This window comes from Coenobita brevimanus, chromosome 72 (genome assembly GCF_032717465.1).
Source record: "Coenobita brevimanus isolate Jiangsu-jjx chromosome 72, ASM3271746v2, whole genome shotgun sequence".
Lineage (NCBI taxonomy): Eukaryota > Metazoa > Arthropoda > Malacostraca > Decapoda > Coenobitidae > Coenobita > Coenobita brevimanus.
Genome location: NC_137025.1, coordinates 35,571,468 through 35,643,556, shown reverse-complemented (window position 1 = coordinate 35,643,556; position 72,089 = coordinate 35,571,468). Strand labels below are relative to the sequence as shown.

General features: G+C 40.2%; 1 protein-coding gene across 1 annotated transcript; it reads right to left on the bottom strand.

Moving 5' to 3' along the window:
* Positions 1-34,292: 34,292 nt before the first annotated feature.
* On the bottom strand, positions 34,293-60,529 carry LOC145407097 (phosphatidylinositol 4,5-bisphosphate 3-kinase catalytic subunit alpha isoform-like). The gene is made up of 2 exons (XM_080278120.1): positions 60,376-60,529; positions 34,293-35,788 (listed from the first exon to the last, which is right to left on the bottom strand). Exons 1-2 carry the CDS (start codon positions 60,527-60,529, stop codon positions 34,293-34,295), a joined length of 1,650 nt encoding a protein of 549 aa, XP_080134246.1.
* Between the last annotated feature and the right edge of the window lie 11,560 nt (positions 60,530-72,089).

Sequence of the window (72,089 nt, the reverse complement as noted above, 5' to 3'; positions counted from 1 at the left end):
GAAGAATACTTTTTGGACATCTTTCACACACACACACTCACACACACACACTCACACACACACACACACACACACACACACACACATATATATATATATATATATATATATATATATATATATATATATATATATATATATATATATATATATATATTCTGATGAATCAAATGCATTGCAATATGACAGGTAATATTTTCGCCATTATTTATTTCATATCATACTACTATTCGCAAAATACATTTTCTGAAAAGTTGGAAACTCTTTTGGATTTGGAAAATACTGTTCCATGCATTTGACATATAGCTGGCCAACCGATTAAACGGAAGTGCTCGATTCCAAACAGAATTGTGATTTGCCTAAATGGGAGAAAGGGCTTGTGTTTGTGAATAAAATAGTATTAACCCTTCGTTAGTCAGGTGGGGTGTTTTGGCACGCCAGATTTTTTTTAAAGCTCATATTTCCTAGCTGGTAATTCGAATATTTCTCTCTGTTCCAGCACTGAGGAGCATGTGGATTGGTTTAGTCCTGCCTCTGCTGTAGTGAGAGAGAGGGGCACTTCCCCTCCCCCCCCCTGGGGTTTCTCCATTTAGATCATATTGTGATATAGATTTTTTTTTTCTTATTTTTGCATATTGTTTATCGTTATACTGATTTTAAAAATCACAAAATGTATTTTCCTGTGCGTGTTTACCTGACAAATGAGATATGAGTCCATTTGTTATTTTTTACTGATGTTAGAATTTATTGTATTTCATTATTATATACTAATAAACACCATCTACAAGCATTCAATCTCTTCATAAGTGATTGCTGCGATATGCTGAAGTGGCAGTAGGAATAAATTTTACATATTAGTAACACTGCGTGTATTTTTGTATTGGGGTGTTGTAACACCCCACTGGACTAACCACGTTTGAATACCCCGCAGGACTAACATAGGGTTAATGGTATAACCAGTTACTAAATAATCTCTTTACTACATTGATGACGTACGGAAGAGAGATAGAAGTCGCCGAGCCTTCTCAAAATATACATTAAAACTATAGCAGTTATCTTAATTAACCTGCAGTCGAGAGTCTTATAGTATTTGAATTAAGCAAAACAATAACCAAAAATGAAATGTCGACCTCTACCAGACGGTGTTTTATCAGACCACGAAGCACTTCTCAACGTGAAGGAAATAGATGACATGTACATTAACCTTTGCAGCACAATGATAATATTTGTATTTAATTCTGACTACCTTTCCTAGTGAAGGGGATAACCATTCACGGAAACTGTTTTTCTGCTATTTTCCATAAATTTCTCCTTCTTTCTCTCCGATTTTTTTTTTCCACCCTCTCACCATCCCTCTCTCATTTTCTACTCTCTTTCTTTATTAGCTTCCTTTCTTTGTTTCATCCTCTTTTTCTTCCTCCCTCCATCTTTTTTTTACCTTCCATCTTTTAATCCACCAGTTCTCTTCCTCCATTCTTTCATCCTTTCCTGGTCCCCATCCTCCTTTCCTTTCTTCCACTCTTCAGTTTTCCCTATCACTTTCCTTGTCATTCTTCCTCTTCTCACACTTTCCTCTTTTCCTCTAGTTTTTTGGCCCTCAAACAAGACAAGTACAGAAGATAAGGCAGGTTTATATATTGTATATATCGCTTAGTAAATCAGCCCAGGATACAGACAATGTGTGTGTGTGTGTGTGTGTGTGTGAGAGAGAGAGAGAGAGAGAGAGAGAGAGAGAGAGAGAGAGAGAGAGAGAATTCATTATTTTGACTTGAGCACTCTGAACATAAATTACACTGGGATGACTGTAAGGGTGAACTGATGACAGAAAAGACATTCGTCAAATATGGACAGAGGAAAGGTGAAGACATGTGAGAGAAGCTGGATTAAAGTATTGTTTAGTAAATCCTTTAGCCTGGAACCGGCATTTGTATAATGTCTTTGCAGACGATTTTATTCAGCTTAGAAGGGCACCGTTCTGGGAAAGGTATTAGTGACAGCAAATTCCCTTGCAGCAAGAACATTAACTTAAGCTGAAGAATATTGATGATTACAAGAATACTAAAAAAATGTCATCGTGCTGAGAAATATACAGAAACCTGCAGACAGGGACATTCAGAGAGAGGGATCAGGAGATGAGTAAGCACAAGTAACAGATGAATCGTAGCGAAATAACAACCAATAAAGGTAAATGAAAATAAGGAAGTGTTTGAGATGCCACTGATGACAACCCAGGTAATTTTTCATTCATTCATTGTCAGACGCCATCATCCCAAACGGGGTGGTCAAGGACTTAGAGCAATTTGTTTTACAGGGAGGGGCACTAATCCTCCACCAACCTACTAGACACTTAGGGAGCATGTATGGTTTCGATACATGAATATCACCCAGCATTGTAAATGGTTTCTTGGCTTAGAGGAAGGACAAGCAGGCGAATCCTGTTGTCACAGGCGGTTGAGTAAGAATTTCCACCTATCCCTCTGCCAGGAATTCTGAGTTATTTGTTTTACAGTTACGACTTTTACTTCCTCTATATGATCAAGTTTGGACATCTTTCCGTCAGCCCGAGGCAACCACTCCCAGTGAAAGGAAGCAAGGCATTTAAGGATGCCACTCCAAAGTCCTCACTAAATCATTCAATCGGTAGTAGCGACGGGCGGTGTGTACAAAGGGCAGGGACGTAATCAACGCAAGCTGATGACTTGCGCTTACTGGGAATTCCTCATTCATGGGAAACAATTGCAAGCCCCAATCCTTATCATGAAGGGGCTTGAACGGGTTACCCGCTCCAATCATATTCATAATTTCACCAAGTCCAAGAGGAAAAACTGACGCGTTATTCCACCGGGTAATTTCACAACTTGTTTACAAAAGCTGAGATAAAATGAAAAGAAATATATTCGGTTCATTCTTAAACCCTGATGCCAGTCACATGGGATGGGATGATTGTCCGTGGGTTTGTTAGAGAGAGAAAAGATAAGGGAGAAGGGGTAAAAGGGAAAACGGAAAGTGATAGAAGAAAATGTAGGAAGGGCTAGTGAAGGATAAGAGAAAAAGTTGAGGATTAATTAAAAGGACGAGAAAAGGGACAAATGAGATTACCTTCGTTTGTTTTTTAGTGGGAGGGAAGTGATGGAATTAAAAACACAGAGGACAAAGAAGGGGATATCAGACTGGTCAGTAAAGGCATTCCATTATTACGAGGGAGCGAGGGATGTTTACTCTGTCTTAATTTAGGGAATGAACGGCCCAGCCCGACCCGGCCTGCCGACCCAACCGTCACGTTTAGCAGAGGTTAATAACTTTACTCCTATTTGAAGCAGAACTGATTTTTTTTTCTTCTGCTTATGATTCAGCCATTCAATGAATTTTGTTATCATCTGATAACTCACACCAAAAGGCGAAGGAACCCCTTGGAATTTCGAGTTTTGCAAGGGTGTGTTTGGCTCTAATCGGTGAACGCCTCAAGTACGAAATCATTTTAAAAATATTTTCCGTCGTAACACTGTTTTTTGACACGAACTATTGCAATTGGATACCTGAGATTCCGTATGTAATTTTAAATCAGAGGGAAAGAGTGATAACGTGGCGCTCGCTTGCTCGTGACAAGCTCACAGAGAGCTCTTTACTGGTTAATATTAGTTTTCATAATCCTCGTCCTTTATTCAGCTACAGACATTTGTTTAACATTTGCAGTGAGGTAGGTAAATTGTTTTCCCTCGCATTTTTCCGGCTTTTGTTCTTTCGTAAGTATCTTGACATTCTCGTCGTTCTTTCTGACGGCAATATCCTAATTTTTGCCAGTTTCCCCCACACCCTCTCTCTCTCTCTCTCTCTTTCTGTGTGTGTGTGTGTGTGTGTGTGTGTGTGTGTGTGTGTGTGTGTGTGTGTGTGTGTGTGTGTGTGTGTGTGTGTGTGTGTGTGTGTGTGTGTGTGTGTGTGTGTGTGTGTGTGTGTGTGTGTGTGTGTGTCTGTGAGTTGGCTTTTCCTCATAGAATTTGACAACACCTTCTGCCCCATTTTTCCCTTTGACGAATTTTCACATATTCAACATTCTCTGGGTAGGCTGGACCATGCCTAACGATCAGCATATGCCGCAAACTGCACATGGTCAGCCACAACCCCACCCCAACATCCACACATCACACATGATGGACGCTTGATCCATAATTTTAGCGGCAACGTTTGCAAGACATGAACCCTGGAGCGATAACCTTCTCCCTTACAAAAGCAACAGACAGTAACTAATTTATAAAACTGATGTTATGAGTTATTTAAGAGGAGCATGTGGAGTCACATGGAGAGACAGGCTGACGAATGAGGATATAAAGGAGCGTTGTGGTGTTGATGTGGATGTGATAGGAAGAATTATGAGGAACACACTGAGGTGGTTTGGCCATGTGGAGAGGATGGAGGGTGAAAGACTGACGAAGAGAGTGTATGTGAGTGAGGTGGAGGGGGGAAGAGGGAGGGGGAGGCCGAGGATGAGATGGAGGGATGGGGTGGAGAGGTATATGAGAGAGGGGGGTGTGAGTTGGGAGCAGGGCAGTGAAATGGCAGGGGACAGGGCGACTTGGAGGCGATTTGTTTGTGGCCACCCCAAACGGGATTGAGGCGTCTGGCAATAGATAGATAGATAGATAGATGTTATGAACCTGTAATTGATGAGATTTTCATATCACACCTGTCTGTTTAGGTCGCACTTGTTAAATTTTTGTTCATTTTTTTTCCTTAACCTCATGTACTCTTTTTTGTACTCGTGTTTGTTCAATATTAATTTAAGGGTCTCACATTTTTGTATGAAATTTCCCAACTTTCTGATGTACGCCCCATCTCCTCCACAAATACTTCTTCTTCACTGCATTAATACTGTGACAGAAAAAAAAAAAAAAACATTAATCATTTTTCTGTCAATGTCGCATATGGAAGAGGAAAGAGGCTGGGTATGTGATAGTGTGTACAACAGGTTTGGAAAGATCTGGAAACAGGATTTTGTGTTGTTCCGTTTATTGGTATTATAGAAAACATTCTTTTATAGTGTACCGAGAGAGAGAGAGAGAGAGAGAGAGAGAGAGAGAGAGAGAGAGAGAGAGAGAGAGAGAGAGAGCGTATACTCGACTCGAACAAAGTTTGCTTCCCAGGCAAGCGAGTGTCTGAACTTGTAGTGGAGCAGCTTCTTGGAGCAGTTTCTTGTCCTGCAATTTTGTAAAAATATTAAACTTACAGGCACGATCCAAACCTTCTTAAAATGACCATAAAATGTTACGACAGTGCGTACTAGAATTCTGAAAATCATCTGAGTTTTATTTACAAAAAAGTCCAAAATTATTCTTAAAATTGGGGTAACGGTGAATATGTTGAAGTTAGTATTTCTTATACATATGCAGTTAAAATATAGAACTTACCACTTAAGTGGCAGGTATTAGCCCAGATGGAAGAAAAATATGGACTTTTATCAAGCTCTGAATATTCCTAGGCACCATACCCCTTGCATTCGCCTCTGCCTAGCTACCTCAACCCCACCAACCCATCCCACATCTCCAAAACACTCAGGCACCCACCATTTTTTGTTTTTGTTTTTTTGCCTATCGACCATTGGGGCCGAAGCCCTTGGTCATTAAGGCAATTATATATATATATATATATATATATATATATATATATATATATATATATATATATATATATATATATATATATATATATATATATATATATATATATATATATATATATGTGTGTGTGTGTGCAGTGACACATATACATATATATACAAACATATACTGTATATATACATACATACATACATACACACATCCATGCATATGAACATACACACTTTCATGCACACGTACATATATATATATATATATATATATATATATATATATATATATATATATATATATATATATATATATATATATATATATATATATATATATATATATTGTTACGGAACAGAGATAGACAATGAACACTTCAAGTGAGAACACCAAAATCACTACTGTCCCGCATAGTTCCAGGTTCAAAACAAAAGAGTTAGGTCAAATTACAAGTTAAAGTGTAATGCTCAAACTAACAACTAAACATTCAGGACTCATAAGGATAATGTAATGGCAAAAAACAGGTTAAATATATGGTTAACTGCAATAGCCTCTATTAACACGAAATTTGCAAGAGTAAATTTATCAAAGTCAGCCCTGATAAAATGAGAAAACCGGATAATGCTCAGTTAATGCAATATATATTATTACAGATACAAACTATTATTACTACTGGCTGACAGCAAAACTTTACACTAATCACAAAAACCTTACCAGGCCTGCGAATTAACACCTTATGCTATACAGTACAAGAAAAAATGTAATAACACTTATACTCAAATTACACAGTAGCTAGATGGTTGAAGACTTCCAGAGCACTCACAAAAATAATAACAACTGTACAGGGGAGGACAGAGATGTGAACAAAATGAGGAGTAGATCTAAGTGGCAATTAATGCAGAGACTGAGCTCATTATATAGGGGCCGGCAGAGCTTGATACAACTTGTAAGAAGGACGCACAAATGAAGCCATAGAGGACAAAGAGTTGACACTCCTGCTCTGAACAACAGAAAGAACGATTTACTCTACTATAAGGGAGGAGGAGGGGAGTGAGGTAGAACACGCACTATGGAAGCCACGAGGCGAATCGTGATCAAACATGCAGCATACTGTACGTTAGAATTATACAAAGGATGATGAAATCATAGGCTATGTAACACCTCCCCACAAAGAAAAAGAAATTTACAAATGAAAGTTCTTATTACTCTAAAACAATCTGTCTAAAGTCTAGATAAGCAATCTGCAATAACATTTTCTTTCCCCTTGACATGTTGTATGTCTAATGAATACTCCTGAAGAAGTAGACTCCATCTTGTCAATCTCTGATTTTTATCTTTAAACTTACTAAGGAATTTCAGTGGATTATGATCGGTATAAATGACTATGGGGTCAAAACCAGAACACAAATAAAATGAAAAATGCTGTAAACCCAAAATCAAGGCCAAAAGCTCTTTCTCAATAGTTGAGTAGTTCTTTTGAGGTGGAGTGAACTTCTTACTGTAATAAGATACAGGGTGTTCAATACCCTGATCATCCTCTTGCAGCAAAACAGTCCCAGCTCCTGTATCACTTGCGTCAACAGCCATCTTAAAAGGCTTAGCAAAATTTGGAGTAGCGAGCACTGGCTGACTTAATAGGATAGCTTTAAGTTTACTGAAAGAGGATTCACAGTTATCGGTCCAGACAAATTTAACTCCCTTTTTCAGTAGGTCTGTAAGTGGTGATACAAGAACTGAAAAGTTAAGAACAAATCTCCTGTAATAACCTACCATTCCCAAAATTCTTTGTAGCTCTTTCCTACTTTTAGGTCTGGGAAGATCACTTATAACCTGAACCTTAGCTCCTGGTGGTGCAACATGTCCATCACCAATTACGTACCCAAGGTACTGAACTTTAGCTTGACCAAACTCACACTTTGATAAATTAGCTACAAGATTAGCCTGAACCAAACGCTCAAGAAATTTACTGACATGGCATAGGTGATCTTTCCAGTTGTCACTGAAGATTAATACATCATCAATATAAACAACACACCCTGCCAAACCCTCTGTTACAACATTCATGAGCTTCTGAAAAGTGGCTGGTGCATTCTTCATACCATATGGCATTACAGAACATGCAAAAGTCTTTCCTAGTGTTACAAAACATGAGATCTCCCTAGCACGTTCAGTCATAGGTACTTGCCAGTATCCCTTTAACAAATCAATTATGTACCTAGCCTTTCCGATCTTGTCTATCCAATCTTCCACGCGAGGGAGAGGGTAATTGTCTGTTTTGGTTATCTGATTAACACGTCTGTAGTCCATGCAAAGCTGCTGTGACCCACCTGGCTTAGGGACTAGAGTGACAGGAGAACTCCACTCGCTCTGACAGGGCTCAATCATCTTGTGGTCCAACAGGTAGCCAAGCTCCTTCTGGATGAGAGGAACTTTCACTGGGTTCACACGGTAAGGAGGCAGTTTAATTGGCTTTGCGTCTCCAACATCGACATCATGCATCAACACAGTGGTTCTTCCTGGAGTGGCACGGAACACTTGCAGGTACTCCTGCAGTAATGCCGAAAACTCCTGCCTTTCCTCGGGAGCTAGATGAGAAAGCTTAGTCTGGAGATCATTCATGATATCAGGATTCTTCCCCAAACTATCACTCAGGCTCATACTGCATGGGAGAGCTTCACTTGCAGACTCGGATGGAACAGCTACAGTGCAGACTGGGTTATTTTCGTCCCGCCTGTGATATAACTTTAGCATGTTGATGTGACATAGTTGCTTGCTCTTTCTACGATCTGGTGTGGCGATGACATAGTTGACATCACTGAGTTTCTTCTACACGAAATAAGGACCACTAAACTTGGCTTGAAGAGGTTGCCCATGCACCGGTAGCAGAATCAAAACCTGATCTCCTGGCTGAAAGTGGCGTAACCTGACTTCTTATCATACCAAGTCTTCATCTTCTCCTGAGCAGCTCCTAAATTCTCTCTCGCCAGCTGTAAAGCAGTGGACAGCCGTTCTTTGAACTTCATCACATACTCCAGCAGGTTGACATCATCTTCCTCCGACAGCCAGCATTCCTTGAGTAGCTTAAGGGGTCCTCTTACTTCATGGCCAAACAGTAGTTCAAAGGGTAAGAAGCCCAGTGATTCATTTGGAGATTCTCTTGTGGCAAATACAACGAATGGAAGACCTTTATCCCAGTCTTTCTGATGTTCCAAACATTATTTCTTGAGCATTGATTTGAGTGTTTGATGATATCTCTCCAACGCTCCTTGGGTCTGGGGATGGTAAGCTGAAGACGTGATCTGGGTGATGCCCAACTCTTTCACAGACTGCTTGAAAACATTTGACATGAAATTACTTCCCCGGTCTGACTGTACCTCCTTGGGTAGACCAAACTTTGTGAAGAACCCTAGTATTTCCTTAACCACGTTCTTTGCTGAGATATTTCAAAGTGGAATGGCTTCAGGATAACGAGTACCCATATCAATCAGGGTCAACACATAAGAAAATCCTGAAGAAGTCTTAGGAAGAGGGCCCACAATATCCACCAACACACGGGTGAATGGCGCCTCAAAAGGAGGAATGGGAAGTAGAGGTGCAACCTTTTCGGTCTGATTACACTTCCCCACAACTTGACAGGTGTGACAAGACTTACAATACCAGGAAACATCTCTTAAGATACCTGGCCAGTAGAAGTGTTTCAAAATGCATGCCACAGTCTTCCTCACTCCAAGGTGTCCTGCCAAACTGGAATCATGAGCCACTCTAATGATATCCTGCCTACAAACACGAGGGATGACAACTTGATGTACAACCTCCCATTCACAGTCGGCTGATGCTGTTGGGGGTCTCCACTTTCTCATAAGTACTCCTGACTTTATATAATAACAAGTAGAAGCACCAGCTGACTCTTCCTCACTGCAAGCAGAGTTAGCTAGACCTTTCAACTCAGGGTCAGCAACCTGCAACTCAACCAACTCTTGACGAGACAAATTATCAACACTACGGGGTACTGCCTCATCTGGTGAGTGGTCCAAATTAGCAAGGAAAGTGTCAGCTAGGATAACATCATCATCATCATTATCCTCTAAGTCACCAGTAACTTTAGACTTAGCCCTAGTGACAGCACATGCAGAGAACACATCAGGGACATCACAATCCTGGGTCGCAGCCACCGTCTCACTAGACAACTGAGGAGCTGGACACACTTGACTTCTACCAATATCATTTCCAAGTAAGAAAGTTACACCTGACATTGGGAGTGTCTCAACCAACCCAACCATAACGGAACCATTAACAAAACCAGACTCTAAATTCACTCTGCACAGAGGGACAGAGAAGTAATTATTCCCTACACCTTGTAAGATTACAGTTTCATCAGAGGAATTAACATTAGAGCCTAGAACACTGGTCAGCATAAGGGATTGGCAAGCACCTGTATCACGATATATTTTAACTGATTTCCTGTCATTACTGTCCAGAGGACTGACAAAACCATCAGACAGGAAATTAGCACATGAACTCTTGAGAGTGTCACCCACGTTACTGCTCAAAGAGGAGCTTCATCATGAGGATTTAATTTACCCCTCAAAGCAGGTTCAGTTAACTCAGTTAAAGAATTCTGGGAACTCTCAAGGGTGGACACTAGACCAATTGACTGAATATTTAAAGACTCCTTGTTGTTCACATCACGCTGTCTCCTGAAACATTTCTCCGTAGTATGACCAAACTTAATACAATAAGTACATTTACTTTTCTGAAATCTAGAGGTGAAGCTGGTATTTACTTCCTGAGAAACATCATCTTTATTCTCTTTCCTGTTACCTGTACTCTGAGTAGAGGCAACGTACTTACTCTCAGCTTTCCTTTTTTCTTTAGAATATCTCTTGTGAGTGAGAACATATTCATCAGCTAAAACTGCAGCATCAGACAAATTATCTATTCTTTTCTCATCAAGATATAGGCTTACATCTTTATTAATACACCTTTTGAAGTCCTCCAGCAAAATCATTTGCTTAAATTTATCAAAATCAGAATCCACATTCTTAGAATTTAACCACTGCTCCAATAGATCTTCTTTGATTTTTGCATACTCAACATGGGATTGCTTATCTTGCTTATAAGTTGTCCTAAATTTTACTCTATAGGCTTCAGGAACAAGCTCATAGGCCTTAAGAATCAAGCTCTTAACTACATCATAATTATCAGATTGATCCTGAGGCAAAGATGCATAAGTTACTTGAGCTTTACCGGTGAGAACAGTTTGAAGGAGTACTGGCCAATACTTTTTGGGCCAATTAAAACCTGTAGCTACCCTCTCAAACAACTGAAAATACTTTGTTAAATCAGATTCATTAAAAGGAGGGACAAGTTTAACATTTTTAGCCACATCAAAATCATCAGAGCTAGATGATCCAGTTCCACCTTGTTTCATGCGATACTCATGGTCTGCCTGAATCCTAGCAAGTTCAATTTGTGCCTGAGCCTGCACCTGTGCCTCCTGAATACGAGCCTGCTGCAGGGCTAGCTGTAACTTAGCTAATTCAATCTGCGTTTGCTCATCTGGAGGAGTTACATTAAACAAGCTTTTATTAATTATGTCAACAATTTGATCTTTAGAATGATGAGAGCGAACAGCAATTTCCAATTGTTGAGCAACAAGCTTAAGTTCATTCTTTGTTCTGTTTTCTACATCACACACTGTTTGCACATTTGACAAAATATCTTTGGCTTCCTCAAGAGTAGTAATAGTAGACATCATGAATAAATCACAGTCACAAAATATCAAGCAATATCCTTATGATAATATCCTGAATATCCTGATAAGAGGTCGCCAAATTTATGTTACAGAACAGAGATAGACAATGAACACTTCAAGTGAGAACACCAAAATAACTACTGTCCCGCAAAGTTCCAGGTTCAAAACAAAAGAGTTAGGTCAAATTGCAAGTTAAAGTGTAATGCTCAAACTAACAACTAAACATTCAGGACTCATAAGGATAATGTAATGGCAAAAAACAGGTTAAATATATGGTTAACTGCAATAGCCTCTATTAACACGAAATTTGCAAGAGTAAATTTATCAAAGTCAGCCCTGATAAAATGAGAAAACCGGATAATGCTCAGTTAATGCAATATATATTATTACAGATACAAAATATTATTACTACTGGCTGACAGCAAAACTTTACACTAATCACAAAAACCTTACCAGGCCTACGAATTAACACCTTATGCTATACAGTACAAGAAAAAATGTAATAACACTTATACTCAAATTACACAGTAGCTAGATGGTTGAAGACTTCCAGAGCACTCACAAAAATAATAACAACTGTACAGGGGAGGACAGAGATGTGAACAAAATGAGGAGTAGATCTAAGTGGCAATTAATGCAGAGACTGAGCTCATTATATAGGGGCCGGCAGAGCTTGATACAACTTCTAAGAAGGACGCACAAATGAAGCCATAGAGGACAAAGAGTTGACACTCCTGCTCTGAACAACAGAAAGAACGACTTACTATACTATAAGGGAGGAGGGGGGGAGTGAGGTAGAACACGCACTATGGAAGCCACGAGGCGAATCGTGATCAAACATGCAGCATACTGTACGTTAGAATTATACAAAGGATGATGAAATCATAGGCTATGTAAATATATATATATATATATATATATATATATAATTTTTATTTTATTATTTTTTGTATTTTTATTTATTATTTTTTTATATTTTTATATTTTTTAACTTACAGTATAAACAAAAATCCCTAATCTAAAGAACCTGAAACTAATCACCTAACTGACAAATTGCTAACCTATACTAAATCCTAAAGAGACAAATAACTAAACCTACACTAATGGTAAAAAGACCTCGACCAAGAGAACACCCTCGACTGCAGATATGTAATGCCTTTCTACATTTCATACCTGCACTCATCACCTGCTGACTGTCAGTCGAGGCACAACCTAATATAGGAGACATCAATATATGAAAGAGAATCAGACAAGTCAGGAACATTTCCATATACGTCAGCTGTCGGCCCTAATTAGAATAACTTAAACAAGATGTTATAAAATATTTACATTATATGTACAAAAAGTGAAGATTCTCGCCCAACAGACCACCATTGACTGCAAATGCCCAATGCCTTTCTATATTGCACACTTGTAATCATCAGTTGGTGACTGTCAGTCAAGGACTGGGGTTTAATGTAGGGGACATCTCTATTAGAAATAGATCAGTGGGAGGAGAAACTATTTCAAATATGTCAACTGTCAACCCTAATTAACAAAACAATATATACATATTTACAGTTGATAAAAACAAAAATCATACAGTAAAAAAGTCACATCACTCTGATCAGTCCGGTCTCTCTCAAGAAAGCCATCAATTTATCAGTCATAACAATGTCCCCATCACCAAGGATGGTGGAAAGGGTGAAGGGGACGTCTGCTGTGCCGCAGTAATTTATAAGTGAAGCACGTTCACGAATAAATCACCGACAGCACAGGATGATATGACTGATAGATAACACCGCATCACAGATCTCACAGTGTGGTGGGAATCGTCTTTCCATATAAGGTTTCATGTGCGTTAATATGGTGGCATTAAGCTGCAATAGCGCCAGGACTTTTTCCTCAAGACGACTGGGATGGTTGGCAGTGTCCCAGTCGCCTAAGTACGACTTACACGTTCGAATATTTAGTCTGGTCCACTGACCTTGCCACAGAAGATTTATTGATTTCTTTCCGAGAGAGAGACTTGACCGTAGATCATGAGGAACGTCCCAAGTCTCCTCGAGCTCAACAGCCGACTTTGCAAGTAAGTCAGCCTGCTCATTGCCATAGATGCGACAATGACCAGGAACCCAGATCAGCATGAATGACTTGTTGCGTGAATGCAACTTATTAACAATGCGGCCCTAGATCTCGTGCTAGTCCGTAGTGCAAGATGCAATTGCCTGAAGGGCTGATTTCGAGTCCGAAAATATGACAAATGAGTCATGCTGAGAATTTAGAGCATAGTCTATGGCTTTGTCAATAGCAAAAAGTTCGGAGGTAAACACAGATGTATGAGTCGGCAACCGATATCTGAGGGCACATTCAGTCAACCACACACTAGCACCCACACATTCACTTGACTTGGAGCCGTCGGTGTACAATTGGTGGGACCCCATGTGACGAATGATGATATTACAAAACAAGTGGTGGACCTCCGCCTCCGGCACCTTGGTCTTTGGTGCTGGGAGCCATGATACATCAACAGTAAAGCCGGATGGCTTTCAAGGCGCTATATTTTTAAACACCAAATTGTCACAGTCACTGAGGTCCACACCAAGCTCGTTTCACCTCATCATTCCACCATGCTGTCCTTTGCACACCCTTGCATCTCCTCCTCACTTCACAAACCACCTCACACGCTGCGCCTATCTCTTCCGTGAATATCTTACATACGTCGTCCACCCCATCCATCTGCTCTAACTCATACCTTCCCAATCTTTCTTCCACTATGCTCTTATACTCTGCCATTTTCTCACTATCTTGCAGCTTCTCCACTCTTCTCACAGGAGCTGTTTCCTCCTGTCTTCCCCTTTGTCTCTTCAACCAGTTTCTTTGCAGCTTTACCTTGGCCATCACTAAGTGATGGTCCGAGACTCCATTCCCCCACCCTCTCCTCACTCTTGCATCCAACACTTGTCTTCTCATTTGCTCAATCACACACACATAGCCTATTATTGCCTTTCGTTCAACAAGTTCACCATCCATCTTCCTCATTACTCTCCATGTATACCTGTGGATCATCTTATGCCGAAAGTAGGTGTTAACTATTGCCAACTCCTTACCAGCACAGATGTCCACCAAAGCACTGCCATTCCCATCTACTTCAGCATGCACACCCCACTGCACAACATTCCCAACTTTGCCATTCATGTCTCCAATCAAAAGCACTCTCTTGCTCCTCTCAAAAATGTCCATACATGCTTTTACACTTGCCCAAAACTCATCTTTCGCTCTTGCCACTCGGTCCTCTATCGGCGCATACACACATAAAATCGCCCACGCATGTATACCTACTTTCATCCTCACCCATACAATCCTTGCACTCATTGTTCCATACTCTCTTATATTCTCCTTCCACTTCATGCATATCACCAGACATTCTCCCTCTCTTGCCCTCTCATTCTCATTAACTCCCGCACATATACCTAAACCATAATCCCACTCTTTCACCCTTTCACCTTTCCATTTAGTTTCAGTCAATCCACATATATCCATTCTTGCATCCTCAAGCACCTGAACAGTCTCTCTTTCACTTCATCATTCACTCCTCTCACATTCCATGTCCCCACCCTCAGAATGTCCTTTGTCCGTTCCTTAGTCGTCAACGTATGGTCCGTCCTGGTCCGAGGCGCTTTATTTGCTTGTTTAGTTAGTTCCCTTTTACGGGGTGGGACACTAACCACCACCAACCCTTTTAGTCGCCTCGAACGACAACGGTAAGGCGAGTCTTGGCTTTCTTTTGAGTTTTAATGTGGTCCCATTCAAATTGTAATTTCGCAAAATGTACTACTCATTTCGGTAAAAGTCTCACAAGTGATGAGTAAATAACACGATACTTAGTTAAGCTTGAGGATGAGCCAAGAAGAGGTTTCTTTTGAAAATGAAATTCATGATACATGCTTAACCCCCACCCCTACCCTACCGTACCCTGCCCTACCTTTCACTACTCTCCCCTGCCTTTCTCAGTCATGCTTTACCTTTCCCTGTCTGCTTCTTCTTACCCAACCCTGCATCTCCCTACTCAGCCCTGCCTTTCCCTACTCTTCCATGCCTTTCCCTGCCATCCATTGGCTTTTCCTACCCACTCATGCATCTCCTTGCGCTACCATGCATCCTCCTACTCTACCCTGCATCTCCCTACTCAACCCTGCATTTCCCTACTCTGCACTGCATCTGCCTACTCTACCCTGCATCTCCCTACTCTACCTTGTCTTTCCCTGTGCTACCCTGCCTTTCCCTACTCGACCCTGCCTTTCCTTAACTCACCCAACCTTTTCCTATACTACCATGCCTTTCCCTGCCGTGCTTTGCCTTTCCCTAGCTGCACCTTCCTATTCTATTCTGCCTGTTTCTACCTTACCATGCATTTCCCTACTCTACCCTGCCTTTCCGTACCCAACTCTGGCATTCCCTTTCCGTACCATGCTTAGCCTTTCCTAACCTGCATATTCTTATTCTACCCTGCCTTTCCCTACCATACCCTTCATTACTCTACCCGGCTTTCCCCTACCCTACCCTGTTTTTCTCAACCGTGTCCGGACTCTACAAACTCATAATACAATACATAATAGCTGCTAATATACATAGGTAATCTAGAGGTTAAGTCAAAGTCATGGCTAGGGCCTACAGGAAATATCGTCAATATCGTTCGCACATTCCCTCGGAGGAATGCCAGTCTGCACCTCGTGACTCCTTATAGGAGCCCCCAGAATCGAGAAAATTCCACTCAACCATGTAGTACACGTGACAGAAGCTCTCCTACATGAGAGAGAAGGAGGAGGGAGACAGAAGCGATAAGGAATCGGGAGAGAGATGAAGAATAGAGTATAGACTCGAGAGAGAGAAGCACGGTGGTGTTAAAAAAGGGGTCAGGCTCACGAAGTTAACAGTGTAAATTTTGAGATATCCCCTTGAAGAAATAAACTACAAACCGCAGGACTAATCTTTACCTTTCTCCTGTTATCGACTACAAGTAAACTGAGTTTATCTCCTACAAATCTATTCACTGTCTACTACAGCTCGGCTACGACTACGATATAATCAGTTACAAGTCTGATATATTATTTTGGTGGCCACAAGCAAACGAACCATGCCTACGAGTTTACGAGTCTTTGAGTGTATGAGTCTACAGTTGACTCTACATTATCATGAGAGAAAACAATACTACAAGTTGAGCCACACGACGTCTCACAGCTTTATATTGGCAGTGGTTTGACAATATATTGTTACAATCAATCTTCCAGTTTCTACTTCAATCAACAATCGATGAACCAACTAACTACAACTATCTATGATTGCTACGGAACAAACGAAACAGAGAGCGAGAGCTGGCGAAGCAACATCGCCACTCACAACCCACAACCACTTCAACCCCCACCTGATCCCACTCTTCTCTCCAACCATCATCCATCTCCACCAGAACCACGCTGATGTAGAGGTGAACAGGTCAGTCGATGGCAGTAAATACCACGTAGCCCTGACTCAGTCATCTCACGCACCAGCTACACCACCACTAACACCATTCCCACCATGGTAAAATTCAGTGAGTTAAAATAGTTACTTCATTTAAACAATACACAGTGATAGACACATTGATAGACAAAACATCCTGCACAAACAAATAAAACGATATTTATAATTACAACTTACGTACGTATTCCTGTCAATCACTAAATCAATCACTAAGTACTTGCACCAACAATAACAATTATATACCGTATATATTCATTCATTTACTATAACATTCATTTATTCCCAACGACTGTTACCATATATACATTAAGCACATACATAAAATACGTGTTTCATACACAGAACTAAGCAACAATCCATCGCAAAGTGATAAAATATATCATATTAATCCAGTGAGCAAATAAAAGAACTGTAATAGACAGTTATTAATTAAAACTATCTAGTGGGACCAGACAAATTAAATTACATGGAAAATCAGGAGAGAGTGAGGAAAATAAATGGCCAACATGAGTGAAGTTAGCAGTAATGAACAACCTCTTTCACTCAATTATGATGACAAAGTTTTCCACACAGTGCTGACACATACATTGTCCACCAGAGGTACAAATGAACAACAAGTGAGTGTATATAGCTAATACTGTAAATATTGTATATATATATTATTATATAAAATAACAAAATATGGGGTTATATAATATCATTTTCAGTAATACCTGTGCAACATAATTAAGTTTTAAAAAGGGTCCCAAGGATTACCCAGCAATTATGCAACCTCGGACACCACCGAAAAGCGAACACAAACGATGAAAACAAACTGTAGAAAATCAATACATACAAAAATAAATGAAGATCCATAACAAATAAACAGAAATAGGTGCAACTGTTGCCACAAATGCCACAATACAGTAGAAACTCCTATAAGTGAAACAACGAGCAAAAATTATTGTTCCCCTCAAGCCAGTTGTAATTCGCATCATCACTATCATCGACCGCAGCATGACTGGATTAGCTAATTAATAGTTCTTTTTTTTTTTTTTTTTTTTAAGGCAGGAAACAAGGAGGGGATTTATAATACATATTGTGTACTATTACTGCAGCAGGTGTTATAGATGACGATAGCATTACTGCAGTTATGTTGCTACAATTATGTAACTACAAATGATAGCATTGCTGCAATTATGCTACTACAATTATGTAACTACAAACGCTAATATTGTTGCAGTTAGGTAACAGTTTCAATGTTATTTCAGCTTAAAATACAATAATGTTACAACAACAACACAATACAATTATGCACAATACAATGCAATTATGTAATAATACAATTATGTAACAATTACAATATTATTCTAAAATAGTTATGTAACAGTTACAATATTACTTCAATTAATAATACAATTATGTAACAATTACATTCATACGATGTAACTACAATGTTTCTACAATTCTGTGTTACCAGAATCATCATACAATTTAATTGTAATATTAGGCATCACTATAGGCATAACACCATATGTAATGTAATGAGCTAGCAGTATTACCATTGCATAAATATATGCGTTTGTCTGTTATACATACACATTTGTGCCAATTTGTTACTACAATATTATACAATATTCTGTATTCAGTTTTATACAATGTATTTACTCCATTATACATACAATGTATTACTACAGTGTGTTGTGTTTCTACAATAGTATTTATGTCTGTACATTATTGTCATGAATATTATAATGAATACTATGTATTAACAGATTAGAAATAGTTGCTACAGGCTGTTGTAGTTTTGCCAGCAGGGTGTGACCGAGCGATGTCAGGACTCTACAGTACCATAATACAATACATAATAGCTGCTAACATACTTATGAAATCTAGATATTAGGTCAAAGTCAGGGCTAAGGCCTGCAGGAAATATCGTTTGCACATTCCCTCTGAGGAATGCCAGCCTGCACCTCGTGACGCCTGATAGGAGCCCCTAGAATGTAAAAAATTCCACCCATCCGTGTAGTACACGTGACAGAAGCTCTCCTATACGAGAGAGAAGGAGAAGGGAGACAGAAGCGAGAAGGAATCAGGAGGGAGAGGGAGAAGGGGGTCTAGACTCGAGAGAGAGAGAGAGAGAGAGAGAGAGAGAGAGAGAGAGAGAGAGAGGCACGGTGGAGTTAGAAAGGGGTCAGGCTCATGAAGTTAACTTAGTGTAAATTTTCAGATATCCTCTTGAAGAAATAAACTACAAAATACAAACCCTAAGACTAGTCTTTATCTTTCTCCTGTCATCGACTACAAGTAAACTGAGTTTATCTCCTACAAATCAACTCACTGTCTATTAAAGTTCGGCTAGACTACGATATAATCAATTACAGAGCCGATAACCGTACCCTACCTTTCCCTACCATACTTTGTCGTTCCTTACGCTACCATGCCCTCTACTGCCAAGCCTAAAATTTCCCCACCCCACTCTGCCTTTCCTCACACACAAGACGCGTGAATACATTGGGAAATTACATAAATCTGTATAAAGACCCAGTTGGTGATAATGGCAAGTGACATATAACAGTGAAATGCACAGCAGCGAAAGTGACAGTGACACTCATGCCGGATTTATTTTTCTTTCCTGTAATTATAAAATTAAAAATACGTACTGATCAAGAAAAAACAATTTACTACGTTCATAACTGGTGGTAGAAAATTCTATCCATCTATCTATTGCCAGATGCCTTAATCCCTTATACAGGGTGGCCACAAACAAATCGCCGCCACGTCACCCTGTCCCCCGCCATTTCACTGTCCTGCTTCCAATTCAAACACCCCTCTCTCATGTACCTCACCACTCCATCCCTCCATCACATCCTTGGCCATCCCCTTCCTCTCTCCCCCTCCACCTCACTCACATACACTCTCCTCATCAGTCTCTCATTCTCCATCCTCTCCACATGGCCAAACCACCCCTAACGCTGCCTATCACATCCACATCCACACCACAACGCTCCTTCACATCCTCATTTGTCAGTCCGTCTCTCCATGTGACTCTACAGTCTCCTCTCAAATAACCCATTTCTACTGCTGTCACTCTTGACTTGTGTCCCTCCAACAACGTCAAAGTTTCACTTCCATACGTTAGAGTTGGTATCACAATACTGTTATGTAATAACTTTTTCACTTCCATGCTCACTTCCCTGTCTCTTATCACTGCCTTCAAGGAACCAGCACTCTTTCTTCCTTCTCGTACCCTTACGAGCAATTCACCCTCCAAACCTCCATCCTTACTCATCACACTACCCAAGTACTTAGACGTACTCACATTTTCCATTTCCTCATAATCCAACTTCACTTTACATTCACTGAATTCACCTCTCTCGAAGATCATAACTTTACTCTTCCCTACATTCACCTTTGATTCCTTTTCTTACACACACTACCAAACTCATCCACCTAGCCCTGCAGCTCCCCTTCGTCTTCACTTAACAACGCAGTATCATCTGCAAACAACAGTAAAGGGAGTTTCCAAACAATGCCCTCTCTCATTAGGACAATTCCAACTTCAACTGCCCTACCTTGTATCTCTTTTATAACCCCATCCATATACAGACTGAACAACCATGGAGACATGACACATCCTTATTTCAATCCAACCTTCAAATAGAAAAACTCACTCAGTTCACTATCCACATGCACTGCAGCCTTAGCACCCTCATACATGCACTTCACAGCATTCAACAACTTCCCATCTACTCCATATATTCATAATACTTTCCACAATCCTTGTCTATCCACCCTGTCATATGCTTTTTCCAAATCCATGAAGGCTGCATACAACTTCTTTCCCTTCTCTAGAAAGTCTTCCACTAAAGATCTAAGAACGAATGTCTAATCTACACAACCTCTTCCCTTCCTAAAGCCTCCCTGTTCTTCTTCAACTAATTCCTCTGTTATTTCCCTAACTCTGTCAAGAAGTATCCTACCGTATACTTTTCCTATTACACTAAGAAGACAAATGCCCCTATGATTACACACACTTCTTTTTCTCATATCCCTCTGTACAAGAGTTAATTATACCTGACTTCCAATCCTCCGGGACTCTACCTTCCTCTCAGGCCAATCTGCACGTCTTCCACATCCATTCTATTACTATCTCTCCCCCATGCTTCAGCATTTCCCCACACACTCCATCAGTTCCTGGGCCTTTCCCCATTTGGACTTTCTTCATTGCTTACACAACTTCCATCCTACTCATTTCTTCCTGTCTTCTTACCTCCCTCCTTCTCTCGACCATTCTCCAGCCACTTATATTCGTATTACTTTCATTCTTTATGTTCAACAATTCATTAAAGTGTTCTCTCCATCTGCTCACTTTTTTTCCCTTCTCCACTAGTAATCTACCATTTTTATCTTTCACTCCCCTACTAACTTTATTGCCACCCTGTCTGACACTCTTTACTTCTTTCCAGAACATATTCTTACATTCCCTCCACTTGACACTCAAATTCCTTCCAAATTCCTCATCCATTCTCTTCTTACTCTCTCCTACTAATCTTTTCACCTCTTTCTTCCTTTCTACATATAACTCTCTCTTCCGTCTCTCAACTTCTTCCACGCCCCTATTTCTCATCCATTCATTATATGCTTTTTTCTTTGTGCCACAGCCTGTCTCACCTCTTCATTCCACCATGCTGTTCCTTGCACCCCCTTTCGTCTTCTCTTCACCCCACACACCACCTCGCATGCTGCACATATTTCTTCTGTGAATATTTTGCACACACTTTCCACGTCAACCATCTGCTCCATTTCATATTTACCCAATCTTTCCTCTACTTCTCTCTTATATATTGCCTTTTTCTCATCCTCTTGTAACCTTCCCACTCTCCTTGCATCTACTCCTTCCTCCTGTCCTTCCCTCCTTCTATTTCTGCATTTTACTTGGACCTTGATGGTGGTCAGAAAGTCCACTCCCCCAACCTCTATATGCTCTTGCATCCATTACACATCTTCGCATCCTTTCATCCACACACACATAATCAGTCATTGCCTTCCTTTCATTCCATTCACCATCCACCTTTCTGATCACTTGCCATGTATACCTGTGGATCATTTTGTGCCCGCAGAGGGTATTGGCTATCACCAACCCCCTCCTGACACAAACGTCCACTAAAGCACTGCCATTCTCTTCTATCTCAGCAGGCACACCCCAGTCACCAACTGCTCCATCCACCTTCACGTTCCCTACTTTACAAATCACAGGAAAAAAAATTCTGCTATAGTGGAGAATATAGTGGAGTGGAGAAAGGGAGGAGGGAGGAGGAATCGTGGTGCCTTGCATCACTGCTATGTCTATTTATGTGAATAATGGAAGCAGAAAGTTTGTGTCATGATGAAATCAGTGCCTTATTTTTTCTGAAAGTTTTTGTGTGTATATTTATTTTGATGAAAAAGTCTTAAACACAGGAAAAAGTCTGTTATAGTGGAAAATACAGTATTCTCTTATAGTGAAAAATACAGTTGTATTGACAGCACGTGAATAACTATTTTGTTCACAATATTATTTTTAGGTTTTATGTAGTAGTAATTGTAGTAGTAGTTGTAGTAGTAGTAGTTGTAGTGGTAGGAGTAGTAGTAGTTGTAGTACTGGTATTCGTAGTAGTAGTAGTAGTTGTAGTTGTATGAGTGGTAGTTGTGGTAGTAGTACTAGTAGTAGTATTTGTAGTAGTTGTTGTAATACCCAGACTTCTAGTGGCACAGCGGTGCAAGAATCGAACAACAATTCAAGCCAAACATACATATCCGTGTGTGTGTGTGTGTGTGTGTGTGTGTGTGTGTAAGGTGGTGGTAGTGAAGTGGCGGTGAGGCGAGCAAGTGCACATGCCAGTACCTAAGGCAGCTTGTCTCAAGGTCATTACTGTGGTTATCAGACTCAAAGCAGCACTCCAGCCACATTTTTGTAAAACGTACATGGAAGTGGTGGATTGCTGTCTTCTGCAAGTGTTATTATTGTGGAAGGCTAGTATAAGCCGTAGTTGTGACACCTCTGCCACGAATATGGACATGGGCAAAAATAAATGTCCCCTTTCCCCACTCACTCTGACTACACGACATTCATGGACAATTTGGGGCCATCAGCTTGAAGTCGAAGGATTGGTGAGTATTATGACTTTTTTTTTTGGGGGGGGGGGTTAAATATTAGCTGAGATATGAAGGATTTAAAATGGACGATTTTCTCAGGAATGCCCAGCTTGGAGAAGGGGTTGGCGGGAATATATGCTGGATGCGATGGGTTAAAAACATGCCTTTTTAAAAATGGTTTGTAGAAGTCTGCAGGGAAGGAGTTAACGGTTCCCCAGGCAGCAAGTGCCTACGGATAATTATACAGATGTCTGAGAATGATTCAGTTAATTTTGCCTATTCAGCTACCAGAATCATAGCAATATTACCTACTTCCCCAACCATAGAAGTTGATATCTGAAAAGTTTGGATGCTGAACATATTTCTTCGATAATTTCGTTTCAGATTTCCTTTCATTACGAAGCCTAAATTAATAAAATTATGAGTGGAAGTAAAATGGACAGTGACGTGTTATGGTTTATGAAAGTGAAAATGCTATTATCTGAAATACGAAACATTGATCTGCATTCAAGGATACAAATGTTATTGTAAATATCACCTGGCTCCCCAACACTCACTGCTGTTCCACACAAAATGATATGTTGAACCGATTCCCTGTCATATCTCCTCTCCCCTCAGGCTTTTAATTACAAAGTTCGCTGTGCAAGGAGAATATGTCTTTGACCCTGTTTGCCTGTCCAGTTATTTTTCTATGTTTGTATGTCTTGTTGTCTGTTAGTAAAATTAGGGAAAATATACTGGGTAAAATTACCCCAGACTTCCTACAATCATTGAAGGCAATCAGAAGAACCGGTGATTAACTTGAAGGCGAATAAGGTTATAGGTAACAGGTCAAGTTCTGAATGAACTCAAACAATTTCATTCAGTTTGGACCAAACTTTGTTGAAGGACTGAGGGGTGGCAATGCGTGCAGTGATTCAGTTTTGAGAACATTAGGTCTGAAGTGAAGGTCACAGGGCAAGTTCAGAGTTTCGTCTTTAACTGAGTTTTGGTTCAGATGAATCTTCATGGAAATATATGAGGAACACCAGGGATAAAATTATTCTATTGTAAGAACAGTAGGTCAAGGGTCAGAAGTGGGTCAGCTTAAGCACTTTTGAATCGATTTGGATGTGTTAAGGGTCAGGTGAGAATGCAGAAGTTCGGTTTTGAGAGCAATCAATCAATGATTAAAGGTACAAGGAAGGGTCAAATGTTTGGCTTTAGTGCTGAGTCAAAATATGATCAGCTGTAATCCCTTAGTTATGAGGAAGGAATGAGTTCCCTTGATTACTAGTCAATCGAACCCCCCATTTGATAAACACTTGGAGATTTGTTATGCTCAAAGGGGCAAGGGGTCTCTGATAGGTTAAACTTGCAGTACTTATTACCAGTTAGATGGTTCACAAGCAGCAGCCAATAACTAGATGGACTAACCAACAAGTAAATATATGTACACAAGTGAACCTCTCCTTTCTACCAGTTGTTTAATTATGCAGGTCACCATTATCGTCTACAAAATTCTTGCTCCACGTCTTACTGTACCCTCTTACTAATTTTACCAAATTTCCACTAAGTGTCCCATTGACGTTCTTCTATAATTCTCAATAAGTTCTTAATAAATATCAAAACTTTAGTGGAACCATGTTAAAGTTCTAAATCAATGAAGAGAATTAAGATGAAACTCAGGTGAAACCTTAAGACTTTGACGGAATATTGTTCTCAGTTGAACCACCTTAATAAAAATTAATATCATAATACTGACCAATGTATTTCCAGATAATTGCCATGTTTCTGTTATTGTCTCATATCATACTGAAGTCTTCTTACATCATCGTTATTTCCTTTGCAGGTCCCTTGCTTTCTCATGTATTTGACAGGTATTTTCTATCTATCTATCTATAGCCCGACGCCCTAATCCCGCAAAGGGTGGCCGCAGACAAAACGCCTCCAAGTCGCTCTGTCACCTACCATTTGACTACCCTCTCCCCAACGCATCCCCCCCTCCCTCATATACCTCTCAACTCCATCCCTCCACCTCATCCTCTGTCTACCCCTCCCTCTCCCTCCCTCCACCTCACCTACATACACCCTCTTAGTCGGTCTTTCATTCTCCATTCTCTTCACATGTCCAAACCACCTCAGCGTATTTCTCCTAATCTTCTCAACCACATCCACATCCACCCCACAACGTTCCTTCACTTCTTCATTCGTCAACCTGTCCCTCTACGTCACTCCACATGCTCCTTTCAAGTAACTCATTTCCACTGCTCTCACTCTTGACTTGTTCCCCTCTTGCAAGGTCCACGCCTCGCTTCCATACGTCAGGGTATGGATCACAATACTATCATGCAATGACTTCTTAACTTTCATACTCACCTCCCTATTTCTCATCACTGTTTTCAGTGTACCAACAACGTTCCTTCCCTGCTGTACCCTTTCACGCACTTCATCCCCCAAAGCTCCATCCTTACTCATCACATTCCCCAAGTACTCGAATGCACTCACATGCTCCATATCATCACCATCCAATCTCACTGTGTCAGGTATCCATATTATAATTACAAATCATAATAGATAAATAGATAAATAGATTGATAGAGAGACAGATAGAAGCAGGAAGTCAGATGATGAGAAGGTATTGTGTCTGCGAAAATCGAGCAATGCTAAACATGCTTACACACTCTTAACTCAAGGAATGCTTTATAGGCACACGACAGCGCCTCGTGACCATACACACACATACACACATACTCACACACAGGCTTCTAGAACTTTCCAGCAACAGTGTAACACACGTGACACGACCCCTGCTACACCAGAATTTAGGAAGCAGAGAGGCAGAAGGAGACAGGCCATAGAACAGGCAGGTAGTAGGGAGAAGGGCTTAGCAACATGGAAGAGAGAGAGAGAGAGAGAGAGAGAGAGAGAGAGAGAGAGAGAGAGAGAGAGAGAGAGAGAGACAGGAGGTAGCAGGCGGGACTCTACTTATACTTCACTCGTGTGTGAGACTTTGTTAATATTTCCAAGACTAATAAAAATAGTCCCATACTCATCTTTACCTCTCCTGTCATTGCATGACAAATGGGAACGAAGATTATTTTCTTACAAGCTACTCACGTATAAGAACCGCTCGTCCACAAGTCTAATATATATATAACTTCTCTACAAGTTTATCACAAAGTCTTTTGTGACAGTATATACAAAGTCTTTTAAGACATTTGGTGGTCAGCGAAAGTACGGACCTCGTCTTCGAATCAACAGTGAATTTCTACAAAAGCAGGCGACACTCTACAAGATTAGCTTCAGTTCTACAATGAATTCCTACAAAATACAAGCCCACGAGTGTACAGTTGATTCTGCATTATCAAGAGTGAAAACAAAAAAAAATACCTCTTACAACCAACAACTCACAACCAGCTCCTGACAGTTCTCTCCAACCCCCCCTCCATCTCCACGATCATCACGCTGATTTAGAAGTGATCACACGACATCTTGCCAGTAGTTTAACAAAGTACTGATACAAACAATCTTGCAATTTCTACGACGAACCAACGAACTACAACCATCTACAATCAACTACAAGTAACAACTCTACGATGCATCTGTATAATCTTCTACACGCTCCTACAAGTAGCGGCAGTCTTCATTCCACAACGAGTAAATCACAAGAGAAAAGGACCGAGAAAACATCGAGAAAGAAAAACAAAACAAACAAACAAAAACGAAGAGTGCGATACGACTCACAACTCACAACCACCAGACCTCACCCTCCTCTCTCTGCTACATCCACCCAACCTCCACCGCTGACGCAGGAGTCAAGAGGTCAAGACAACGAAGCAAATACCAAGTCCATATTCACAACCCATCTTACTCACTTATCTTCACTGAAGTTACTCACTGCTACTCTGTTACACATCACAGCTACCAGTGTGAGAAGTCGACGTCACCATACAGTACGTGTTTGCTGAGATGACAACACGTCAATTAACCCGTGAAGAACAACACTATCATCACGTGCAACACCACTCACACCATTTCCACCACGGTAAAAATTAGCGAGTTACATAGTTACTCCATTCATACGATACACAGTGATAGACAACACATTTTGCACAAACATATAAAACCTGCTGTATAATTACAACTTAAATTCATATACCTACTTCAATTATCATCATAATTCAATCATTAAATACTTGCACTGTATACATTCATTCATTTATTATAACAGTTATTTACTACCAACGAGTGTTACCATTTATACCTACATAAAATACGTGTTGCATACATACAGCTATACATTATTACATCTGCAAAGTGATTAAGAAAATATACCATCACAGTTACTCAGTGAGCGATTAAAAGAACTGTATTAAACATTTATTAATTAAAGCTACCTTGTGGAAACAGACAAATTAAGTTACAAGGAAAACCAGAAAAAAAAAAAAAAGGGCCAACACAAATGACGTTAGCAAGAATGAACATCTTCAACACAATCGTGAAGACAAAGATTTCCACACAGTGCTGACACATATATTGCCCACGATAGGTTCAAGTGAACAACAAGTCAGTGTATATAGTTAATACTGTATATAGTGTATATATATTTTTTATATAAAATAAAATATGGGACTATATAATATCATTTTCAGTAATATCTGTGCAATATAAACTAAACATTAAAAAAGGATCCCTAGGAAATTAGCCAGCAATTATGCAACCATGAACAACACAGAAAAAGCGTAGACAAACGAAGAAAAACAAGCTATAGAAAATCAATACATACAAAAAAAAAAGAAAGAAAGAAAGAAAGAAACAGAAATAGAGTAAGATCACATAACAAACAAATGAAAATAAGTGTAATTGTTACTACAAATGCCAAAATACCACATAAACTACAAACAAAAAAGTAAATTGTTGTCTCCACAAGCTAGTGGCATGGCACATCATATCATCGACCGCAGCATGACCGGATTCAATGTCAGGACAGCAATTATTACAATTATGTAACTACAAACGATATGTAACAATTATGTAACGACAAACGATTGCATTATATTACACTTGCTACAATTATGTAACTTTAACTGCAATTATGTAACTACAAACAATATGTAACAATTATGTAACAGCTGCATTAACAAGATGTAACTTTTATGTAACCTTAACTGCAGTTATAAGGCCAACACAATTATGTAACAGTTGCATTAACAAAATGTAACTACAGTTATAAGGCCAACACAATTATGCATTACCACAATATTATGTAACAATTCATAAAATGTTACAATTATATGTTACTACAATGTTACTACAATGTAACAATTACAATACAATTATGAAATAATTCACAATGTTACAATTTTGTATTACCACAATGTTACTACAATATTATAAGTCATACAATTATACCACAATTCTGTATTACCAGCATCATCATACAGGTTAGTTGAAATATTAGACATTACTAAAGGGATAACTCAATATGTAATGTATAACCTAGCAGTATTACCATTGCACAATTATATGCGTATGTCTGTTATACATACGCATCTTACAAAATGTCATACAACAACCATTGCATTTATTCAAATATGTATACAACTTGTTTAAAATGTAATATTACTTGATCATTGCAATTTACTATGAATATTATATGTATACAATATTATAATCAATATTATGTACTAATAGATTAGCATATGTCAATGATAATTGCTGTCGGAGGACCTTCAGCGGCGCGGCCGAGCAATGTCAGGTCTCCACATTATAATTACAAATCATAATAGATAAATAGATAAATAGATTGACAAAGAGACAGATAGAAGCAGGAAGTCAAATGATGAGAAGGTATTGTGTCTGTGAGAATCGAGCAATGCTAAACATGCTTACACACTCTTAACTCAAGGAATGCTTTATAGGCACACGACAGCGCCTCGTGACCATACACACACATACACACATACTCACACACAGGCTGTGACTTCATTCCTCTCAAACACCATAACTTTACTTTTGTTAACATTAACTTTCAGATTCCTCCTCTTACACACTGTCCCAAATTCATTCACCAAACCTTGCAACTCCCATTCATCTTCACTCAACAATACTGTATCATCATTAACTTTCAGATTCCTCCTCTTACACACTGTCCCAAATTCATTCACCAAACCTTGCAACTCCCATTCATCTTCACTCAACAATACTCTATCATCAGCAAACAGCAACACCGGAATCTTCCAAATCTCACCCTCATTCATTAGAGCCACCCCCACATCCACTGCCCTACCTTGCACCTCCTTTACAACCCCATCCATGTATATATTAAACAGCCATGGGGACATCACACAGCCCTATTTCAGTCCCACATTGAGATGAAAGAACTCACTCAGCTCACCATCCACTCCCACCGTAGCCCTAGCTCCCTCATACATACTCTTCACAGCACTCAACAATTTCCCCTCCACTCCATATATTCTTAATACCTTCCACATACCTTGCCTATCTATTTTGTCAAAAGCTTTCTCCAAGTCCATGAAGGGAGCATACACTTTCCTTCCCTTCTCTAGATACTTCTCCACTAAACATCTTAGAACAAATGTCTGATCTACACATCCTTTTCCCTTCCTAAATCCCCCTTGTTCTTCTCCAACTAGCTCCTCTGTCATATGCCTAACCCTATCAATGAGTAACAACCATATATTTTACTAATCACACTAAGAAAGCAAATATCCCTATGGTTACCACATACTTCTCTCCCCCCTTTTCCTTTGTATAAAGGAACAATTATACCTGATTTCCAGTCCTCTGGAACCCTTCCCTCTTCCCAAGCCAATCTACACAACTTCCATATCCACTCCACAACAATCTCACCCCCATACCTAAGCATTTCACCACACATTCCATCAATTCCTGGGGCCTTTCCCAACTTAATCTTCTTCATCGCTTCCACTACTTCCACCCTACTGATCTCTTCCTCTCTCCTCTCATCTCTTCTTCTCCCAGCCATTCCCCAACCACTTATACTCACACTGCTCTCACTCTCTACATTCAACAAATCCTCAGAGAGCTCCTTCCATCTCCTCAATTTCTCTCTCTTCTCCACCAATAATCTATTATTCCTATCTTTCACTCCCCTACTATTTCCCCTTTCACACTGCCTTACTTTCTTTACCTCCTTCCAAAACAATTTCTTACTCTCCCTCCATTTCATACTCAGATTCCTCCCAAACTCTTCATCCACTTTCTTCTTACTCTCCTTCACCAGTCTCTTAACCTCCCTTCTCCTGCTTACATATACCTCTCCTCTCTCTTCTCTCTCTCATCTTCTCCCCTACCTCTACTCGCTAACCATTCACTATATGCCTTCTTCTTTTGTTCCACAGCTCGTTTCACCTCATCATTCCACCATGCTGTCCCTTGCACACCCTTGCATCTCCTCCTCACTCCACAAACCGCCTCACACGCTGCTCCTATCTCTTCCGTGAATATCTTACATACTGTACGTCTCCCTTCTTAAAATTAAAGTACTAATATACTGAAGGAATAATTATTTGAGAAAACTTTATTGTTCACATTTATAAGTTTAATTATGCTACAAGCCGGTAGGCGATGATGGCCAGCTCTAAGCTAATGAAGTGGTATTCTTCAATGTCTATAAGCATGGAAAGTTTCATTCAATTCCATCCACCCACTGTGGAGCTAGAGGGCTTGAAATTCGCAGAATCACCCACCCAAGGTACAAGTTATAGGTAGAGTTGCCAGCGACCGGATGTGAGTTTCAACACTAAAAGCCAATTCTATAGGGAAGTACTCTAGTACAACATTCCACCCAAGAATCATGGCCCTGGCATAATAATCTTCGGGGTCATAGCATTTCAAGAGAGCAAGATCGTAAATTAAGCATTATTATTATCTTCCACACTTGATGACCTTTGACCCCTAATCTGGCGGATATAGGTCATGCATGTACACAGTCTGCTTGTAGTGGTCATTAACATCTATAAGCATGCAAAGTTTCATTCGATTTCATCTACCCACTGCAGAGCTTGGGAACTTGAAATTCGTGGAATGGCCCACCAGAGATACAACTTTTAGGTGACGCTGCCAGCAGCTGGAAGTAATTTTCAACACTGTCATTTTTACTTGTCCCCTCTCTGGGGTGGCTTGGGAACAGGTATTGTTTTCATATGGTTTGTCTATTTGTCTGTCTGTCTGTTAACAACTTTTCACGAAAAGTACTGGTGTGATTTTGACTAAATTACAGGGATGATGGGCTATGACCTTTCGATCACGTTATTAAATTTTGGGCAAAATTGAGTCACAGCCCAGGCTGTAGGCCCAAAAAATGTAAGAAAAAAAATCATTTGTTCGCCATAACTCCTTTCAAACTCATCATATCGACATGAAACCAAAACCATGAGGTGCATTATTTAAATCTGCATCCTATAACCTGCCTCATTACATCAAGGGATTGACCCCCAGTGGTGGGCATCATTACTCTAAAAAACTTTATCCGCTACTCTGTTCTTTATAAAGTAACTTCATCATCAGTTACACTGTCACATCTTTAGAGCAGAAATGGAAGTTACTGTTACCCCACTACTCCGTTACTTGTATTAAATAAAATTAAAAAAAAAAAAATTTCATTCATATTTTATACAAAAGTAACAAAGGGAAGAAATACAAAAAAGGTTAAAGACGGACGATGAAACCATCACTAGAAGTCGTGCTCACTGCTCTGATAGTCACACTGTACTTCATCTGGTAGTACTGGTAGGCTACTTACACAAATGGGTGGCGGCAGCTGGTGGCCCAGTGTTGGGATGACCTTGTCCTTGACTTTTCCTTATGTCTTCTATGTCCTGGGCGTGCTGGCGGTTGGCCTGTAATTAAAACATAAATATATTCACGAAAGATCGTGCTAGAAGACTGAGAGAAGAGTTCTGGACAAATGTAGAAGTGTGCATGGAAAAGTTTGGAAGGAATGAGAGAGTGTTTTTGATCGGTGATATGAATGGTAAAGTTGGGAATGTGAAGGTGGATGGAAGAGTTGATGAGTGGGGTGTGCCTGCTGAGATAGATGAGAATGGGAGTGCGTTAGTGGACATTTGTGCTGGGAGGGGGTTGGTGACAGCCAATACCCTCTTCAGGCATAAAATGATCCACAGGTTTACATGGCGACTGATGAGAAGGGTGGGTGGTGAACTGAATGAAAGGAAGGCAATGATTGATTATGTGTGTGTGGATGAAAGGATGCGAAGATGTGTAATGGATACAAGAGCTTATAGAGGTTGGGGGAGTGGACTTTCCGACCACCACTTGGTGGTGGCCAGAATTAGGATTCAATTAAGATGGAGGAATAGAAGAAGGGAAAGACGAGAGGAAGGAGTAGTTGCAAGGAGAGTGGAAAGGCTACAAGAGGATGAGAAAAAGGCAGAATATAAGAGAGAAGTGGAGGAACGATTGGGCAAAATTGAACTGGAGCAGATGAGAGACGTGGAAGGTGTGTGTAGGATATTTACAGAAGAATTATGTGCAGCATGCGATGTGGTGTGTGGAAGGAAGAGAAGACGGAGGGGGGTGCAAGGAACAGTTTTGTGGACTGAAGAGGTGAGACAGGCTGTGACACAAAAGAAGAAAGCATACAATGAATGGATGAGAAATAGGGGCGTGGAAGACGTTGAGAGGCAGAAGAGAGAGTTATATGTAGAAAGAAAGAGAGAGGTGAAAAGATTAGTAAGAGAGAGTAAGAAGAGAGTGGATGAGGAATTTGGAAGGAATTTGAGTGTAAAGTGGAGGGACTGTAAGAAAATGTTCTGGAAAGAGATGAAAAGAGTAAGACAGGGTAGAAGTGAAGTTAGCAGGGGAGTGAAAGATAAAAATGGTAGATTACTAGTGGAGAAGGGAGAAAAAGTGAGCAGATGGAGAGAACACTTTAAGGAATTGTTGAACATAGAGGATGGAAGTAATGCGAGTATAAGTAGCTGGGGAATGGCCGGGAGAAGGAGGGAGGTGAGAAGACAGGAAGAAATCAGTAGGATAGAAGTTGTGGAAACAATGAAGAAAGTTAAATCGGGGAAAGCCCCAGGAATTGATGGAGTGTGTGGTGAAATGCTGAAGCATGGGGGAGTGAGAGTAGTAGAATGGATGTGGAAGATGTGCAGATTGGCCTGGGAGGAAGGTAGAGTCCCGGAGGATTGGAAGTCAGGTAAAATTATTTCCTTGTACAAAGGAAAAGGGGAAAAAGAAGTGTGTGATAATCATAGGAGCATTTGTCTTATTAGTATAATAGGAAAAGTGTATGGTAGGATACTTATTGACAGAGTTAGAGAAAGAACAGAGAAATTATTTGGTGAAGAACAGGGAGGCTTTAGGAAGGGAAGAGGTTGTGTAGATCAGATATGAATATTGCTCACCCTTGTGGAATGGTTGTGGAAAGGTTGCATTAAAACAACTAGACAAAATTCAGAACAAAGCTGTTAGAATCATTAACAACCCTGCCATTACAAATAAACTACCTCCCCTGCAAGTAAGAAGGAATGTTGCCTCCCTTGCATTATTTTTTTTCATTCATTCATTCATTGCCAGACGCCATGTATCCCAAACGGGGTGGCCAAGGGCTTAGAGTTAATTGTTTTACAGGGAGGGGCACTAATCCTCCACCAACCCCATTATCCTGTGCTTTAACCAGTTCCCTAGTTGCTTATCATTACAATCATCTTGGCATTTATCCCACCTAAGGATGGGAACAAATTACAGGACAAATAGTACTAGCTTCTTTTTTTTTTTTCCCCTAAAAGAAATTTTTGTAAAGTATCAGGCTTTAAATTTCACAGTTCAGAAACTGATGCTGTTCCAATGACCTTCTATTAATTTTTTTATGAGCAGCTTTTTCTTTTTTCAGATCACTATGTACTTTCATACTTATACATAAATTTTTAAAGGTTTTATTATTAACTGTTGTTATAACCTAATATTCATCATCAACTTCTCTAATGTCAGGAAAGGCTATGGACCTGCAAATACTTCCACTGTTGGTGTTTTAACTCCTTCAGTATAATGTCTTTTATATTTACTCTTGTTACTAATACATGATAATCAACTTATGGGAGACTTTTTGAACCTGTGGGGTTATTTATGGCCTTCAATAACCCATTTTCAAACTGGTGTTCAAATAAAGCCTTCATTAGCCTCTTTCCTACAAGAACTCTCCCCTACACAACGGAAACTTATCTGGAGGCAGCAAGAACACTGCATAATATAAATGCTGTCATATTACTGAAGTGGTTAAACCAGTTGTTGTTGTTGTTGTTTCTATTAGTGGAATATGCTTGCTACCTATGTCGCACCGAGTGAAAGAACCAGTCTAGTTTGCTGGTCCATGCACCACCATATGCCTCACAGAAGCGGCCTTGGAAGTATCTCAGTGCCTCCTCATCACTCTGCTCCACAGCCAGTGTTGTCCGAAGGTGCTCAATATCATCCACACTCTGTAATTCTGGCATCCCAGCTGACACAACGAGAGTAAACAGGTTAACGATAAGGTGGTGGTGCTTCCTCAGGGCCAGGTATGCCTTCCCACAGAGCTCCTGGAACCTAATAAACTCCTGGCTCTCCTTGGGGTTGTCAGCACCTCTTGCTATGACATACAGGAAATCTGGTGTGAGGACGAATGGAACACGCTCCCGTGGGATACCAAATTTCTTTTTGAAGTTGCCTAGGAAGTGACCAAAGTCAATGTGGAAGATAATGCCCTCCTGGTTGACCATAATGTTGTCTGGGTGGCGGTCTCCGATGCCAAGGATAAAGGTTGCCACACAGTACCCAGCACAAGACCGGGTGAAGTTGTCAACAGCCTGGTCCAGTCTAAGCCCCTTATTCTTGTCCTTGATCCACTTATACAGCTGGGACGAATCCACCTGCATGGCACCAAGCCGAGTGCCACGCTGAATGCTGTACACTGTCCTTGCGCCCCTCACCATCTCTATGACTCCCACCTCATGCCCCGTGGCCAGGCAGGCATAAGGTGTCATGCGAAGATCAAGGCCCTCAGAATTCCACAGGTTGGCCAAGGTCTCGATGACTTGTAGGGTTAGCATGTCTTGCGGCAGATCTTCACCACTCTTGAAGATAATGCCATGTGTAAGAGAATACAACTGAGCCATGGGTTCTGGGTTCTGCCACACCAGACGTAGTGGTCGACGTGCCGAGTCCAGCACATGACACTCCCCAACACGCAGCGCCCCTAGGGATACTCCTGACACTAAGGGTGATGGAAAGTGTTGTAGGATGCGCAGAGTTTCAGACTCTCGCAGCTGCTCTCTTAGGTATTGGGTCTTGTCCTTTGTTGTATCCTTGACATCTTGTGCAATGCGTGCAAGAGTGTCTAGTGCGAGGGCTTGTCGGGCCACTCGCTGAACCCCTCCTCGACCCAGCCCACGGCAGTACACCTCCAACACTGCAGTAGCCCGCTCCATGGACGCCCATTTGTGTGCATCAGACCTGAGAAGCCAGAAGAGGTAGTGACCGAGGGATGGGTTGGCCAGGGCACGACGGAGCAGCAACCTCAGTAGTGCAGAGTCCAGTACTATCTCTTGCTTCAGGATCAGTACTAACTGTAGCAGGTACTGGCCCAGATCCTCATCAGGGAGAGTGCTGAGAGACGTAACAGCATGTGCTCTGACAGTGGGGTCTGGGTGTCTGGCCTGAAGCAGTTCCAGTGCCACACTGGCTGGTACTGTGCCCCATGACTCAAGCAGCAAGTATAACTGACTAACATGATCCCTGGATGACCACTTGAGGGCCTCCAGTAGCTTGGTCAAGGAACGTACTCATATGAAGTTGCGTCCATGGTGCCACCTCTCCATGCCTTCCCTTGTGCTACACGGGCATCTGGTGGTGCTCATGACTGAAATGTCACTTAGCCATATTGCAGAACTTCTGCCTATCAGAATTCTTTCATTCCTCGAACTGGGTCTGTCTGGAACTCGCTTCCCCAGAGTTGTTTCCCTCCAAATTTCAACCCACAGCTGTTCAAGTCTAACTGTTACAGATATTTTAAAAACAGAGGACACTAGTAATCTGGTGAATGGATTATTTTTTTTTATTCATTTGTTTTTCCTTCCTCCGTTCTGTTATTTAAAAAAAAAATGCGATGGAAACATTCTAAATGTATTTTTGTATTGTGTTCATAAATGAAATGACAAATTCGTACTCAGAATTATAATGCTTTATCACTGTTTTAATTTTGCAGACCTGTAGTTTAAATGTTACACTGAATAACCTCCCTTATTTATTTGCTGTTCATCGAGGAACTGGGAAACTGGGTATGTTGGAAAGGTGGGTGAGTTTGTTGTTAGTGAGCTGCTGGACATATGGTAGCTGCAGTGTAGCACAGTAAAGAATGGGCAAATTTCCAAACCCACTTTCCTGCTAGATGTGGCTTTAGAGCTTAACAGCCACAGCGACTTGTATTACAAGCTGATTTAATCTGGGCTACACCGACATGTATTCACTATAGCACTACAACGTGTTGATAGCCCCCGGATTAATGGTATATAAAAGGCAGTGGAGGCTCAGTGTGGCAGAATGGATCATGCCTCATGCGCTTCAGTGAGACCCACTGCCAACTGTCAAGATGCCCCGCCTTAGCCTTCTGTTGCTGGAATCAGTCGGCAGCCATCCAGCTGACATTGACCCTCACGACAAGGTTGTAACAGGGACTGGAACCTTGTCAGTTATTAAAATAATCTGATGACTTTATACGAAAGTTTTGGAGTGTATGTTCCAGGAAGAATCCCTAGTCATTGTTTCAGTCTGTCTTCCATCCCATTGTCCCACCTACTGAGCTCTATAGTATGGAGAGGTTTTCTCATGAGTAGCACTGCGTAGTTTGTGTGCCCGCCGGCAGGGGCCCAGTGCAGTACTGATGATGTTTATGCACTTTTGAAATCAGCCGATGAATTCGGAAAATATAGTACCATGGTTCACTGCGCAGCTAATATATAGTGCCATGGTCCACTGCACAGTTGAAATATAGTGACAAGGCCTTCTGCTATCTATATGTAAGCAACAGCAAAACAGAAACAGCAAGCTGACAACAGTGTTCCAATTGCATTACCATGGTGGAGGCGATGAGTGCAGGTGTTCCACTATGGTAGCCAAAGTCACATGCGTGCTGCGGAGATATCCCCTCCATACTGTAGAACTCAGTGGTCCCACCTCCCATAAGTGTGGAGAGTTACTCTCTGCAGCTCTCCAACCCATGCTAGGGGGACCACGGGAAGAAAACTCTTGCCTTTTCCAACTAAACATTCCTATTCCCTGTGAATGACGGGCCACAACTGAGCCCTCGTATACCCTTCAAGGCTAGGTAGATGGCAGATAATTATAAGGAATCAAGGGTAACGTAATGAGGTGTTTCGAGTACGAGGAATACAGAGAGAAAACCATGCTAATAAAGGGTGGGAGTACAGAGAGTTAATACTGAGAAGTTAACGAAAATATTGAAAATAAAATGGAAGAGAATAATATAATGGGAGAATACAACAGTAAAATGTGTGGAGAAGGGACGTCCACGAGTGGAAACCAGCTACGAGAAACCAGAGTTAAAGTTTTTGTTGAAGCCTTTAAGATAGCTTATGCTATCGAGAGTTTGAAATATATATTTACAGGTCTTTTGAAAATGGAAAAAAATGTGAAATGGAATGCAAACAGACAGCATGTGAACAAATGCAAAAATGATGAGAGAATTAGGAGCTACAGATCAAGAATGAGGTGGAAGGAAAAAGTGAAGGAGGGTAAGAGTGTGCATACCATGAAACAGCACTGGCTTGTGACATAATGACTTGAAACATTTTGTCCTGGTCATTGTGAATGAACTATGAGACTGAACGACAAGCCATCAATACAACAGACAAGTTAGCTGGAGTATGTGAAGAGCAAGGGGTATTGAATGATACTGACCTTGTTTTGATGTGACGGGTGCAGGGCTCTCAGAATGGATTTTTGAAATTACCATAGAATAAGTGGAAAATTACGTAAAACTGTAAGATTTTACCTCAGATTTCAACTGAAAATACTTCATAATTACCTCAGCTAAATATTAGTTCATTTGTCATTTTTTTCCCTATAACTAATTGAATATATGTCCATTTGTCATTTTTCCCCTATAACTGCTTAAATATTAATTCACTTTTTTTTTTATGTGAGGAAGAAGGAACCAAAGGCCATGAACCCGCAATAACAGTTCCCTCCAAGAGAAAAACAAAATACAAGAGAGAGCCAAATTCAAGATCCGTTCATTTCAAGATGCCTGAACACACTGCGTTTGAAAGACTGGAGATCATAGGCAGCAGGAAATACAGACAGAGGGAGACAGTTCTAGAGTTGACCTGTTGCATAAATGAACGACTGGGAGTAACGGTTAACTCTTGCATTAGAGAGCTGGATAGAAAAGGGATGAGAGTTTGCTGCTAGACGGGTGCTACGCGCCCGTCGTAGAGGTGGAGGAACGCATGCAGACAGTTCAGAGGAGCAGTGACCATTAAAGTAGCGATAGAAAAGAGATAAAGATGCAACAGTGCGGCGAAGACACAGAGGTTGAAGGGAGTCAGTAAGAGGAGGAGAGTTAATGAGACGAAAAGCCTTGACTCCACCCTATTGAGAAGAGCTGTATGTGGGGAGCCTCCCCACACATGAGAGTTGTACTCCACACAGGGACAGATAAAACCCCTGTATAGAGTCAACAATTGTGCAGGGATAAAGAAAGAACGGAGTCGGCTTAGCACACCCAATCTCTTGGAAGCAGATTTTACAAGAGATGTAATATGATCTTTCCAAGATAAGTCCCGAGTAAATGAAACCCCAAGCATGTTCAAGGATGATGCAGGATTAAGCTGAATATCATTAAACATTAGTGGGTATACCTGTGGAAGATTTTGACGGGTTGATAGCTGTAAGAACTGAGTCTTAGATGCATTAAAAACAAGATTATTTTTACCCCAGTCAGAGATACGAACCAAGTCAGACATAAGGTGTGCCATAGCCTCATCCCTTGTTTGTTGAAGTAACTGCTGAGATGGACGTTGCGGGAACCGAATGGAAAGGTGAAGGGTGGAGTCATCAGCGTATGAGTGGATAGGGTCAGATGTACAGGTTAGAAGGTCATTGATGAATAAAAGGAAGAGAGTTGGTGATAGGACAGAGCCCTGAGGAACACCACTGTTGATAGATCTAGGAGAAGAACGATGGCCGTCTACAACAGCGGCTACAGAACGACCAGAAAGGAAGCTAGCGATGAAGGCACAGATAGAAGGATAGAAACTGTAAGAGGGCAGCTTGTAAATTAAAGATTTATGCCAGACTCGATCAAAAGCCTTTGAGATGTCAAGTGCAATGGCAAAGCTTTCCCCAAAGTCCCGAAAGGAGGACGACCAGGAGTCTGAAAGGTAGGTGAGAAGATCGCCAGTGGAGCGTCCCTGACGGAACCCGTACTGACGATCAGAAAGAAGGTGGTGATAGGAAAGATGCCTTAAAATTCTTCTATTGAGAATTGACTCGAAAACTTGTCATTTTTTCCTTCAATTACTTGAATATTAGTTCATTTCTCATTTTTTTCCTATAACTACTTATATTAAATTTTGTGACTATCATCTATTTGATATTATAGCTCTCATTCAGCCAGTCCCAAAGAAGGGTGACCACTCCCAACCCTCCAACTATCGTCCAATTGCTTTAACATCCTGTATTTCAAAAGTTTTTGAGTCAATTCTCAACAGAAAAATTTTAAGGCATCTTTCCTATCACAACCTTCTTTCTGATCGTCAGTACGGGTTCAGTCAGGGACGCTCCACTGGCGATCATCTCACCTACCTTTCAGACTCCTGGTCATCCTGCTTTCGGGATTTTGGTGAAAGCTTTGCCATTGCACTTGACATCCCAAAGGCTTTCAATCGAGTCTGGCATAAATCTTTAATTTCCAAACTGCCCTCATACGGTTTCTATCCTTCTATCTGTGCCTTCATCGCTAGCTTCCTTTCTGGCCGTTCTATAGCTGCTGTTGTAGCCGGCCATCTTTCTTCTCCTAGATCTATCAACAGTGGTGTTCCTCAGGGCTCTGTCCTATCACCAACTCTCTTCCTTTTATTCATCAATGACCTTCTAAGCTGTACATCAAACCCTATCCACTCATACGTTGATGACTCCACCCTTCACCTTTCCATTCGGTTCCGGCAACGTCCATCTCAGCAGTTACTTCGACAAACAAGGGATGAGGCTAAGGCACACCTAATGTCTGACTTGGCTCGTATCTCTGATTGAGGTAAAAATAATCTGGTTGTTTTTAATGCATCTAAGACTCAGTTCTTACACCTATCAACCCGACAAAATCTTCCACAGGTATACCCACTAATGTTTAATAATATTCAGCTTAATCCTGCATCACCCTTGAACATGCTTGGGGTTTCATTTACTCGGGACTTATCTTGGAAAGATCATATTACATCTCTTATAAAATCTGCTTCCAAGAGATTGGATGTGGTAAGCCGACTCCGTTCTTTCTTTACCCCTGCACAACTGTTGACTCTATACAGGGGTTTTATCCACCCCTGTGCGGAGTACAACTCTCATGTGTGGGGAGGCTCCCCACATACAGCTCTTCTCAATAGGGTGGAGTCAAAGGATTTTCGTCTCATTAACTCCTCCTCTCACTGACTCCCTTCAATCTCTGTCTCTTTGCTGCACTGTTGCATCTTTATCTCTTTTCTATCGCTACTTTAATGGTCACTGCTCATCTGAACTGTCTGCATGCATTCCTCCACCTCTACGACGGGCACATAGCACCCGTCTACCAGCAAACTCTCATCTCTTTTCTGTCCAACTCTCTAATGCAAGAGTTAACTGTTACTCCCAGTCGTTCATTTATGCAACAGGTCAACTCTGGAACTGTCTCCCTCTGTCTGTATTTCCTGCTGCCCATGATCTCCAGTCTTTCGGAAGCAGTGTGTCCAGGCATCTCGAAATGACTGGATCTTGAATTTGGCTCTCTATTGTATTTTGTTTTCTCTTGGAGGGAACTGTTATTGCGGGTTCATGGCCTTTGGTTCCTTCTTCCTCGCATAAAAGAAAACTACCAGTAAGGTCACAAATAAGTTTAATGGAACTGCTTTTCACATTACACTTTGACAGTACGGGGTATTTTTTCAGTTCAAAGTACATGGGAGATTCCTTGTAAATAATGAAAATGGGAACAAAATTTAAGTACAAGGGAAATATCTTTAAAGAAAAATGGGAACAGAGAAGTTAAGTATTTGGGAAATGCCTTTAAAAATAATAATGGGAAAAGAAAATATGAACTTGATTAAAGAAGTGCTCTCTCTCTCTCTCTCTCTCTCTCTCTCTCTCTCTCTCTCTCTCTCTCTGTATATGCTGGTATATATGGAGAGATTAGGGTGTGAATCTTAGCAATATCACTATGCAGATTACTTTACATTTTAAACGTTTCAGTAAGTTTCTGTTGCCATTCACTCTCTTTTGCGTTGATGTCAACTTGTGTGCAGTAAGTGCAACTCAGAGATTCTTATCCATTGAGAGCTCATGAGCATTAATTCCAGCCTTGCTAAGTCCATTTCTTACATGCAACAAGTTTAAGGGAATTTCTTAAATCTGTCTTGATCAAACGCACCTGATTGAAAATTCTTTCAACAGCAGCATTAGAATGTGGTTGAGATAAAGCACATCCAACCACTTTCATTAGATTAGGGTACTAGGGTTGACCATTTGTTTTCTTTTTACTTACCTGATTTTTGCAAAAGTCTACAGCATCCTGCTCTCTGCTGGAATTCCCCTAGAATCCACACCTAGCTGTCTCCACTCTAAATCTGCATATTCACCGTCACAGATTTCTTTCTTGTAAGGAAATAATTGGTACCATGAAAACTAGTGGCCCGTTCGGCCCCGTGTGGCAATTTGTGCAGTACAGGAAGTACGTAAAGAAAATCAGGCAGGGTTATCAAATTATCAGTTACTGCAATTATTTAATATTGTCCACTTATATGGTACTACTAAGGCATAATATTACTGACCCTAATTTATGGCTCTACATTTGATTGTCAAAATTACCTTGTAGATACTTGGACTACCTCAGAATTACCTTAAAAATTCCATTACCTTAGAATTACCTTAAAGGAGGAGTGATTACGCTAATCTGAGGTAATTACCATAAAAATGAGAGCCCTGGGCAGGTGATTAGCTAGTAATTGTCCAGTCTCAAAAAAGAAAGGAAGGAAAAGGTGAGATGGTTTTATCTTATACTGGAGACTTAACTAGGAAGGTGAGGAGGTTATATGTTTCATTACTGTCCACTGGCATATCTACCACAGTCACCATTTTTATCCCCATCCACCTACATTGCACCTTATTGTGTGTTGAGGGATTATACAGTACTGTTTTGTGTGTGTGTGTGTGTGTGTGTGTGTGTGTGTGTGTGTGTGTGTGTGTGCGGGAGCGCGCGCCCGCGCGCGTAGGTAGATTAGTGCTTTTTATAATGATTTCTGCTCCGCAACAGGCAACTACTTCAAAATCCTAACCAGTCCACCCTCCGTTTCTTCACTTCGCCTCACCTCGCTCAATTAACACGCTTACGTTTTATCAACAGACTTAGTCTTAAGAGACACTAAAGTGAGTGGACTTCATACTTGCAGTGTAATTTCCACGTAGTTGTACTTAAGCCATGAGAGATGTTCGGGTATTCTTTGCGAGGTATAATGTTGATCATTTATTTTCTAAACCTAAGTATTATGTGGTCAAGAAAAACCTACGGCAAAAAGGACTTACTGCCCATGAAGTTAGTGACAGTGAAAATAATGATGGAAAGAAAAATACACGTAACGGTAATTATGTTGTATCAATAACCTAAAAATATTTAGTTATTTTCGTTTTTCACACACACACACACACACACACACACACACACACACACACACACACACACACACACACACACACACACACACACACCTCCCGTCTACCCCATTCCTAACTCCAGTCACACAGAAAATATTGCCTTTGTGCTCTCGTTAATCCACTGATTTACTACACGTCCAATCCACCTGTTATAAGGAAAGGGTACAGGACTGTGTGTGTGTGTGTGTGTGTGTGTGTGTGTGTGTGTGTGTGTGCAATATAGTAATTGGGATATTCTTATTATTACAGTTACCAGAACTGGTCGGGTACTGCAATGAATACGGCCATGCCCATTAACCACTAGGCTGACGGCGTTCAGTGTACCGACACCTGACCCAGACATAGGCATCATCATTTCACCCTGTGAACAGAGCTGAAAATATTCGTTCATGCTTCTAACTACGGTCGCTCAGGCATGTGATACTTTCTAGCTAATCATTATGATATCAGCACAGTATCATTACATGAACGGTTCAGGATTTTTAGACGAAGTACATTGGTAATCCTTACGCTAATACTGTGTCTGATGTCAAGATGTATCTCTTACGTCATTATGTTCAAGGTTTAGCACTTGCCTGGCAGCTCTGTTACGAAATAATTCTGACTAAACCTCATACCAATTAATCTGGCCAGGCATGTATGGCAACACTGTTCCCGCCGAGATTGTGATAGGCTGGAGGCGTTTGTTCGATTTCGTTGTTGCGTAACCCGATATTCTCTTTATTGTCAGATGTGATACTGAGTTTGTCGACAATACAATCGCCAAAAGCAATAAGAAATCTGTCATATACATAATAACAATGAAATTTTCGTAGGAAGATAGAGATATGAGTCAACAAAGTATTGCGATAGTCCAAGTCAAGGTCAGCATTCGACCAAATCCATTATGTTTTCGAGAGTCCGTAATATAACAGAAAATTAAGGAAACCTGCTTAATCTAAGCGTTGATATAACACATTTAAATTATTTTTTCAAACCTCCCTCCCTGCAGAACTCGTCGTTTCATTAGAATTTTTAATTATTCAGTTGTGGTACGATTTAAGGGTGCAGACTAATCTTATATTTTAAATGTGCGTTATACCAACACTTAGGTTAAGCAGGTTTCCTTAATTTTCTGTTATATTACAGACTGACGGAAACAAAATAATTGTTCGGATGCTGACCTTGACTTGGACTATTGCAATACTTTGTTGACTCATACCTCTATCTTCCTACGAAAATTTTCTTTGTTGTTATGTATATAACGGATTTCTTATTGCTTTTGACGGTTGTATTGTCGACAAACTCAGTATCACTATCTGTCTATGTATTGCCAGACGCCACAATCCCGTAAGGGGTGGCCACTTGACTTTGGGTTAATTTTTATACAGGAAGGGGTACTAACCTTCTACCAACCCACTTGTTGACACGTAGGGAGCACGTATGGTTTGGTTATATGGTTACCACTCAGCGTTGTAAATGGTTTCTTGGCTTACAGGAAACTATTTGGCTTATCACTCAATGTAAAGCCACCAGTAAAGGAAAGAAATTCAATAAGAAGTGACAGGAAAGGTGGGAGCAATAGGAAAAGAGGAGGGCAGGCACAGAAAAAGAATGATAAAGGCTAAGGAAGAGGTAGGCAGCACTACATCAAGTGAGTGGATGATGGTCGCCACCACCTACCACTTGCAGACTCATTATCACATCTGATAATAAAGAGAGTATCGGTTTAAGCAACAACAAAATCGAACAAACACCTCCAGCCAATCACAATCTCGGCCGGAACAGTATTGCCATACATGCCTGGCCAGATTATTTGGTATGAGGTACAGTCATTTGTCATAAATAAAACTTTTCTGGGTAAAACAGTATAGAACTATATCGCCTCGCCTTGTTATAAGTGGGCGAAAATAATAGAGGTCTTTATTCAACCATACAAGTGATCCTCAAAGTTTGTCTGTGGAGGTCAAAATCATTCTAAATACCCGTCTCTCCTTTCACTTCATCTTTTTCCTTCCCCTGCTCTATTGTGCATTAGTCCGTCTTTCTACTTTTGTCTTTTTGTACTCCTCCTCCTATTCCCTTTTCTTTATCATGTCGACTACCTCTTTATCATACCATCCCCGTCTCATTTTTCTCCTCCCTCCCCACCTCTCTCTTTCCATTCCCTCGTCACCATTTCCCTACTCTTGTAAAATAAGATCAGTACGGTAAATCTCAAACACGTTTTCATCCCTCCTTTGAGCACCTTATTCTCCACATTTCACCCTCTCTAGACCCTTCCTTCTCTCACTCTGTGTGTGTGTGTGTGTGTGTGTGTGTGTGTGTGTGTGTGTGTGTGTGTGTGTGTGTGTGTGTGAGATCAGTGGGTCAGATATCCCCCAGTGATCGAAATTTTACCTTCTCATATGTATTTTACATTTCAATTTTTGTACTGCTACTTGACAGGTGTTTTCGGTTAGCATTTTCGAGGCTGAACCTGTATTTTAATTATCTGGATTTTTGTAATTTCACTCAGTTCATTATGAGTTTCAGTGCATTCGAATTATGTGCATCACAAAATCAGATCAAGAAGTTAAATTTTAAATGTGACCATGAGATCATTAACCCCTTAACCGCGAGGTGTCCTTTTCGTGACGCTCGGGCGCAATGGATCATACCGAGTTACTTCTGCGATTCTGTGTTATTATGAATTCTCCCGGGCTTGCAAGTGGTTGCTTGTATCATCAATCAGTACTGCCGGTGTCCAACAATAGTCAGCACTGCTAATGTCATCTATACTCCCATCCATTGTTGACAATTTAGCTATTTATCCCCGTTCTTGACTCTCCTCCCTACCTCCCCTCAATTACCCTCTCCTCTTGCCTGCTCGGCCGTGCTGCACTAAGCAAATCTTTCCCGGAATTTTCCACTGATTTCATCCATCGAAATAAGCCCTATGCCCTATTCTTATACAAAATAATATATAAAAAAAAATAAGGTAACTGATAGTGCCACACACCTGGAGTTGTCTAATTATCACCTGGCAACACCCCACGTGCTTTTGTTTGCTAATTTTCCCTGGTAATTTCCCCTTGAAATATGCCGTATAAACTATTCTGGTAATAAAAATATATATAAGAAAGGAAGGGAGAAGCCTAAGTGATATCTACATCCACCTGGAACTACCTAATTTCCTGCCAGTCATTTCACAGCATATAAATTAGCAGCTGTCACCTCGCTGACGTTGTCAACCCTTGGCGGCCCCATATCCGCCTCGTCATTTAGTTCAGTGTTGTTTCTTGAGATGAAAGCACGTAGCACTCGCGCCCCTCCATTTCCGCCGCTTCTAGAGGGCCCTGTGACCTCTACCCCTACTAAACCACATGTGGGGAGGGGTAAAGGACTAAATGACTCTACTGTGGAGCGTGAACTGGCTAATTTATCCATGATAATGATGGACAGTGACTACAATCTTTCTGGTGAATCGTGTGATGAGCCAGTGGAGGAAATGGTGATAAACTACGAGTGCTTCAGTGTCCCAAGTTCATCCTGGCTCCAAGGGAAAGGAGCCCTTATTTACTGGAAGTGACAGTGTATAACATAGTGTAAATAAAATAGAAATGTAAGTCATTACTAATATAAGAATATGAGTACAAATACTTGGGGTAATGACAGTCAAAGCTTTGCTCTCTACGCTAGTTTACTGAACGAGAAAGTTGCCTTGAGTGAAAATAAACTATTATTACTGAAGGAAACTTATGGATAAATACTATATCTATATATAGATATATATATATATATATATATATATATATATATATATATATATATATATATATATATATATATATATACTGTATATATATATATATATATATATATATATATATATATATATATATATATATATACTGTATATATATATATATATATATATATATATATATATATATATATATATATATATATATATATATATATATATATATATATATATATATATATATATATACTGTATATATATATATATATATATATATATATATATATATATATATATATATATGTATATATATATACTGTATATATATATATATATATATATATATATATATATATATATATATATATATATATTATATATATATACTGTATATATATATGTATATATATATATATATATATATATATATATATATATATATATATATATATATATATATATATATATATACTGTATATATATATATATATATATATATATATATATAAAGTGCAATAAAGTAATAGGAATATAAAGTGTGAGTGTGTTTATGAATAATAAATGACAGAATACCAGCGGGGAACAAGTGCAAGTGGGAAGCTCGTACGCACTCGTAATTTTCATTGCTTTCACAGTTTTTTTTTTTTTTTTGTGTGTGTGTATGGATTCCAAACTACTTGAAAATCATAGAATAGTGTTTCTAGTGATAATATCAGGCTGTGGTAATCATATTACGGGGTGTCGGGAAGTGTAAAGTGGAGAATTCGTTATCCAACATCAGAAGTCTACACAAGTCCTACGGTACTCGACGAAGGCTCAACAAACATCCCAGGAGAAAGTTGAAGGTATGTGCCATATGCATATGTAATTATAATATTCTAGGACTAATAACTGATTTTTGGCAAATATTTTTTAAAAGTCAGTCGGAGCGCGAATATCCTCGCGGGACAGGCAAGGAGAGCAAAACCATGACCGCGGTGTAGGGGTTAATAGGATACACACACACACACGCACACACACACACACACACACACACACACACACACACACACACACACACACACACACACATTATGCATTTTATCCAGTACATGGTCTCTCAGTTCTACCATTGTCGGCAGATGCACTGCCTTAGATTTTCATTACTTTAGAAAAAGACACCGGCTTCATATCATGAGGAAAATAATTCGTCATATGAATAAATGAAAGTGAAGAAAAAAAGTATAAATAAAACTATCATAAGAACCAATGTAAGAAGTGAGAGGTAGTCTACGTTATCTTACACTACTCGACAAATTTCAACTTTTTATCTCGTTCAGAAATGTGAATGGGTAATTTGGGGTAAAACGTCGGTGCTAATTACAAATGTTGTTTTTACATTTTCTCTATCACGCATAGATTTTCTGAACTTTAGCCTTCAAATTTTTCTTCCATTAGTCAGAAATTAATATGTTCCTATTGCCGAATTATGCTGGGAATATTTTTTAAATCGAGCAATAGTAATTGGAATGTACAAGTAGTATGCAGAAACAAAGTCAAGTGTTTTATTCCACCGCTGTAAGTAAATTTCGCTGTAATTATAGGTACCCTATATACGGTTTTTCATTATTTCTTTTTGTACTCTACATCGGTTTCCCGGGTCAGCAACCAACATTAGCCCGACATCATACCAGCGAAAATTCTACCTTGTATCCTTATTCCGTTACAGATGAAAGTAGTCACCCTGCTCGCCACTAACATCACCCAAGTTTGTTGGAAAAAAATAAAAATAAAAAAACGAGATGTGAGTGAAGAAAATGGATTTTAAGGGACGTGCAGCATCCAAGATCATGGTACGCAACCAAGAGCCCTTCAACGATTTCCACGTAATCGTCACTGTGTTGACTGACCAGAAAACCTGCTCAAATATTCTTAAGAGATCTTCAAGCCCTAACTTCGTTTGCCTCGAAGGTTGCATTAAAATGAGTATTTTTCATCAGGCTACGAATTATTGGGCCAGCGAAAATGCCTTCCTTCATATTGGCATCACTAATCTTAGGGAAGACGTTCTTTAGATGTGCGAAACCTGCACCTGTCTTGTCCAAGGCTTTGACGGAGTTTTTCAAGCCTAACTTAATGTGAAGGGGCGGAAGTATCATATCTTCTGCCTGGACAAGTGGTTCGTTCCTTACGTTGTGTACACCATCATCGTAGGAACTTCGGGGAGGTCACTCAGGCTGGGTGTAGTGCTACTGCACATCACGGCTGTCACATAAACACAGGAAACAATAGTATTTCGTGAAACCTTGTAGTCTAAGCAGCATGGCTACTACTTTCAAATCGCTACAGATTTTCCACCGAAAATCGTCGTACTCAGTCAAAACGAGGAGTTTTTGCACTGACTCATACGTTTTCTTCATTTCAGGAGCTAAAACAAGCGGTATACTGGGTAACATATTACCACTGTTGAGAAGAACTACCTGTGGATCTGACTGGGTGAAGTCAATAAAAAGTCACCATTCGTCAGGATCATGAATCCATCCCAAGGCTTTGAACAGACCTGCGATATTGCTGCAGAAGCATACTCCTCCGTCTGACCTGGAAAAACGCTCCAAATTTTATTGCAGCTTCCTGAAACTCGTCACCTTTGTGTCTGGATGCAACAGGTTCTCTCCTAGCAGTCTCGAAGCCAGCAGTTTTGACTGCTGTTTTGATGAATATAGGTCACGTACAAGATCGTTAAGGTTGCCTTGAGTGAATAAATGGAGTACTTTTGCCAGACTGCGGACATTCGAAGTTAGAATCGAGGGCAGTTGCTCCAGATGCCTCTCCACATCCTCATCCTGAAATCTGGAGTACACATTAATTTGCTGGTGGCCTTGAATGGGAAGGTCTTCCATATGACTGAAAACGTGGATAAGCAGTGCTGTTTTTTGAAGATAATCCCACAACTTTTGTCATGCAAAAGTAGCAATCTGTTGTGTGGACACTAGATTCTCTCCACACAATGGGAACTACGAAAGGCATCCCTGTTTTTCTTCCTGCTACCCATTAACGAAGAGAGTTGGAACAAGTCACATAGCAGAAATGGGGCGTTAATCGTTTCCCTTGGTCGCTAGTATTAATGGCAAAATAATGTAGATAAGGTGTCTTTACGAGGGACATGCTCTTCCGTTTCTCCTTCTTTGGAGTGAAACTTCACATATATAATAGAAAGCTTTAGGATCATTCAGACATTCACTAGGCATTGTCAGCCTATAAATCTGAAATGAGTTATATTAAACATAATGAATTTACATAGACTTATTGATACAGACAACTGGCAATATATAGGTTGGATATTATACACTACATATTAATAAAGATGTATAAACAGCTCGAATAGAGCGATGAGAAGAAGGATCACTGTACTATAGGGATGTGTATGAGGGTAGTAAGTTCAAAAAGATTGTACATGCTAGAGCAAAATGAACATCATATTTATATTCGGCGACACGTTGTTGCCTTTGGATACAAATTTTTATCTCTGAACTGAAAATTTTTTCGAGTAGTGTTATTTACCTACTGACTTTACTGAATACTCAGACACATTAACTATAAGATGATATACAGAAAGTATATGAAGTAAAGTAGAAAACTAAAACAGATACTCCCCGCCTCAGGTAATATGTCAGTAGTACTGAAGACAGCGTGAACGAAAGAGCAGGAAAAGAACAGAAAATGTGGAAGAGTGGAGGGAAGGATGTGTGGGAGAAATTATATTTCTGCGGTGTTCTGTGGAGAGGCATGACACGGAAGAAATCATGAGTATAATTATTCACAATAGGCACTGGTCGGCACAAGAAAGCAGGCAGAAAATGCATGGATCTGTGTTGCATTCTCCAAATTTTACTCAGTGCATAACTATCACAGTTTTTACACTGGGTAAAAACCACACTCGCGTTAAAGTAATAGCTGGGACAAAAAATGGACAACAGACAGGAGAAGAGAAAGAGAAATCTAATAACTGTTTCGGTGTAGTCCATCCGCATTTTAAAAAATATCAAGCCAACCCAGACTTTTGTTTATTACTATATATGTGCAATTTGTCGTTGGAACTTCAGACTTTTTTTTTTTTTTTTTTTTTTTTACTGTATATGTGCAATTTGACGTTGGAGGTCGTGGGATGCTAGATTAATGGCCACTCACCTACATTCAGAACAGTAATATTTAGAGAAAGGATCGAACGGATTGGGGACTGTCAAACACAGTGTTAGCCACAAGGATGCTCTGTTTATTCTAAATTATTGCCAAAGTTGAAGGGCAGTTACATTTAATTCCTTATTACGACCACTGCTCATTGAACACTTTATTTAGACCAGGTGGGGAGGGCACAGATTTTTGACACTGCACTTTACCTTTGCCTGTTTCTCACTTTTGAAAGAAAAGAAGGCATCCCAGTGGCGAGGGGACGAAGGAAATGAACAGATCCTCTATCTAATTGTCCTTGTTTATGGGTATCCAAGGAAGCTAAGTGTGATTTTCAGTCAGTCAAAAACAAGGAGTAACAAGCACAACTGGGACGATTCAGGGATTCATACTCATCCGCATTAGATATATGAGGAGAAAATTGCTTGGCAACTTACTGCTCAACTTTTCCCACATACCCAAGGGACAGAGGCTTACACTTTAAAATTCCGTTATATGGTTACCGCCCAGTTGTGAAGAGCTTCATAATAAGACAGGAAACCATCAGGCTTGTCATTCAGGGTGGCATCCCCTAAAATGTAGGCAACGCCACAATAAGCGAGTGGATGATGGTCACCTATACCTCCCGGAGTTGGACGTTTTAGTGACAGGAGGTAAAAACTCTGAGGAAACATCCACCTCAGAATGGAACTTTATACTTTCTCTCTGCATCCAGAGTCCGACTGGAAATTAGTAAAACCATATTCAAATATTTTCTTCCCGAGTTTCAGACGAATCTGTCTTATAAATGTTCCATGTATATTCTCCATCTTGATCTTCCATAACTTTTGCTTCCTTTGATCATTTACATATATCTATTTATATTACATATTTTAGTTTGATAGTAAACTTACAGTATTATTGCGAAGAAACTACCTTTCATGCGTCTTTCTTTAGTATTTTAGAAGGAATAAATTTTTATTGACATGAGGCTACTTGACTGTTGTAGGATTCTCAGTCCCTAATTTATTCATGTGGTTTTCATAATGATAAATACGTTGCTGCTGGATTGTTAGCTCAGTTTTATTGAGCTTGGGAAAGCGAATTTTATAGATATTTGTTTAGATAGGTTTACTGTAGATAGATACTGTATATCTATGGACTTAGAGACAGATAGATTGCCGTCAGAGTTAGAGGCAAAATACTCAGTAGAATGGTACAGATATGGAAATGAAATAATACTATTTAAAAATTAACTCAAACAGTATAAATATATAAACAACTAGCAGGGGAACCCGGCGTTGCCGGGCCAAAAAGGAGAACACTCTAAACCTATTTGTTCTAGTTCAAGCTTTCTTTCTACTCCAGAAAGACCATGTACGTCTTATGGTTTTGAACAGTGATTATAAGAGGCCCAGGAACTTTCTATTTCAGCTTTCGCAGACTAACGCATAGTATTTGTGCTTACTTGTTTAATATTACCGGTGACCTCAATTGACCTCAGAGCTCAACCTCACATAACCTGTGCCCGAACTGGAGGTGATGTGAGTCTCCATGCCAAAATTTGGGCTGCAGGGAGACTCGGCTTTGGCCAGGTCAAAAAGGCGAACACTCCATCGATGGCCTCGAATGACCCAGGTCGGAATTTTGACCCCGCTAAAGCCATCCTTGGGTCACCCTGATTCAGAATATATAAAGGTTTGAGGGTCTCTAGACCATAGTTTTGGTGTGACTGAAGGCCAAACAAATAAACAAACACACAATGCGGGACTTTTATATACTGTACAATATATAGGTTAGTAATTCGGAGTACTACCGAATTTCTTGGACAGATAGAGAAACAGAGGACAGATGGTTGTTTATCCAATGTATATGTTTTGGTGTAGAGAGATAGTGGGGGTAGGGCACGAAATGAATCTCAACAAACTCAGTAAAAATGTTAGAAGCCAAATGATGTAAGGTACTGCTACCACAAGCTGAAATTTGTGTATGTTTTTCAGCAACCCTGGACTTTCTGACCTAGCAGGCCTATCAACCACAGGCAATCCAGCGCCCCTGCAGGGTCGTCCCTTGCAGTGAACCCATGTTCCCTTGAATGAACAGCACCTCATCACAATGAGACACCTGGAACAATGTGGAGGATTGATTCCTGAATGGACGCCGCATTTGTGTTTCTCCTCCCTGTTAACAGGGGCACATAAGTAGAGTCCACATCACCTTGTTATTTAGGTATATGTTACCACTCAGCGTTGTAAATGGTTTCCTGGGTAACAGAACGACATTAAGCTTGTCGCACAGTGTAGGGTCACCTGAAATGGAAAGAAAGTTAGTAAATTCAGAAATCGGAAGAGAGGAGGGTAGACACAAAAGAATGATATAAATGTAATGGAAGTAATAGGCAGCATTACATCAAGTGAGTGGATGGTGGTCGCCACCACCGCCGGTTATAGCAAGTTACCGCTGCCACAAGTAGTAAGTCTGTGGTATACTTTTTATCATTATCATTTCTATCTCCAACAAATAATAACAACATCGCCACCATCATTAGTATTTTCTTGGAAGGAGGTTGACGTCAGTTAAGTATAAGCAAAATGAATAATTCTAAGGTTCCTGTGATGATATGATATACTCAACAATAACACAGAGCGGAAAGTTCCCAGGCTATTAATAGCGACTATTACAACCCTTCCTGTCCGCTCCCCTTCTCTTCAGTCACAGCCACTTCCCACTCTCCACTCATATTCTCCGTCCTACAGTTCTCTCTCCCCCTGTCTGTCTCTGTCTGTCTGTCTTTCTCTGTCTGTCTGTCTGTCTCTGTCTCTGTCTGTCTATCTGTCTGTCTGTCTGTCTGTCTGTCTGTCTGTCTCTCATGTTCGTTAGTCCGTCAAGTCCACAATATTCCCTGGCTACTTTGTTTTCTCACACTCGCAATCTCTTCACTTTATTTTCCACAGTTGACATTCCTTCTTCTCTTATTCTCTCTTCCTCTTTCCCTCTCCCCAACCTCTGCCTCCTCTCCTTGTCAATTCTCCTTCCTCTCCTCCTCTTCAAGTCTCCCTTCAGCATAGGCATCAGTGAGAGAGCGCCCAGGTATATAAATGCAGGCCGAGTCATTAAACTGTTAAATGGATAGTTAAGGTGTGGTATGAGAGAGAGAGAGAGAGAGAGAGAGAGAGAGAGAGAGAGAGAGAGAGAGAGAGAGAGAGAGAGTTACAAGGAAAATATTGTATCTCAAACACCTTGAAGTCCATACCACTGAGATACTTGGTATTTGCTTAGGAATACATATCAAGTTCGCAATCATTCTAGTGTGAATAACATCCAAATGAAGTTTATTTTAAACTGCTGGGCTGTAGCACTGTTAACATCCATGGGGAGTTTGCTCCAGGTGGAGAAGATGTGCACGAAAAAGTTTTCACATATGCTGATGTTGAGTCTTTTAATTTCCAGCTTCTAACTGTGGTTGCATATTGAGTTAGTGCTGAGACGAAGCAACTTTATTTAGTCAGGACTGTCAGACCTTTTCAGTATTTTAAAGACTTCAGTGAGATGATCCAGTAATCTATGAGTCTCTAATGAAAACAATCCCAGAACCCTTGGGCGATCTTGATATTTCGTTCTCCTGATGGATGGAGTAAGTTTTTTCAGCTCTAACTTACTCTTTCAATTAATTCTTTGTCTTTCCTAAGAAAAGGTGACCAGAACTGCACAGCATACTCCAGAATCGGCCATATTATGGAGCGATCAAGTGTAAGAACAATCTCTTTATTCCTAGGCTATTGCCTTTGAATGTATCCTAGCAATATCTGTGACTTTTTCTCTATCTCCATGAATTTGGAACATGCCCGGTTATTAATCATAATTAATAACCGAGCATACTGATAATTATCAGTACACCAACTGTAAGTCCTCTCAAAATTAGTCATCATAATGGTTATCCCCAAAAGTGACTAGTCTGTCCCGGCATTTGCATAGCTAACATGCATCACTTTGCATTTTTCCAAGACGAAATGCGTTTGACATATGTCAGACCATTCCCCTAGCCTAAACAAATGTGCTTAGAGTTTCTAAACCTATCAAGACTGCTCATAATTTCTCCAAATTTACTGTTGTCTGTAAACACTAAGATCATACTGAACAGACCAATATCTGTGTCCGTGATATAAATGATGAACAGGAAGTGACCAAGGACTGACCTTTGTGGAACTCCAGAACTTACTGAATCTCAATCAAAAGAAAGTCCATTGGCCACTACTTGCTGTTCTCTATCCGTTAGCCACTTTTCTATCCTGAGTATTTACACTTTTGACAGTAGTCATAGGTTGGGCACTTTCTTGAGTGCCTTTTGAAAGTCTTAATAAAAGATGTCTATCTATCTATTGCCAGATGCCTTAATCCCATACGGGGGGGCCACAAACAAATCGCCTCCACTTCGCTCTGTCCCCCGCCATTTCCCTGCCCTGCTCCCAATTCAACCCCCCCCCCCTCTCTCATATACCATTCCACTCCATCCCTCCATTTCATCCTTGGCCTTCCCCTGCCTCTCTCCCCCTCCACCTCACTCACATACACTCTCCTCGTCAGTTTCTCACTCTCCATCCTCTCCACATGGCCAAACCACCTCAGTTTGTTTCTCCTAACGCTTCCTATCACATCCACATCCACACCATAATGCTCCTTCACTTCGTCATTTGTCAGTCTGTCTCTCCATGTGACTCCACAGGCTCCTTTCAAATAACTCATTTCCACTGCTCTCACTCTTGACTTGTGTCCCTCCAGCAACGTCCAAGCTATACTTTCAAATGTTAGAGTTGGTATCACAATACTGTCATATAACTTTTCACTTCCATGCTCATTTCCATGTTTCTTATCACTGCATTCAAGGAACCAGCAACCTTTCTTCCTCATTGTATCCTTTCAAGCACTTTACCCTCCAAACTTCCATCCTTACTCATCACACTACTCAAGTACTTAAACGTACTCACATTTTCCATTTCCTCATAATTCAACCTCACTGTACATTCACTGGCTTCATTTCTCTCGAAGACCATAACTTTACTCTTTCCTACATTCACCATTAGATTCCGTTTCATGCACACTCTCCCAAACTCATGCACCAAGCCTTGCAGCTCCTCTTCGTCTTCACTTAACAACACGGTATCATCTGCAAACAAAAGCACAGGGAGTTTACAAACACTGCCCTCTCTCACCAGGGCCACTCCAACATCCATTACCCTACCCTGTATCTCTTTTATAACCCCATCCATATACAGACTGAACAACCATGGAGACATGACACATTCGTATTTCAACCCAACCTTCAAACAGAAAAATTCGCTTAGCTCACTATCCACACGCACTGCAGCCTTAGCACCATCAAACATACTCTTCACAGCATTCAACAACTTCCCATCTACTCCATATATTCTTAATGCTTTCCACAACCCTTGTCTATCCACCCTGTCCTATGCTTTCTCGAAATCCATGAAGGCCGCATACAACTTCTTTCCCTTCTCTAGAAACTTTTCCACTAAAGATCTAAGAACGAATATTTGATCTACACAACCTCTTCCCTTCCAAAAGCCTCCCTGTTCTTTTCCAACCAATTCCTCTGTTATTTCCCTAACATTGTCAATACATATCCTACCATACACTTTTCCCATTACACTAAGAAGACAAATGCCCCTATGCTTACCACACACTTCTTTTTCCCATTACCCTTTGTACAAGCTAATTATTATACCTGACTTCCAATCCTCCGGGACTCTACCCTCCTCCCAGGCCAATCTGCACATCTGCCACATCCATACTACTACTATCTCTACCCCATGCTTCAGCATTTTACCACACACTCCATCAATTCCTGGGGCTTTCCCCATTTTGACTTTCATCACTGCTTTCCACAACTTCCATCTTACTGATTCCCTCATTTCTTCTCACCTCCCTCCTTCTCCCAGCCATTCCCCAGCCACTTATACTGGCATTACTTTCATTCTCTATGTTCAACAATTTCTTTAAAATTTTCTCTCTATCTGCTTAATTTTTCTCCCTTCTCCACTAGTAATCTACCATTTTGATCTTTCACTCCCCCACTAACTTCATTGCCACCCTGTCTAACTCTCTTTACCTCTTTCCAGAACATTTTCTTACATTCCCTCCTCTTTACACTCATATTCCTTCCAAATTCCTAAACCACTCCTTTCTTACTCTTTCATACTAATCTTTTCACCTCTCTCTCCCTTTCTACATATCTCTCTCTCTTCCGTCTCCCAACTTCTTCCACGCCCCTTTTTCTCATCCATTCATTATATTACGCTTTCTTCTTTTGTGCCATAGCTTGTCTCACTTTTTCATTCCACCATGTTGTCCCTTGCACCCCCCTTCATCTTCTCTTCACCCCACACACCACCTCACATGCTGCACTTATTTCTTCTGTGAATATCTTGCACACACCTTCCACGTCCCCCATCTGCTCCATTTCATATATACCCAATCGTTCCACCACTTCTCTCTTATACTCTGCCTTTTTCTCATCCTTTTGTAACCTTTCCACTCTCCTTGCATCTACTCCTTCCTCCCATTCTTCTATTTCTCCATTTTACTTGAACCTTGATTCTGACTACCACAAAGTGGTGACCAGAAAGTCCACTCCCTCGCCATCTATATGCTCTTGCATCCGTTACACATTTTCGCACCCTTTCATCCACACACACATAATCAATCATTGCCTTCCTTCTCATCACCTGCCATGAATACCTGTGGATCATTTTGTGCCTGAAGAGGGTATTAGCTATCCCCCCCCCCCGGCACAAATGTCCTTTAAAGCACTGCCATTAACATCTATCTCAGCAGGGACATCCCATTCACCAACTACTCCATCCACCTTCACATTCCCTACTTTACCATTCATATCACCAATCAAAAAAAGCTCTCTCGTTCCTTTCAAACTTTTCCATGCACACTTCCATATTTGTCCAGAACTCTTCTCTCACTCTGCTTGCCCGATCTTGTGTTGGCGCATACACACACACAATCGCCCACATTTGTAGTCCAACTTTCAATCTTACCTACACAATCCTTGAGCCAACTGATCCATACTCTCTTATATTCTCCTTCCATCTGTTACTCACAACAATACACACTCCTTCTTATGCCCTCTCATTCTCACCTACTCCTGCACATATACCCCATCCATACTCCCATTCTTTCACACTGTCTCCTCTCCATTTTGTTTCAGTTAATCCACATACATCCACTTTCGCACCCTCAAGTACCTGGACAATCTCTCTCTCTCTTTCACCTCATCATTTGCATCCCTTACATTCCACGTCGCCATCCGTATCATGTCCTTTGTTCGGTCCTGAGTCGTCATCTTTTGGTCAGCCCTGGTCCGAGGCTTCTTGTTCATATTTTTAGTTAGTTGTTTTCTGGGGAGGGGCACTAACCCTTCGCCAACCCACTTGCTGTCACGTAGGGAACACATGTCGGTTGGTTATAAGGTTACCATCCAGCGTTGTAAATGCTTTCCTGGTTTACAGGAAATCACTTGGCTTGCCACTCGATGTAGAGCCACCCTAAAAACAGAGTACCACTACACTATGATGTGCACTGCTTTATTCTTGTCATGCTTGCTAAACATTTTGTGAAAAAGACTATCCATCAAATTGGTCATGTATGATCTACTTTGTCTGAACCCATGCTTGGAATTCATAATCAAGTATCGAATTTTCCATGTGTTTGATTTTCCTGTCTACAATTATTCCTTGTAACATTTAACTTTGATGGATGTCAGAAAAACTGGAAAATATTTCTCCAGAAACACTTTATCCTCTATTCCTACTAACATTTTACTATAACTGAGGTCAAACTGGATAGTATTTCTTATGACTCTTTATCCCCTTGCTTAGAGACTGAGGTCACACCTGCTAGCTTCCAGTCTTCTGGCATTTACCCTGTTTGCAGAGACTTGAAAATTTCTGCACGTAAAGTAGCTACATTGATATATATCCCTTTAAGAACTCTTGGAAGGATTTTATCTGAACAGGATAATTTTAAACATTTAGTTTACCGATTCATCTTGTCACCTTCTAGGTGCACATCTGAGGATGAAGGAATCTTCACTCGCAAGGGCTAGTACTGTTCCGCCATGTCATTAGCATCTTCCGACATAAAGACCAAAGTAAAATAATTATTTAAACTAGTATGGGATTCAGTAGAGAGCATACCTCCTCCATCAACATCCATGTAATATTCACTGAAAAATTTACGAAAATGCCGAAAAACGCCCTATCTCGCAATGTTAAAGAAAGTGAATAAAAAAAATCCTGGATCCGCACCTTTATCCAGTTCCGCACCAAAATTTAATGAGTCTATTCTGGGACAAGGCCCATTCTTCCACCAAGTTTCGTGGAAATCTGTACAGTAGTTTCTGTGTAATCTTGCTCAGAAACCAACCAACCAACAAACAAACAAACGGACTGGGGTGAAAGCATAACCTCCTTGGCGGAGATAAAATATCCAAATCTGAGATTAGCATTACAGCTGATTGGTCCATAACTTGCCCAATACGTTTGATAGGTTTCTTACTTCTTACGTGGCTGAAGACCTTTAGGAACTGATTTTGCATCGTGATGTCACCTTGGTTTCTTGATTTCTTTTAGCCAGCTTTATCAGAGATTTCACTCTTAAATACATTCTTGGTGTATTCCAATTAATTCTGAATCATCAGTCTGCTAGTTTAAAAAGAATGTAAAGATTCATGAGGCTAAGTATCATCAGTACACTACTTCGAAACCAAGGAACAATGGATTATAATAAGAAGGTGCATTGCTTTTGTAATAAATCATATTTGTGTAATGAAGGTTTAGATTAATAGATGCACAAAGACTATAAAATTTCCAGTTCCATTCTGTCATTGCAGCTACGTAAAATATTGAAATCATCCGTATTGGAAATATATCCCATGCCAAAACAACGATTCCTGATATCTGACATGGTTATACTTGCCTATGGCAAGGACATTCTGTGAGACAGGCCCTTGTGTTCGGACAGGCCGAATTTGTAGGTTCTTAATTGAACTCCCAATGTATATAGCTGTACAGTTACGTTCAAGAGAAACAATACACATCTGCTCATATTGTTTACTGTAAAGTCTACAATTGGTGAGATATTGAACCGTTTCACTTACTGCCTGGTGCACTGGTCATCAATACGCCAGTAAGTGAGGGCATTAGTACCAAATCTTACCACCAATGGACACCATAATACACTAAACGAGTAGACGTGTATCGTTTCTCCTGAACACAACTCTACATCTAAAACAGTTGAACAAATATTCAATGTTTGAACACAGTGGCACTGGTATATTATCCTACATTGTGAAAATGAACCAACAGCAGAACTGTTCTCAAAGACAAACCTAAACAAGATATGAGAGCAGATATGGTTCAGTGTTTTCAGAAGTCTGTTTCTGGTATTATAACTGACATGACAATAGAACGGGAACCTGATGTACTAAATGTCCTCAGGTATAGTCGTTAGTTGTCTAGAACCTCCTCTCCTTCCTTTATCCAACAGTCGCATACTTTCCACCGGCCCCCTGTTGGACAACAGCATCGGTGGCGGTCGTTGGTGACCCGGGCCACGACCGATCCGGTATGAAGTTTCATTTTGTGCTCCGCCTATTGAGTTGGCTAGGGTTTTACGCCGGATGCCCTTCCATGACGCAACCCTCCCCATTTATCCGGCCTATATATATATATATATATATATATATATATATATATATATATATATATATATATATATATATAGCAGGCGTACCGGCGTTGTCCAGGCCAAAAAGGCGAATATTCTAATCCTATTTGTTCTACTCCAATCTTTCTTTCTGCTCCAGAAAGACCATGTACCTCTTATGCTTTTGAAGATGGATTATAAGGGGTCCAAGAACTTCCTATTTCAGCTTTTGCAGACTAACACAGTATTTGTGTGCACTTGTTTAATATTACCGGTGACCTCAAATAACCTCTGACTGATGATCTCAAATGACGTTGGAGGTCAACTTCACAGCCTATGTCCAAACTGGAGACTATGTGAGTCTCCATCCCAAAATTTCAATTCTTTCAATAATAATTTTAATAAGTCATCATCCATTTCCCGACTAAAATCTTCAGATGGTGACATCACAAATGACCCGCGTGGGAAAGCAGATATCCTTGTCAGTACGTTTGCCAGAATTCTACCATAGAGGAAGGCAGCCAGAATGTCCCAATACTAAAACTTGACTCTCCAGAAACTGTTCCACTTAAAATACAAACAAGATGTGTAAAATCCATCATAGACAATATACTTACCAACAAAGCTCCAGGCCCAGAAGGAATTCCTTTAATTGTTTTGGAAAAGTGTTACCTTGCCTCTGTTCTATTTAAATTATTAGCTAAATCATTCAGACTATGCGTACGTACATCTTCATTCCCTATTTCATGGAAAGAAGCCACTATCCACCCAATTCAAAAGAAAGGAAGTTCCTCTGACCCCTCTAATTACAGACCAATAGCTTTCACATCTTCTCTTGGTAAAGTATTTGAAATTTTAATTAATAAGCACATAGTTAAACATCTAGAATCCAACAATTTAATTATAGACAATATGCTTTTTGGCACGAAAGATTCACCATTCACATACAGTCTCCTGACTCATACCATCCATCAATCAATCGACCTACATGGAGAAACTCATGCAGTAACCCTTGATATTTCTAAAGCTATCGACAGAGTGTGGCACCGTTCCCTGCTGCTCAAACTCCCTTGCTGTGGACTGACGTCTTTTGTTCCTCTGCTTTCCTCATATGTCAGCAACAGGAAAAATAAAAGTAAAAGTAGATGATGTATATTCCAATTTCCACTCAATTAACACCAGCGTGCCACAGGGATCAGTTCTGGCCCCACCCCTGTTCCTGGTTCATATTAATGATCTCTTATCTGTCACCCACTATCCCACCCATTCATATGCAGATGACTCAACACTTCATAGTTCATTCACACTCAGACACCCATTTACAAAGTCTATTATTTCTAACTCTCAACTTAGTACATCCATCTCCATAAATCAATATTTATCTATGATTAATGAATGGGAACAACACAAACTTTTCTCACTTAATGCTAGTAAAACCAAACATATACAATTTACTAATAGACAGATATTGCCAGATTCGTATATTACCTTCAATGCTACTAATATTCCCATGTCCAAAAGTATTGAAATTCTCGATATCTCACTTTAGAGTGCCCTCAGCTGGACCTCTCATGTCAGATCACTTTGCTATAATATCTTCAAAGAAACTTGGATTATTGTACAGAGTCCGAACCTTCTTCACTGACGAGTAGATAGCTATAATTTATAAGAGTCATGTGTGCTGTCAGCTTGAATATTGCCCACCCTTGTGGAATGGATGTGGAGAGGTTGTATTAAAACAACTAGACAAAATTCAGAACAAAGCTGTTGGAATTATTAATAACCCCGCTATTATAAATAAATTAGCTCCCCAACAGATAAGAAGGAACGTTGCCTCCCTTGCATTATTTTACAGATATTTTTATAGCAAATGCTCAGACGAAGTTGCGTCCATTGTGCTACCTCTCCATGCCTTCCCTTGTGCTACATGGGCGTCTGGTAGCGCTCATGACTGGAACGTCACTCAGCCCCATTGCAGAGCTTCTGCCTATCAAAATTCTTTAATTCCCCGAACTGCATCTCTCTGGAACTCTCTTCCCCATGGTTGTTTCCCTCCAAACATCAACCTACAGCTGTTCAGGTCAAACTGTTACAGATATTTTATGAATGGAGGACACCAGTAACCTGGTGTATGGATTATTTTTTTTTATTCATTTGTTTTCCTTCCTCATATATATATATATATATATATATCTATATATATATAATATATCTATATATATATCTATATATATCTATATATATATATATATATATATATATATGTGTGTGTGTGTGTGTGTGTGTGTGTGTGTGTGTGTATAGATAGATAGACAGATATAGATATAAAGAGGCAGACAGAAACAGAGACAGAGAGATTAGGTAGGGTTCGGATCGAGGCTTTGCTTTCACTGAAGAGATTCACAGTGCAACAGTTTAAAAAGGGAAGTCATGAAATTTCCATTAAAGGAGAATATTAGATAATTTATATTGGTATGGTGACAGATGATCTGAGTGTCATTCACCAGACATTATTAAAATACACTACCCCATTTTTTCAATATTCATTCGTGTCTTCCACTGCGTTGCAGTCGACAGACACACATTTTTGAGGTAATAAACCAGAGTGCCAGCGATTTACCCACTAACCCCCCTCATCTCCTCATTCTCGCATCTCCTACTTCTTTACTCCTTCTCTCTCCCTCATAAAACGATTAAAGTTATATATGTGCCTAAAAATCTTACAAATTTGAGTCTGAGGACTAATAAATCTTAGACTGTACGTCAGTGGATCTTGAAGTGTCAATAGTGAGAGAACAGAGTTTGGAAATTACCTCAATGTTGTTTGTTGACGATATTGTACTCATAAGTGAAGATGACTGAGTTCCATGGCTAGGCGAATGAGTTTATATGTACCAAAATCTTTAAGTGAATGAAGGTAACAGCAAGTCATGGCATTTGAAAAAAAATATGTGTTACAGCATGCAATGCACATTGAGGTTAGATGGTTAGGAGGCGGATAATGTGAGGACATTCAAATATTTATGTAGTGTGAGGTGTACGAATCGAAGTTTCGAGGATGAACCAGATGGAAGGGTGAAGCAGGGAAGGAAGTTTCGAGTTTAACTGAAAGCATTAATAAGGAATGAGGAAGAAAATATAGAAGTAAAACATCATTGGATGGCAATATTGTCATCTCCGTTCCAACATATGAATTTTGAGGAGAACAAGTCATGAGCGAAAGTTATTTAAAAGAAGCACGTGGAGTTACACGGCAAGCCAGACAAGCAAATAATGAGGTGAGGAAGCATTGTGGTGTATACGTTGATATGATTTAACGTGTTAAGAGAATAACTTTGAGGTGATTTGGCCATGTGGAGATGGTGGAGAATAAGAGAGTGAGTGGAAGTGTATGTAAATGAAGTGGAGGGAGAGAGAGGAGGGAGTAGGAGATTGACTAGAAGTGTATGTGAGTGATGTGGAGAGGGAGAGGATGAGAGGTAGATGAAGAATGAGATGGAGGGATGGAGTAATGAGAGAGAGAGAGAGAGAGAGAGAGAGAGAGAGAGAGAGAGATGTTTAATAGAGGGCAGTCAAATGGCAGAGGACAGAGCGATATGGGGGAGATTTTGTTGGTGGCCATCTTTTACGAAATTAAAATGTCTGGGTATAAATACATAGAGAGAGAGAGAGAGAGAGAGAGAGAGAGAGAGAGAGAGAGAGAGAGAGAGAGAGAAATGGAGAAATGAATTCCCCGAGCTAGGCAACTAAGGCCATATAGCCCCGCTGGGTTTACAGGAGGGAGCTACCCCTCCCGGCAACGGTAGCCCGGGCAAGAGAGAGAGAGAGAGAGAGAGAGAGAGAGAGAGAGAGAGAGTGCGGAAAAAGGAACACAGAAGCGTCGACTTCACTGATTTTTCCCAGCACCAATTTACTTTCCCATCTCTCTCTCTCTCTCTCTCTCTCTCTCTCTCTCTCTCTCTCTCTCTCTCTCTCTCTCTCTCTCTCTCTCCCTCCCTCCCTCCCTCCCTTTCTCTCTCTCACTTTATATTTTCGCTCTCACTGCAAATATCTTTACATCAATCTCCTTTTCTTCGTCCTACTCCTTTTCAGTGCTTGTCACTGATAACTTTTCTTTTCTCCCTCGTTTTCTTAGCCTAAGTCTTCCTGTTCACCTTGTAACACCTTCTCTCAGCACCATCCAATAATTACGTAACGCTTCTCCCACTCTTTATTATCAAGTCACACACATGTTCCACATTTTCCCGCCAAACATTTCTTGATTCTCCATTACTTCCATAGTATTTTTTGTTGTCTCAATACAGTATATCAAGATAACATTTTTCTTCCTTCTTTCTTTCTTTTCGTCTTCTACTCACTGGCATTCCATTCCTCTGTTCATATCAGGTTTCTCCCTCGGAATCAAGCGCCACTCCCTGTACTCCACCGCGACCAACCACACCTACCAGCCAACAACCATTCCACGCGCCTCATGCCCAGAATAACACCATTTACGTTGTCTTGTAAAAGTTAGTTATAGGGCATTAGAGGGAGGACGCAGACGAGAAGGAGAAACTGAGGGGAAGAAATAAAAGAGAAGGGTAAAAGAGGAAAATGTGGAGAGGCCTGAAGAAGGAATAGGAGAGAGCAAAGGAGATCAAAGGTGTAAAGAAGAAGGGAAGCGAGGGTTTTGGAAAACTGACTTGTAGGAATTACAAAATGTAAGGAAGGAGAAGAAGAAGAAGAAAAATAATAATAATAATAATAATAATAATAATAATAATAATACGAATATGGGTGAGAAGAGTGAAGTGGAAGTAAAGAAATATTCTGTCAAGGAGAGGGTAGGAAAAAGGAAAACGAGCGAGACAAAAAAAAAAATAAGAATGAGGAGAGTTTGTACAGGACGTGAAAATAAAATACAAAGAGCACGCAAAGGGAGATGAGCGAAAAAGTGAGGGAAGGAGAAGGGGAAATGTGAATTAGAAAGAAGAGACATAGAAGGTAAAAGAGAGGAAAGGGAAATAGATAAGAGGAGAGAAGTAGAATGAGGGTAGAGAGAAAGGTGGGTAGAGGTGAAGAAAAACGAGACTGTGAGGGTAAGATGGGCGAGGAGAGAGACAGTTGAGATGAGAGTGAAGGTTATGAATGAGCAGCATGTACGTCAGACTGTGGTAATATTTAAAGGTCAATTCACCCTAGCTGTGGCTGGTTAGAGGTCAGGGTAATTAGTGTCCACCTATTACAGCACATAGGTGGAGACTACTGTTTTCACTGGTATTATTATGAGTATTATTCCCGCCTCAGAGTCTAGCAACGATTCCAGGAGAACCGGAGACTGTGGAAGAATTCTGAAGGGCCCAGGTTATGTGTCCTGGCATGGGCCGTTGCTGAGAGAAAAAAAATCCGAATCCTTTACTCGCAGCAGAAGGGCTTGTCAGAAGGAGTCATGTCAGTATTATGTTGTGAACGAGATAACTTAGACGTGTCTACTGGAGATTTAAATGTGACCTGATCAAGGAATCTGAACGGCCCAGGTTATGTGGCCTGGTATGGGCCATTGCTGATAGAAATAAATCAGATCTTCCCAATGGGGTCAAGGTCATTGTAAGAAACTGTAGTGGGAGAATAGTGACTGTCTGCAGGACAGTTACAGAGCTCTATTTGTTTCTATTAGTATGCATTGATACATGTTCTTCAGAGACAGACTGTACCTTTTTTTTTTTTTTTAATAAATAATGCAGTATTCTGTACGATTGTCCTTGTACCGATAGTCGATAACGAGCCATTTAATATGAAATCAAGCTAAAAACTAATTTAAAGAGCAATGAATTTTTTATAGATACGATGATCGCGCGAGGGTATTAATAACATCATTTTGATCAAGGAAAGATGCTGGTCAAGTGATACAGCGTTGAAGTGCTGTTCAAATAGCACGCTAGATGGACTGTAACTGAAGGAACGATCATTCCAGATGTCTGAACAACGTTAAAACAATCTTCACAAATCTTAACAAGCCTTCCACCAGATCCAAAGCATCCTTTGCATATACCTTCCAACTTTTCGTGAATAAGACAGGCAAAACATGTATTCAGTATAGTCGGAGGTATTAGTTTCTAAACAGCGACATTCAGAGATGTGAGTGGTCATCTGCTTCACATGATGCGACTCTTGAACTCTGAAAATAGAGATTGTATACTGTGCAGAGTCTGGCAACTCAAAGAAAAAAAAAAACAATAGTAGTTTCACTCTAGGAAGGAAAGGCACACACACACACACACACACACACACACACACACACACACACACACACACACACACACACACACACACACACACACACACATGAACAAATAAAGAAGATACCTTCACTCTTGCACATAGGTACATACCCATTATGTACAGTATATTCTTGTTCATACACATGCATACTATCAACACACATACCTGCACAAATTAAATAACACGAACTTAAGTGCTAGATGGGAACTATGTTGCACTTCCTTTGGTGTTCAACCTATTCTTTTTTCTTTTAAATTAACGGACAGAGGAAGGGAAAACAAATGATGGAAAAAATAATCCATACACCAAATTACTGGTCTCCTCTATTCATAAAAAATCTGTAACAGTTGGACTTGAACAGCTATAGGTTGAAGTCTGGAGGGAAACAACTCTGGGGAAGTGAGTTCCAAAGAGATGTAGTGCAGGGAATAAAAGATTTCTGATAGGCGGAAGTTCTGTAATATGGCAGTGTGACATTCCAGTCATGAGCGCTACCAGATGCCCATGTAGCTCAGGGGAAGGCATGGAGAGGTGACACAATGGATGCAACTTCGTCTGAGCATTTGCCGTAAATATATTTGTAAAATAATGCAAGGAAGCTAATATTCCTTCTTACCTGTAAGGGAGGAAGTTTATTTGTAATACCAGGGTTATTAATAATTCTAACAGCTTTGGTCTGAATTTTATCTGGTTGCTTTAGTGTAACCTCTCCACATCCATTCCACAAGGGTGAGCAATATTCCAGCTGAAAGTGCACATAACTCTTATAAACCAGCGTTAACTGCTCGTTAGTGAAGAAATTACGAACTCTGTATTATGATCCAAGTTTTTTTTAGGCGGTTTTAGTAAGTGATCTGACATGAGAGGTCCAGCTGAGGGCATTGTTAAGAGAAACACCGAGAATTTCATTACTTCTGGAGATAGAAATTTTAGTAGCACTGAAGGTAATATAGGAATCTGGCAATATTTGTCAATTAGTAAATTGTATATGTTTGATTTTACTAGCATTAAGTGAGACAAGGTTATTTTGTCTCCATTCAATGATCCTAGATATGTCATGATTTATGGAGATGGATGTACTGAGTTGTGAGTTAGAGATATGAGCTTTGTGAATGGGTGTTTAAGTGTGAATGAACTGTGAAGTGTTGAGCCATCTGCATATGAATGGATAGGATTATAGGTGACAAATAAGAGATCATTAATCTGAATTAGGAATAGGACTGGAGCCAGAACTGATCCTTGTGGCATGCCGTCATTAACTGAGTGGAAATTAGAAAGTACATCATCTACTTTTACTCTTATTTTTCTGTCGTTGATATATGAGGAAATCAGAGGAACAAAAGACGTTAGGCCATAGCAAGGGAATTTCGATAGCAGGAAACTGTGCCACACTGTCAAAAGCTTTAGAAATATTAAGGGCTACTCCATGAGTTTCTCCATGTTAGTCAATTGACTGACAGATGGTATGAGTCAGGAGACTGAGTATATTAATGGTGGATCCTTCGTGGCGAAAACCATATGTCTATCACTAATTAAGCTGTTGGAATCAAGATGTTCAACTATGTGCTTAATCATTACCATTTCAAAAACTTCACCAAGAGGAGATATGATAGCTATTGGTCTGTAATCAGATGGGTCAGAGGAATGTCTTTTTTTCAGAACTGGGTGGATACTGGCTTCTTTCCAAGAATTAGGAAATGAAGAAGCACCTATGCATAGTCTGAATAATTTAGCTAGAACAGAAGCGAGTTCTGGGGAGCAATTTGTCAAAACTATGAACCCTTTAGTTCCCAGAACTGCTGTGTGAGGGATTTTGCTGGAAGGGCTAGGTGCACCGCCCTCCGCCTGTCAGCTCATAGTCACGAAGCTTATAGGTCCCTACCCGAGGGTTCTCTTCTTTATCAAACTTTGAAAACGCCCAATTCCTTTCCATATTGGGGACACGGGCGCAAAGAAGTTAATGGAGGAATTTCATCTGGCCCTGGAGCTTTGTTGATTGGTAAATTGTCTAGGATGAAATTCACCTATGTAGTCTTTATTTTAAGTGCAGCAACTTCGGGAGAGTCAAGTTCTAGTGCTGTGACGTTCTGGCTGACTTCCTCTAACGTAGAATTTCTGGCAAATGTACTGGCTTTACCACGCAGGTCATTTGTAATGTTCCTGTCTGAAGATTTTAGTGGTGGAATGGGTGATGACTAGATAAAGGTATTATTGAATGAACTGAGAGTTGACCAGAATATTATATTGCCATTTGGATTCTTTTGTAGTCTGGATGCTTGATTGTGAAGAAAGTTTGATTTAGTGAGATTTATTACTGTTTTTGCATTGATTCTAGCAATTTTAAATTGACTGAGTGATTTAGATGTTTCTGATTTTGATTATGAATTATATTAATGACTTTTGGGCCGCTGAATGCAAAATATGCAACTGCTCTTCATATTTTCAGTTCTTGCTCTTAACACATTGTCATCATTTTCCTTACATTTCTCTTTTTTTCATTGTTCATATTTTTCTCACCATTATCATTACTTGAATAACATTCCCATTACCTTCTAATGACGCTCTCCGTCATTCACCGCCCATATCTTGCATTATTCCTCTTCCTCTCCCTTTACTCTCCTCTTCACTCTTCTTCCTCTCCACTTCTCTCTTCGTCCTCTCCGATTCATCACTTATCCTCTACACTTCCCTACTCTCTCTCCTCTTCTCCCTCCTTTCTTTTCTCTCCGTTTCATCTCTTCCTTCTTTATCTCTCTTTCTCTGTTTTCCCTTTGCTTTTCTCCCTTCTTCCTCTTTTCTTGACCCTATTCTCTCCCCACATCTCACTGCTCTTGCCTTCTTTCATTACCTTCCTCCTCTCCCACAGTACCTTTGTTATTTCTCTTATTTCTCCTTTCCCCCAGCTTCCACACCCATCCCCCTTATCTCCCTTCTTCCTTCCTATTAAGTTTCTCTTCCCTTCTTCCTCTCCTTTTTTACATCCTCTGTCTATCCTCCCCTCCCATCTTTTTCTCCGTTCTTCCCCTGTCTCCTTCGTCTTCTCATCTCCTTTCTCTTGTACTGAATTTTTACTTGCCTTCTTTCCTTTTCCTTCTACCTGTTTATCACTTCTTTCATTCAATTCAGCCAGCTCCATTACTTCTCAGTTTAGTCTCTCGATTTTCTTCTCATGTCCTTTCATCTTTCTCATCTCCTATTATCCTACTGATGATCCCTTCCCCCCTCCCCTCTCTGTCTCTCTGTCTGTCTGTCTGTCTGTTTCTCTCTCTCTCTCTCTCTCCATTTATTTCAGATTTCTTACGAATTTCCCGCTGTTCATTTTGAATACCAGCACTCTATCCACATTTTTACCTCTCTCTTCACTTTCTCCCTTCCTGTCAGATTTAGCTGATGTCCGCTCCTTCCTTATGCTCTTGCTCCTCGTTTCTTCCCTCACTGCTGTCATTCTTATTTCAGTCACTTTGCTTGACGACAGTAAGTAATAACACGCTTCAGCATTGACTGGACACGATGCTGATGCCTGTCCCCTAACACACACACACACACACACACACACACACACACACACACACACACACACACACACACACACACACCATCTCCACCACCACCACTACTACAGTAATTTCATCCTGACTGATAATGTGTGGCCCTGTCATGTCTTCATTTTACCTCATTTGGGTGTGTTATGTGCTCTGCTCGCTGCTTGAAGAGTTCTTTTCGTGTGATTTTACTTAGTGATCATAATTATGCGTGACGTAGCTTGCATAATACGAACCATTATGGCTATTTCTGTGGGCTGTTTGTGTGTGTGCCCGTCTACCACGGTTAATGTATCTCATGTTATTATATATATATATATATATATATATATATATATATATATATATATATATATATATGTATACAGTATGATGTAGATCACTCATCTGGTTGTGAATTTTGTGTGCTTGATAGGTTTGTTGGAGTCATGTCGATTTCTTGTGTGATTGTAAATGTGTAAGCAACCAGCTTCGTTTGTTGTGATAACCTGTAGTTTAAGCAAGAGTATCTGTTTTTTTTATATGATTAATAGGCATCCTGTGGATAGATTTATCCACCGTTATTGTACTTGTAATATATTCATATATAATTAAAGACTCTTGTTTCTTTGATATGGCATCTCTCTCTCTCTCTCTCTCTCTCTCTCTCTCTCTCTCTCTCTCTCTCTTTTATATCGTCGTTTCATTGTTCTCTGTTCACTCTACCTTATCTTTCATCTTCTTCGTTTTCACTTCCTTTCTACTACCCATGTTTTTCTGCTCCCATCCATCTAACATTGAATCACTGTAGCATTTTTTGTTTCTGTCATATGCACTGTTATCCCACCTTCCGCCGTTTCTGTTTTATCTTTTTTTTTTTTCCCTCTCACCTCCCGTGCTCTCATATTAAGCTTCCTCTGTCCTTCCCTCCCACATTCTTATTTTCGCACAATACCCACACAAGAGGTTCTCAGCCTTTAGGGAGTGGCGCTTCTCTCAGTAGCTGGTGTATATGGTCACGTCCCCTCCCTCCATTCCATATCTGATTCCGTGCTAATTTCATCAGTTACCACGAAGATGACATTACACAAAAGGTCTCGCGACATTTTCATCTTTCCTTTTTGCTGGTGAGTATCAGCGCACGAGTCTCAATGATTCACGCGTAACCTATAGATTTAATTACATGTGAATATATATTTCTCTCTATCTCTCTCTCTCCCTCTCTCTCTCTCTCTCTCTCTCTCTAAAACAGATGATGAACAGAAGATATAACTAATAAAAACAGGAAATGCCACGCTGTTGCAACCCTCCATTTAACCAAGCACCCCCTCCTACTTCCCTGCACACCTAACCAAGAGCATAACCTCTCCCCCCCTTCCTCTATATAACACAGAGACAGCAAGTCGCACTAAAGTCTCTGAGAATTTTATTTTTTTGTACTTCTGCATAATTAAAAAAGAAAACTACTTAGGACGCAGCATTCTCCATATGAAAAGGAACCGGTTCTCTATAAGAGACAACTTTGTGAAATTTTATCACCCCATACAGAATACTTGTTGATTTGTGGCTTGAGATTACTTGTTCTGTCCGTGTTGAAATATCTTAAAAGAAAAAAAAAACTACTTAAAACAGCATTCTAACTACCAAATAGCACCAGTTCACTTTAAGGCACATAACAATGTGAAATTTCTTGATTCTACAGTTTATACTTTCTGATTTTTGCCTCAGAAACGAAAATCCTTACGACCAGCCGCCCAACTCTATAGACGGATACAAGTGAT

Bases quoted from the DNA above. Each gene is read 5' to 3' on its own strand.
- LOC145407097 (XM_080278120.1), bottom strand. From the start codon at position 60,529: ATGGGGAGGGTTGCGTCATGGAAGGGCATCCGGCGTAAAACCCTAGCC. The intron at 35,789-60,375 runs GTATGCGACTGT...ACTTCATATGAG, and splicing joins CAACAGGGGGCCGGTGGAAA to TACGTTCCTTGACCAAGCTA.